This window comes from Malania oleifera, chromosome 6 (genome assembly GCF_029873635.1).
Source record: "Malania oleifera isolate guangnan ecotype guangnan chromosome 6, ASM2987363v1, whole genome shotgun sequence".
Lineage (NCBI taxonomy): Eukaryota > Viridiplantae > Streptophyta > Magnoliopsida > Santalales > Ximeniaceae > Malania > Malania oleifera.
In genome coordinates this window covers 100,330,313-100,402,401 of record NC_080422.1, presented here as the reverse complement: position 1 = coordinate 100,402,401, position 72,089 = coordinate 100,330,313, and the positions used below count along the sequence as shown (strand labels likewise).

At 36.6% G+C, this 72,089-nt stretch overlaps 2 protein-coding genes across 5 annotated transcripts; one reads left to right on the top strand and one right to left on the bottom strand.

Moving 5' to 3' along the window:
* The first annotated feature begins 13,256 nt into the window (after window positions 1-13,256).
* On the top strand, window positions 13,257-14,999 carry LOC131158156 (GDP-fucose transporter 1). The gene is made up of 2 exons (XM_058112809.1): window positions 13,257-13,410; window positions 13,631-14,999. Exon 2 carries the CDS (start codon window positions 13,822-13,824, stop codon window positions 14,875-14,877), a length of 1,056 nt encoding a protein of 351 aa, XP_057968792.1. The 5' UTR covers window positions 13,257-13,410; window positions 13,631-13,821; the 3' UTR covers window positions 14,878-14,999.
* An 11,644-nt stretch (window positions 15,000-26,643) lies between these two features.
* On the bottom strand, window positions 26,644-47,549 carry LOC131158154 (nucleolar complex-associated protein 2). 4 transcript variants are annotated; one of them, XR_009137414.1, is made up of 13 exons: window positions 46,812-47,549; window positions 46,566-46,690; window positions 39,891-39,962; window positions 39,248-39,802; window positions 38,313-38,615; window positions 37,632-37,961; window positions 37,340-37,546; window positions 37,042-37,128; window positions 36,138-36,232; window positions 35,928-36,056; window positions 35,443-35,752; window positions 34,231-34,358; window positions 26,644-26,834 (listed from the first exon to the last, which is right to left on the bottom strand). XR_009137414.1 is itself a non-coding variant. In XM_058112807.1 (12 exons), exons 1-11 carry the CDS (start codon window positions 46,828-46,830, stop codon window positions 35,458-35,460), a joined length of 2,217 nt encoding a protein of 738 aa, XP_057968790.1. In that variant the 5' UTR covers window positions 46,831-47,537; the 3' UTR covers window positions 26,704-26,834; window positions 35,443-35,457. The 4 variants fall into 4 exon arrangements, 3 of the variants coding, with proteins under 3 accessions (XP_057968790.1, XP_057968791.1, XP_057968789.1); XM_058112807.1 differs by lacking the exon at window positions 34,231-34,358 and having other exon boundaries at window positions 26,704-26,834; window positions 46,812-47,537; XM_058112808.1 differs by lacking the exon at window positions 26,644-26,834 and having other exon boundaries at window positions 34,044-34,358.
* Window positions 47,550-72,089: the final 24,540 nt, after the last annotated feature.

Genomic DNA, 72,089 nt, shown 5'->3' with positions numbered 1-72,089 from the left:
CGAATCTGACCCTATAAATAGTAGAAATTCGGAATTAAACATGAAAATTAAGAAAAAAATCTCACACTCTCTCTCTCTCTCTCTCCCTACGGTTTCTCTCTATTCTCTCTTCGATTTCGGGCTGGATTTTCGCCGGTTCGATGATCTAAAGCCACCACGACGCTCCTGAGAAAGTTCTCTCCAAATCTGCCGGAGTGGATCGTTGGTGAAAGCAAGTTGAAAATCATCCCTGAGTTGAGGTAAGACTTTTTATACCGAATTTAGTCCTATTGTAGTTATAAGAAATGATATACACGTGAAAATACTGAAGTTTAGTACTGGGAGTTTTCATTTTCAGGGTATTGATTAGGAAATCCTACGGGTGTGAGACCAGAGTTTATAGGGGCTTTTCTCAGTAGTCAGGTAAGGGAATAAACTAAAGCAGTTATTTTCCATGCAAATTATTATTATGTATGAGTAAATTTACTTTCAGAAAGGCATGTATTATATCTGTATATTACAAAGGAAATTGTACATTTGGGAAAATACTGTTAATATGTTGAAATGAATATGTATGTATGAGATGTCAAAAACTATAATTTTAGAATACAATGTATGGTTTTATACAGCAAATGAGTGGCATGAATATTATTTTACGTGGAAAAATATCGTGTTATGACAATGATATGAATGAAATATGTTTTGAGAAATTATGAAAGAATATAGTACATTATGATGTTGAAAATACATGATAAATTGATTATTTTCATAATGATATACATATATGAAATGATTTCGGCGCGAGGCCGTATTTATGTATGATTTTGGCGCGAGGCCGTATTTATGAAATTATGAAAGATGCTATATTATCATGTATTATACGTTATTAGAACTCGGATGTTAGTTTAGTTCAGTTCAGGAGCACGGTACGATAGCTTATAGATCATATATCAATTATCAGATTGGTGCTAACCACCCCACGAGGGGGTGGGAGATGGATAGTCGATGTGGCTTTTAGTAGAGTGTGGACATCCACCTAACAGTCCGGACCAAGGTGTGACGGGGCCATCGTACTTACAAACATTTTTGACTCGGCAGTGGTCGGCCAGCCATTGTCGGTGTGATACCCCATGGATGAAAGCCATATCAACAAGGTACACTTTTATTTTCGGAAGCCTTCCCATAAGAACTTCATAGTTAAGCATGCTTGGCTTGGAGCAATCTTGGGATAGGTGACCACCTAGGAAGTTCTCTTAGGAAGTGTGTGAGTGAGGACAAAACACACTGAAAAAACACGTGTTGGTTTGTGGGGCCAGTCATTAGTCCAATAAGGCCAGCCCCCCTGTTGTCTGGTCCAGGTGGAGGAGGAGAAACGCAGTGCTCCTTGGAAGACCCAGGTTGGGGCGTTACAAATGGTATCAGAACCAACACCCAGCCGGAAGTGTGATGAGATTCACATCGCCTAGGTTTGGAAATGTCAGTTCGCAACGAGGACATTGCGTTCTATAAGTGGGAGAGAATGTGATACCCCGTGGATGAAAGACTTAAAAGATTAGATGTTACTACGCATATCAACAAGGTGCACCTTTCTTTTCGGGAGCCTTCCTATAAGAACTTCATAGTTAAGCGTGCTTGGCTTTGAGCAATCTTGGGATGGGTAACCACCTAGGAAATTTTCTCAGGAAGTGAGTGAGTGAGGACAAAACACACTGAAAAGAACACGTGTTGGTTTATGGGGCCAGTCATTAGTCCGATAAGACCCACCCCCCTATTATCTAGTCCAAGTGGAAGAGGAGAGACGCAATGCTCCCTGGCAGACCCAGGTTGGGGCGTTACAGTTGGGTCCCGCCTTCGGGCTGCACAACCTGTCATAGGAGGTAATACATGACATCAGCTAGCTATTCACCCTGGGTATGTTTTCAGTATATCAGTTATAATAGATGTTTTATGTACGATATGATTTATTAGCAAATATGAAAGTATGTGATTATTTAATATGATATGATGAATGTGTACAGAAATATGAAATGTGTTGTATATGTATAATTGCCTTAAATGTTCATGTTATCACACAGTTGTATTTAGTTTATTTTCCCTTACTGAGAAGTGTCTCACCCCCGAACATTAATTAATTTTTCAAGAGACCCTGAGAGACCGGCGAGTTGTGGCCGATGTTGAGCTTATTGAGTTATCCCACTAGGAGGGTAAGATTTTGATCTAGGATCAGGAGATTTTTGTTGTATGATCCTAGGTTTATTTTGATGTTTTGGAGGTTGTATATAAATACAGTATTTTAATGATGTAATAAACTCTGGTATTGTGTTTTATGGTGGGATGATTGAGATTTTATACTTGCTGCTGCTTAGGTTTCCGCTGTGATTGACAGGTGTCCCGTTGCCCACGAGTTCGGATTGACTTTTCTATTTATTATATTACATTTTATACTAAGAAACTTGAGGTCGTTACACTAGGAATGTTAGAGTATTTATCAATAAATTATATGTTTTCTAGATTAGTATTCTGTTCAGAAATTATTTGTATATCAAAAAATACAATAGCAGTATATGAGATATTTATTTATGTAGTTGTGTGGCATGAGTCACTATTAGATCAGTATATGAAATATAAAGTTTCCAAATTATTATGTTTTATAGTATCTAAACAAAAATATGTCTACGAGACCTTATCAGAACAGTACAGAAACAATCCAGTTTTCAGATTGATATGATTTACATTATTATGTAGAGATGTGTATTATCAGATTTTATAAGAGTATGAATTACAGTGTTTATACAGATAGATATTTTACAACATATGTTGATTACCATGATTTTCCAAAATACTGAAACCACAACACTATATTATTACAGTTTATACAACTCAAATAATACAGTATTTTCATATCAGTTTCTGGTGTTATGGTTATTTTCCATAATACTATGGTATTATAGTTCACATAGTACAGATATTACAGTATATTCAGGATTAACTTTCAATGTTATGGTTATTTTGGAATCATGATGAAACAGCAAGATAATTATGTATATTAGTATTATATAGTATCAGACCCTAATGAATCAGTTTAGTAAATATTCAGTTATTAGAGTACGGTACCGTTGCTATTACCAGATCAGAGTGCAACCACACATCTTAGATAGTGTGTGGGAGGTTTCTGTCAACTATGCCTGGAGGGATTGCAAACTCCCCAGAGAACTAGGTTGAGGTGGTTGATTTGACGAGGTAGTTACCAGTTCTGTGCCTAAGAGAGCTTGCAATTTGGACGGGCTGAGGGTTGGTATAGTTACAGTTGACTTACCTGGTAGGCCAATAAGGATTAAGTCCCGCCTATGGGCCGCACAACTCTGTCATGAGGGTTTAAATTATGATGTACAATTTTTCAAGGTAAACATCTCAATTATGTATATGTATACAAATTTACAGAATATCAGAAGATATTGTATGATACTAGAAGTATGAAAAAAGTAGAAAACTTAGATAATATAGTTATACCTTAAACTATGATAGATGCAAGTTATATTGTATATTGTTTTACCAGTTTATACAGTTTCAGATATTGTCAATATAGTATTTATGAAACTCGGTTGTCACACACTAGCAATAGCATATTTTCTCTTATTGAGCGTTATCTCATCCCAGTGATTTAATATTTTTCAAGTAATTCAGTTAGGTGAGCAGATCAAGCTCGAAGATAAAGTGGGCGAGTACACTACCCTATCTGTTGGGTAAGTGTATACAAGAGTTAGTATTTTTGAGTAGATGATACTAGGGTGATGTGTATATATGTGTGTATGGTTGGGATGAGTTACTAAAATTCTGGTATTGTTTATATGGATGAATAGTTTTATGTTTTTTCGCTACATAGGTGTGTAATATAATCAGATTTCCTCAGTGCTCACTTAGGGCCTGAGATGTTATAGCAGATATTATCAGGAGTATTAGAGTATATTATTTTGTAGTATATTTAAAAAAAAAATGGCATAAAATTTCAGGTCGTTATAGTTTGGTATCAGAGCCTAGGTTATCAGGTTCTGTAGACTTTAGAATATAACAGAAAACAATACCAGAATATAGGAATGAAATTTTAAGGAGAGTGGAATAGGATATCAGTTAGTTGATGTTGGGCAATTAGGATGAGAATTTAGGGTTCTGTTCTGCGATCTAGAGGTAGATTTTCGGGGTGATTTCTATGATTTTCCTAGGGTGACGATTTCAGGAAAATCATAGTAAACTATTCCCCCCTCACTTCTAGGTCTTCTACAGTTAAGGTCTCTCGTGCTTCCATCTTCCCTTTTAGGGCCATTACATAGCAATTCTGAGCCTTTACTTGATCTCCCTTGACCACCCCTGTCCCGTGCGGAGTAGGGAATTTCATTTTGAGGTGGTATGTTGATGTTACGGCCTGAACCGCATTAAGCAATGGGTGGCCTAGTATGATGTTGTATACTTGTGATGCCCCCAATTTTCATACCAAATTTTTTTTTTTATAAAAAATAATAAATATTCACACATCATCAACAATATTCACAAATCGTCCATGTCAATAACCCAGTTACCACCCATATGACCCGATCCACATTAGGTACCGGGTAAATAGTTATTTCATTTATACAACCTAACAGCGGAAGACAGTATATACATAACAATCAGAATACAATACCTAGAGTATTAACATATATATATATATATATATATATATATACATTGCCATCACATATTCAAAAAAAAACACAACCCTAAGGGAATTACACCTCCCTAGTCCAAGAACTCACCCTGTGTATTAGGGTCTCAGTTCCCTTTGGTCTCAGAACTCTATCACCTGGCCTATCTCTATTCCCTGAAAATTTTCGATAATTTGGGTGAGACACATCTCAGTAAGAAATAAATTATTTACAGTGTGTGGTCATATGAGTTCAATTATATCACACTTTACTTTTCAAATCATCATTTCATCTAAGAAAAATACATTGATATACATATTCTCATAATCATATAGATATACAACACAAGCTTTCATAAGCTTTAAACCATTTCTCAAGTTTATTCATTTCCAACACATATTTACCCGCCAAGTTCCTGAGAATAGGGAAGATTACCCGTCCATACAGGTAGCTTCCCTTTACCCTAACACGTTATGCAGTTAGGTATGGCCACATTTGATACCTATTAGGACACTCACCTTACTTAGTAAGCCCTCAGGCGGAGAGTTTCACTTCGCTTCAATTATTTACATTATTAACTCACACAGATCCATTTCTCAATTTTATCATTCTCTATTTCTCATCTTCCGTTATTTCTTTCATTTCTCATTTTAGTCCATTTTTATCATTCTTTTACTTTCCATTTCCATTTCACTATCCAGCTCTTGAGTATCCTTTGTATCTAGTATCAACATCACATCTGTAACTCATGGCTACCCTGTGGATCTTTCTTTCCACGTCATGCTTCCTCCCATGGTCAAGGTTGCGCAGCCCGAAGGCTGGATCTAACCGCGGTTGGCCAACCCGGTTAGATCAAAATATCATATCACATATCTTGCCTCTGTAGTACGACTGGTCGGCCTATAGCCCTGATTCGGACTCAAGGGGCACAACAAGTTTACTAAACAACTCAGTCGACTATCACGCCACACGCTCCAAGAGTCCGTGTGGTTGCACTACACCACTAGTAACGGTATCGTACTCAATATCAGAACCCATCATTAGGGTTCTCCATAATCATCCATTAGGGTTATCATTACCACATACCTGTAATCATTATGCGGTATTGGCATTTCATCAATCATATTTCAATGATCCTATTTCAATCATCACATTCAACTTCCATATTGCATTTCACATTTCCCATATTCACATTCTAGTATATATGTTTCAAAATTCACTTTCATTTTCACATTTCAATATTTTCATATCAATATACACCATTAATTTCATATCAGTATATCTCAATTCATCTTAATAAAAATATTTTCATCATTTTCTATGCACATTTCATCACTTCATAATAGTATATATCGTGTTTTATGTATTTCAACATTTCTCAAAATACCCATATCAGTAATTTACGCAATCTCATTTTCATAGAAATCATTTCTATTCACATATAAATACCAAATTTCTTTATTTTTCACTAACATATCAATAATTCTCATTTCATTATTTTCTCAAAAATTACTAATCATTATATTTTACAATTTTCAATATGCGTCATATGCCATACAACTTTCATCTAATATTCATAATATATTAATTTCACAAGGAAAAATACCATAACTTTATTTTCCACATATCTATTTAATCAATAATATCAAAATACTGCTATAATTTAGTCCCTTTACGTGGCTTACTGAGAGTCTCATTAAAACCCAAATCCTACGCCCTTGGTGCTCGAAACTCAAATCCTGCAATTCGTGTTTTTCCCAAATTAATTAACTCATTTCCCAAATAATACCTATATAACCTTCCCTAGGCTCCATATACTCCAAATTAACATTTAAACAAATATTTAACACTCTTACCTAGTTTCCTAAATTATGTCTGCAGGGTCCCAAAATTACACCCACAGCGCTTACCTAAGTCATGAATTCAAAAACCCAAATTCAATCTTAGAATGCCCAATATTCTAGAATTTCTAAATCTACATTAATTAAATAATAATTAGCCCCTTAATAACCCCCTTATCCTAATTTTGGGGTTATGCCTATGACGACCCCCCAAGAAATCCGCTTCGCTAGACTTGTAGAGAATTATCTCTAGATTCTCGTGGTGGCGTCTGATCGTTAACTACGTTTAAGATTTACAAGAAGTTGAGGTAATAGTGAGAATTTAACTTATCTCAGGAGATATGCCTACGCGCCGCTCCTATGACCAATCCGCTCCAGTAGAAATGACGGTGGCGGAAAATGGATCCCAACAGTATTTTTTGATTTTCGATCGATCGAAAATCAGTTAAGAAATAGAAAAGAGTGGGAGAGAGAGAATGGAGAGAGAGAGAGAGAGAGAGAGAGAGAGAGAGAGAGAGAGAGAGGCCTCCTGTGCACAGAAAGAAAATGGAAAAGAAAGGGGGGGGGACTTAGTTACTTCAAGATCCTTTAGGAGGTTTTAACATATATATATATATTATATTATATTATAATATTATATTATTTAATTAATAATTATTATTTGAATTACTTATTTAATTAAATTTATGTATTTATTTTTATTATTTTAATTTTTATTTTTTAGGATCCACTATATCCTCCCGTAATAATTATTTTTGGGGCATTACAATACTGATGGCTGATCGACCACCAGGAATTCCATCAATGAAGTAACTTATTGTGGGGTCGTCCCTATTGTTACTGGTAGTATGATTGTTCCCATGGGATGAACTATGTCTCCACCGAACCCAACTAGGGGGTTTGAGATTGGTTTGAGTCGTTCCCTGCCGATCTTCATTCCTTCGAGCACCGACCAGAACATAACGTTGGCCGAGCTCCCGTTATCTATCAATACACGTTTTACTTTGTAATTTGCCACCAGTAGGGAGACTACTAGTGCGTTTTCGTGTGATTGTTGCACTCCTTCTTCGTCTCCGCTGTCAAAGATGATAACATCATCTTGTTTGCTCCTTTCCCCACTTGGTTCCCCTCTCTTCGTTGAGAGTACATGCTTAGCATTTCTTTTATGAGCACCTCCACTATCTCCGCCACTAGCAGACCCTCCAAAGATCACTACGATTTCCCCTATGATCTGTTCTTCCTTCTCGTCCTCGTTGGGTCTCTTCTGCTCACGAATTTCCCCTTGCCGATCTCCCTTCTTTATGAATCTCGACAAGTATCCCCTTTTAATCAAGGCTTCAATCTTATTCTTTAGCTGAATACACTCTGTATTATACCCATGATCCCTATGGAATTGACAGAACTTGGATATGTTGCATTTATATGAAGGGGTTCGCATAGGTTTGGGCCACGAGACATAGTTTTTCTTCCTTATGTGTATCAACACATCAGACTGCGGTGTGTTTAGAGATGTATAGGTGGAGAACTTACTGGACTACCCTCTCATCTTAGAGTTGGCGTGCAGTGTACTGGTCTTCTGTCTCTTCGTGGGTCTAGAGGGTTCTTCTGTATCCCTACTATTACCTTTCCTTTTAAGCTCGATGCGATTTTCCCTGGTGTCCATTATTTCTTCCAAGTTGATGTACTTCTTCGCTCAGGCCATCAATTCTCCCATTTCAGCCGGCGACTTCTTCCTCTGAGAGTACAGGAAGTTTCCGAGTTGAAGGGTCATGGTTAAAGCTACCAAAGCCACCCCCATGTCTAGGTTGCGGATCTCTAGGGTCGCAGTGTTGAAGCGGTGCATGAACTTCTTTAGTGTCTCCCTTTCTCCCTAGACCATGCTCATTAGATGGGCTGATATTTTAACGATTCTCCGACTACTAAGGAAGTGGCTGGTGAATATCTGTTCCATCTCTGAGAAGGAACCAATCGATCCAGGTCGCATGGTCTGGTACCAATCCCTTGCACTGCCTTTAAGGGTTGCTGCAAAAGCTCGGTACATAATGGCATTTGGAGAGCCTTGCAACTACATCAACACCTTGAAGGTGTCCAAATGGTTGATCGGATCGGATAGACCCTCGTACCTTTCAAAAGTCGGCATCTTGAATTTGCTCGGCAGTGGAACCTCCATCACTTCTTTGGTGAATGGTGACTCCAAGGATCTTAGAGATGCTTCCCCGTAGAAGGGGTTGGTCTTGTCTTCTTTCATCATTTTCTATATTTGGTCTATTTTCTTAATCCTTTCTCCAGCTCCGTGGATCCTTATTGGTTGACACCTACGCTATTCGCGTCTTCTACCTTCTTGGTGAGGTAGGTTTTATCCTCACTCTCCTTTGGCTTATCTACTTTCTTGGTTGTGTCGAGACTTGCCTGTTGTTGATGGGAGACATTGTAACACCCCGAACCCTTAAACCCGAGTTCGGTGTGTTATACCTGATAAAATCCTGATAATCCATAATTCAATACATACGCAGCGGAAAACATACACATAATCTACATAATCCATAATATAGTAACACCACAAAACCGTAGTACCAGAGTTTACTATCTCTATCTAGATTCCATATCATTCATCCAACACCTGCATTTCCACAAATACATATATCTCCAAAATCATTTCAATATTTTCACAACCATTCATCCCTCAACATCCTTAAAAATCATAACGACATAAAACATAAAACATAAATATTTACATCCAAAATGTCAACAACATATACTCTATTTCTTTATATTCCTCAAAAAGACTAAATACCCTCGACCTCCCTAAGCTCGACCTCGAGGATGTCCTGAAAAAGAAATAATCATATTCGGGTGAGACACATCTCAATAAGGGAAGAAAATATACATATTAAAACAGTGTGTGGACAACATGAGGTATATAAATATCATTTTAATACATTTGCAAATCATTAACATTACTCTTAAATCATTTTCTGAACCTAAACAATCACATGCAAATATTTACCCCACGAGATTACCCAAGGATAGGGGTGATTACCCGCCCATACAAGTAGCACTCCTATGCTCTGATACTTACGCAACCCTGAGGTCACAACTAAAACATATCAGGGCACTCACTTTATTCAGTAAGCCCTCAAGTGTTAACTTGACCTCGTACTCACGCATTCAACAATAGTTTACCAGAAAAGGCCCTAAGGATAGGGAAATCTACACACCTATACAAATAGGTTCCCTCTGCCTCAGTACATTATGCAGCTACTGCCACATCCGAAGCTACTAGTGCACTCACCTTTCTCAGCAAGTCCTCAGGCGAAGAGTAAGCCTCACCCAATCGAAACATGTTCTACATACATAGATACTTCTAATATCATAATACGTTATTCATTTCTGTCATTATTCATTCATACATATCTGTCCATGTTCATAGCTTAAACATTACAGTTCATTTCACTTTAAGTGACTCTTTCCCATTTACATCGTTCACATTTGTCATTTCATTCCATAGTCATTTCATAGTCATTCCATTGTCATTTCATTGCATAACATTTTCATTTCATTCATTCATACCACAACCGCTCTTTAACCATCATTTGTTAGTCCACATAGAAATGCGCTAGAATCTGCTAACATGACTTTCAGCTGTCATACATTTACACGGTTGCATTTAACATACACACGCAACATAGTCCATTTCATATTTTATTTTTTAATACTTTACTTGCTTAACTTGCATCTCATACATTTAACACATATTCGTAGAGAATCTCATGCCACACAATTTAATAGTAATTTCATACATATTCCTGTAAAATAGGTCAACCTATATTTAACATTTATATGCTGAAAATAAATTTCATTTCTCACATAAATTCCTCAGAAAATTCATTTTCACTTTCATCCATTTACTTTCACATATACATAACTATATAAACAACCTTAGGTTCAGAAATCATAATTTTTACATGGTTGGCATTTAATACCCATTTAAAATATATATATATAACATATAATCCATTTTAATTCATGAAAACCTGATTTAATACATAAATTTCCCCCTTACCTGACTTTCGAGTTACGTTGATAGGATCCCCGAACTAATACCCACAACGTTCACTTGGATCCTAAATCTAAAAATATTAATTTAATTAAAATAAATTCCAACTAACTCAAATCTTAAGAAACACCCATTTACTACTTCCTAGGCTCCAATAACATTATTCCTTAAGAAAATCCCAAAATAACTCACTTACCCTGATTTTGAGATGTTTTTCAAATCTCTCAAACCAATGATCAGCTCCCACAGCCTTGCAGAGAACGACCCTACGAACCTCGTGGTGGTTCCGGATCGTCAAATCAGATCAAATCCGACCCAAAATCGAAGAAAGAAGGTTGGAGGTTCGTGTTTTAGAGAGAGAAAGTGAAGAAGGTTCGTGAATTACGCTGAAAAATGAAGAACAACCTATTTAAAAATAGGGCTTCGTCGACGAGACATGTGGATTCGTCGACGAGACACTGTAGAGACTTCATTGACGAGAAGATAACTTCGTCAACAAAATCTAGAATTCCAAAATATACTCTCTCGGGATTCCTTCGTCAACGAGAAACTGGAGTTCGTCGACGAGCTTTAGAAAGACACTCGTTGACGAGGACAGGACATTAATCGACAAGGCCTGCTGTTCCTTCTAAAAATCCTTCCTTTTTTCCCCTTATTATCCTTTAATCTATTTTATTCATTATATTTTCTAATTATTTTAAATTCCGAGTCATTACAGACATGCCTTTCCTAGCTCTTTTGCTGTAAGAGCAGGTTGAACATATCCTCCATTTTCTTTTGAAAAGCAAGGAATTCTTCTCTGGTGACCCCCGATGGTTGTGCGGGTGTGGAGTGAATGGATTGGGGCGACTCTTTTTTGGTGGTAGGACTAGAGCTAGAATTGCGTGTGGTTGGCATTGTTTGAATGTCGGAGGTCGAGAGTAAAATGATCACCTCTCAGAAGCAAGTTCCTAATGACGGCGCCAATTGTTGCGGGATAATATCAGCGGAACTGCTCTTTCGACTTCCGTTGACCTGAAAAAGAGAAAAGAAAGGCTTGGAGGACTCGGGGTGTACTTCGGGGGATTGCTCTGATGCCTAAGTAAGGGAATACTTTAGAGAGGCTAAAGGCAACAGTAAGAATGGGTGTCCAATGACTTACATTGGCCTCTTCCCCGCGTCCCTTCTTATAGTGGTTAAAGTTAACTCTTGGGTTGAATTGTCTTTATGGCGTGGGGGCGTGAATCGCTCCCGGGTCATAAAGTGCCTGCGTGTATCACTCTGATCGTTTAAGGCGCCGGTGTGGATCTCTCCCCCTCTTTATTGGGTTGGAGTTGAATGCTCTCGTTAGAAGGTCTGACTTGGGGAGCGATGACTAGACATTGACTTCCTCATATTAGTTGATATATTTTAGGCACATCAGAAGCTATAAGATCAAATTCATAAGAGGTGTGAATGAGTTGGCAAAGGGCAGTAGGATATTGTGTAGCATAGCGAATATATATTATATTTAAGATACTAGTTAATGTATTTCATATTGTCAAAAATTTAAGAAAGAGGGCTACATGCATTTTCTTGCAAAAAGAAAAAGCAAGCACATGTTTTGAATCTCACATGCTTGATATTTTCTTTAAAAAAATAATAAAAAATAAAGGCATGCACTGTTATAAAATTTTTTTATTTTTTAAGGTTTTTTTTCTAAAATTAAAAAAAAATATCATATTGTTTTATTTTTCCAACATTTAAAATAAGATGGCATTTTTATACATTTAAAAAAAAAAAGTTAAAACTATTTTCTAGAAATGAATAGACCTTTTTTAATTTGTATATTACAAGCTTTAGATTGGGTAAAATTTTCAATTACTAGTTTATATTTTTTTCTTTCTAGATTGGGCAATATTTTCAAATAATAGTTTACATGTTTTTCTTCTTAAAATTAATTTTAAACTTATATTCTAATTAGCGATATTATGCCACCATAAATGAGCTTTTCTAGTTTGACATTTCAATAAGATTAATTTTGAGAAGGAAAGTGAAGGAGTTTCAAAAAGAAAATGAGTTTAGCCCCTATTACATGGCTCGATCTCAACAAAAAAATTTATAAATAAAAAATACATATGGTAATAATAAAAAAGGAATACGAATTATGTCTCAATATATCATATGATTTGCTTATAAAACCTACCTCATGTCATATAATGTTTCCAAAAATTTGCAACAAAAATTTCTTTTTAAATGAAATATTTTACGGCTGTAGATCAAAGATTTTGTTTGAATAAAGGGTAGAAAATCTATTTTACATTATATTTTATTTTTATTTAAATATTATTAAAAAAAATTTATTCTCATATAATTACTGAGTTAAAGAAATAAAATGTTGATAATATTTTAAATTAATATTTATGATTATTTTTTCATTTCTTTTATAGCTGAACATGAATTCTTTTATTTTTTTTTATTTTTCAAACTTTTAAGTTTTAAAAGGGACATAATAATTGTGAGTATTGTTTAATTTGAAGAGGATGGAATATCTTTTCTTTTAAAAGTTTTTTAATGAAGAAAAATCTATTAATGAATGGTCATATTAAAATAAAAAGGGAAAAAGAAAAGAAAAATGTGAAAAACGCAAAGACTAAATTACGAATTCCCTTGAAACGAAGTCGTTTGAATGAGGCAAGACAACCTTAAAGTTAAAAGTTCAAAATTAAAAAATTAAAAAAATACAAAGTTGAGACAACGACCTTTCGAGTTTCGATGGTACAGCTTCGCCCTCGCGATTCATAGACTCCTGATTTGGTCATTGCAGTCTCAAACCATCTGTTCGATCCCTCACAACGCGGAGTCTCAGAAGCCCAATCCAATTCGTGTGAAAAAGGTTCCTTCAATCTGCCACTATACAAAGCTTTCCTTGATCTTCAATCTCTGATCTTCTTTCGATTCTTCGCACCATTTGTGTTCGTCTACGTGCTAATGCGATTTTTGTCTTCGTTTCTCATTTGGGTTTTGATTTGGGTATTTTATATCCTGTTTTCCTGACAATTCAGTGATTTTGGAGCGAAATTCTGCTGCGTTAACTCATTTTTTCTTTGTTATAGTGCTAATTTTAGCAGATCAAGATCGATTGTTGATTAGTTTGACTTTGGGTATGGAATTCTTTGATTGTTCACTTGTTTGTGGTCTGGACCTATTTCTCTATTTCAATGTTGAATCTTCCCATGGTGTTCTTTAATTTGGTGAGGATTTACGAAGTACAGTGGTGAGGTGGTTGAAAAATTGAAAGAGCACAATGTCTTCGATCCGATTGGATAATAAGCAGTACTATGCTACAAGCAGTCTCGTTGTTGGGTATGCTTTGTGTTCGAGCTTGCTTGCAGTGATAAACAAGTATGCCATTACCAAATTCAACTTTCCTGGTCTTTTAACTGCTTTACAGTACCTAACTTCAGCTGTAGGAGTTTGGGTTTTGGGCAAATTAGGGTTTTTGCAGCACGATCCCTTTGTATGGGAAACTGCAAAGAAGTTTATGCCTGCTGCAACTGTCTTCTATCTTGCAATATTTACTAACACAAATCTCCTCCGCCACGCCAATGTCGATACATTTATAGTCTTTCGATCCTTGACGCCTCTTTTGGTTGCTATAGCGGATACCGCATTTAGGAAGCAACCATGGCCATCGAAGCTCACTTTTGTATCCCTCTTGATCATTTTGAGTGGTGCTGTTGGGTATGTTGCTACAGATTCGGCTTTCACTTTAACTGCGTACTCGTGGGCAGTTGCTTATCTTGTGACAATTACTACTGAGATGGTTTATATCAAACATATGGTGACAAATCTAGGATTGAACACTTGGGGTTTCGTGTTGTATAACAATTTGTTATCCCTGATGATGGCCCCAATATTTTGGGTTCTCACGGGAGAGTACGATGATGTGTTCGCAGCCATTGGATCAAATTCTGGGCGGTGGGTGGAGTCTGAAGCTTTTCTTGCAGTATCATTGTCATGTGTGTTTGGCCTGCTTATCAGTTTCTTCGGGTTTGCAGCCAGGAGGGCAATCTCTGCCACAGCATTTACGGTGACTGGAGTGGTTAATAAGTTTCTTACAGTAATGATCAATGTGACAATTTGGGATAAGCATGCTAGTCCATTTGGGTTGGTCTGTCTTCTGTTTACAATTGCAGGAGGTGTTCTTTACCAACAGTCAGTTACTGGATCTGGTGGGGCTACATTGCAGCGCGAGTCTGCTGTGTCTAAGCAGATGGAAAGAGAGAATGAGGGTGATGATTCTGGAGATGAGAATCAAGTAAAGGGCTTGTCTGGTTCCGGTAAAATTTCTGCTGTATGAGTATTTTCATCTGTTTTTGCCCTTAATCACTACTTACGTTATTTTAGCCTTCTGATGCTAAGTATTACTGACTTGAGTATATTTTCTGCGTGAGATATTCACAAATATTGCCCTATTGAGAATTTTGATTGCATGCCCTCTTTGATTGTCCTGTTTAAGCTTTAATGCCTTTTTATCTTAGTTATTTTTTTTTTTTTAATTTTTTTTGATTCATTGTGTTGGTACATTGCATTCATGAAGTAGTGGTGGCATTTTTAATTCTGTTGAGTACGGGATTGCCTTACTAATGGCTTAGTTTTGGTAACATATAACATGTGTGCATGTATAAAAAGCACATGTTTAAGTCTCTAAGCCTTACTTTTTTCTCTAAATATACATTTAAAAATATTTTCGATTATTATACTTAATTGATTTGGTAGCCCTTTGGGTTAAAATCTTTCATGTAGTGTTCAATTCGTGGATCCAACCAACGATATCTGGCTATTTCCACGTTTGTTTCATGTTTATATAATTGGGAACCCCCGGAAGCATATGCCTAGAAAGCTCTTCAACAAACACCCCCTCCCTCCATGGCCCCTTTAAAGCATACTTTAACAACATTTTCAATAATTGGTTCAGTAGCCTTCATGTCAATGCCAAATTAAGGATTTCTATCATATGTTGCTAGTGTTGGTCACTTGCAATATAACATACATTTTAATAGGATATGCGCACTATTGTTGATATTGTAATGAATGCAATATAATCATCTTAATATATATGGGGTTGTTGGCCCTAGCCTGTGTTAGGAATTTAGAATGGGGTATACTTTGCTTCTCCAATCTTTTGGCACTAGTTCCTCTGCTAGGGGCTTTTCTTTTCATAGCCCAAAAAAAAAAAAAAAAAATCTACAGGCATACTCATTTATGTTGGTAGGGGAGTATGGACGCATAAGCATTGAGTTTAGCTACTACATTTGCATTGAAATTGTTAAATACTCAAATAATTCCTGATCTGGAGGACACATCAGGAGGGCAGGTGAACATAGTTCTAGTTAATGGGTCTTTCGGATTGAGAGGAAATATTTTCTTCGCCTTTGGTTGACTGAGACATGGTTTTATCAGCTCGAAAGCCTGGTATAAGTCTTATTCATATGGAAAATGTGAATTTCCCATATCAAAATAAATTTTGAATCTATGACATGTTTGAATTTCGGTCCACATGGCGGATGATCTCTAAGCTTATATAGACAGTTCAAAAATTCAATTAGAACACTGTACTGTTTGGTCAGGTGGCATGAAGCTGACTTACTCTTTCTCTAGTCTTAATGGTTTCTTTGAATGCTTGCATGGTTTAATGTTTTATAATAGGTCATTTCAGTAAAAAATATCTTATCATATAATGTGCTTCATAAATCAGAGAGTAGTATCCACTCATATGCTTTGTAAACAAGGGACCAGCATCAGTTCATGTCATGTTCCTGCGTCTCTGTACAAGTGCATTGGCCATTTTTTCTTGTCCGAGAAAGATGCTCAGGCCCTTGTATCCTTGTTGCAAAAGCAATTTCCTTCTTGGTCTGTGATAAAATACTATTAGACAGTGTAATTGATTTTTATGCTCGACCAGTGCTTCTTGGATGAGTTAGGATTGTTCAAAACCAAGTTCACAGCTAGAAAAATAATATCCAATTTTGAAAATTTTATAATTGGAGAGTATGCGTTTGTGTTGAATTGATCTTATTTATGACGAAAGAACTGATGAAACATCAGAAAACAAAAACAGAAACAAAATGAAATGAAGAAAAATATTATTCAATTTCTTTGCACAGTGCAAATACAACAACCAACAATATATAATGGAGAAACAGAATATTTGTTGCAACAGATTTCAGCCATAGCAAATGAAAGCTTTCCATGTGTATAACTAAAATTATTCTTTGTCATTCTAACTTGGCACATGGCCAAGTGAGGTGTCCACTGAGAGCTGTTCCGGTGTAGTAGAGGCAGTGCTAATATGCCCTTGCAAGCCAAACATGTCTGGAAGAACAGTGAGGCTCGAACGAAGAGTGGAAAATTTGGATATAGACAAGGGCTTGGTAAAAATATCAGTCAGCTGATCCTTGCTTGAGAGAAAAGAAACTTGCAGAGCTTTGGCCTGAATCCAGTCTCGTACAAAATGATAGTCAATATCCACATGTTTGGTACGAGAATGTAGCACAGGATTCATGGATAGGTAAGTTGTCCCTAGATTATCACAGTAAAGAGTAGGAGGTTTTGATAAGAAGATTCCCAACTCAGAAAGGAGAGATTGAAGCCACAATAGTTCACACGTGGCATGAGCAAGGGCTTTATATTCCGCCTCCGTGCTCGATTTGGCTATAGTGGATTGTTTCTTGGAGCTTCATGAGACCAAATTTTTGCCAAAAAATATACAAAAGCCACCAGTTGATTTTCTGTCATCAAGACACCCTACCCTGTCGGCATCGGAGTAAGTTGCCAGGGAAGAAGTAGAAGATTATTGCAAAAATAAACCATAATGAAGTGTATGTTTTAAGTAGCTTAAAATACGCTTAACACTCTGCCAATGAGATAAACACGGAGCATGCATGAACTGACAAACACGATTGACAAAGAATGCAAGGTCTGGCCTGATGAAGAGCAGGTACTGCAAACTGCCCACTACACTTCGATATAAGGTAGGATCTTCCACAGAGGTGGAGTCAAAATGAGACAACTTAGTGGAAGGGGACATAAGGCTGCCAATGAGTTTGCAGTTTAACGTGTTTGTCTTCTTGAGCAAATCCAAAATGTATTTCCTCTGAGAAATCATTAGTCCAATAGAATCCCGTCGACATTCAAGACCCAAGAAATAGTGTAAATCACCCAAATCTTTAAGAGGAAAATCAGCACGTAAAACAGAAATAAGATGAGCTATAAGACTCGGACTGGAACCAGTAAGCAATATATCATCCACATAGACCAGAAAATAGACCACCTCAGATTGATGTCGATAAATGAATAAGGAGGTGTTTGATTTTGAAATAGTAAAATCCAACTCTAGTAATTAAGTGCTGAGACGAGCATACCAGGCTCGTGGAGCTTGTTTAAGGCCATATAAAGCTCTATTGAGTTTGCAGACATAGTTAGGGAATTGGGGGTGGACAAACCTAGGTGGTTGAGTCATAAAGACATCTTCATCAAGAGTCCCATGCAAAAAGGCATTTTGAACATCCAATTGATGAATCGGCCAACTAGAAGATATGACAATGGAGAGAACTAACCTGATGGAAGTTGGTTTGATCACAGGACTAAATGTTTCATTGTAATCGAAACCTTCAAGTTGACTGTAGCCCTTAGCAATCAATCTCGCCTTTTGCCGATCGATGGAACCATTGGACAGGTGTTTTTTTTTTTAAAATCCAACGACAACCAACAATGTTTTGATTAGGATTGGGAGGGACCAACGACCAAGTGTTGGTGGACATTAGTGCATCAAATTCCAGCTGCATCGTATGCCTCCATTCTGGAAATTTGGAGGCCTGAGTAACAGAGGAGGGTTCGTCGGGAGTAGCGGTGGAAGTGGCATGAGCGCGAGGCCGAGGCTAAAAAACGGTGCCATCAGTCCGTATTTTAGGGCAAGATATGTTTCCTTTGGCTCTAGTTTGCATGGGATGGATAGAGGTAGAAGGGATTGTTGAGGGAGAAGGGGATGTGTGAGAAGATGAAGAGAAGGGTGCCCTAGTAGAATGGGGAGATGAGCTGGAAGAAGGAGGGGAGGTGGATAAGACGATGGGAGGATGAGGTGGTGAGCCGTAAGGGGAAGCGTGAGACGGAGACAAGTATTGGGGCGGGAAGATGGGTTGGGTCGAGGAGAGAGTTGATTAAAAGAAGGAAAAGGCCCATGAGATGGAGAAGGATAAAAAGCGGGTAATTGAACTTGGGATGGGCTGGGCCGAGAGGGAGAGGCGGAAGGTGAACTGGACAGGGAAGTAGAGAACGGGAATTTGGTTTCATCAAAGAGAACATCCCTAGAAGTATACATTATGGCAATAGAGACATGGAAACACATATAGCCATGGTGAGAAGAACTATAGCCAAGAAAAACACACGAGAGAGACCAAAAATTCAATTTATGATTATTAAATGGCCTAAGATTAGGCCAGCATAAGCATCCAAAAGTTTTAAGAAAAAAATAATTTGGTTTTTGATTGAAAAGAACCTCAAAAGATGATTTGTGGTGTAAGGTGGGAGTGGGAAGGCGGTTAATTAATAAAACCACAGTGACAAAGGCATCAGACCAGTAAGAATGAGTTAATGAAGAATGAGCAAGGAGAGCAAGACCTATTTCTACAATGTGTCTTTGTTTCCTTTCGAACGAACCATTTTGTGAGTGAGCGTGCGGGCAGGAAATGCGATGACAAATACCAAAAGACTGCAACACTCTATTAAGAGATCGAAATTCACCACCCCAGTATGATTGTAAGGAATGAATTTTTGCAATAAAAAGTGTTTCTACATGACGCTTGAACAAAAGAAAAATCGAAACTACATCAGATTTACATTGTAATGGAAAAATCCAGGTAAACCTACTAAAGTCATCAACAAAAGAAAGATAATATTTAAAACCACCACAAGAGAGCACGGGAGCAGGACCCTAGACATCAGAAAACAAAAGATGTAGAGGCGCAGGAGAGCGATAGGAGGACCGGCCATATGGGAGTTGATGGAGTTTGGCCTGGCAACACGAGAAGCATAGACCCGAGGAGATGGAAGACCTGACAAGCAGAGAAACTTGAGAGATTATTTTGTGAACAAGTTGCATGGAAGGATGACCAAGTCGAAGATGCCACTGAGCTGAAGAGACACGTTCACCAACAGAAGCTTGTGGAGAAGGAGAGGATTGTGGGAGATCATATATGCCATCTTTATGAGGGCCACGGAGAAGAACTTGCTGAGTTCGGGAATCCTTTACACAGAAAAAAGAGGAGTGAAATTCAAAATAAACAGAATTATCTTCACACTTTGAGATTAAAGGAACAGGATAGAGTTTAGAGAGAAGAAGATTGCCATGAGTGGAGGAGATGAGTGAGCTGCGAATATGTTGTATAGGTAGAGGAGTACCATTGCCTACACGCACTTGTTCATCACCCTTGTACTCAGAAGAAGTAAGGGAGAGATTAGAAACATCATGGGTGAAATGATGAGTTGCAGCTGAATTTGGGTACCAGGTGGTGTCTACAAGGGTGGGAGAAGGTGGGTGAGAATGGCGAACTGAAGTGTAGTGAGCCGTGAGAGAAAGTGGAGGGGGAGATTGAAAGCTGAAATTAAATGGTGATAGCAAGTGGAGACAGTATGACTGTGCTTATAACAAACTTGACAAGTAGGTTGATTGGATGAAAAGAAGGATGGGGAGGGGGGAAAACCACGACCACCATTTTTGCCACGACCACCACGCCCTCTGAACCGACCTCTGCCATGAGAAAAATCATGTCCTCGAGGAGCTGCGTCACCAGATTGTTTTAGAGTGGCATTAGCTGAGAATTCAGGAGCTACGGTAAGACTAGTGAGTTGATGAGTTAATCTGGACTCGTGAGTGAGAAGACGACTATAGACTTGAGTTGGAGTAAGAGGATCCACACGTGTAGTAATGGACATGACCACTGAATCATAGTCTGAGCCCAAGCTAGTCAAGAGAAAGGTGATAAACTCAGCGGATGATAATGTTTTACTAGTCAAAGCAAGGGTATCTTGGAGAAGTTTGGCACGTCAGTAGTAATCAGCAATGGAGTCCGAACCCTTTTTGAGTGTGGTGAGTTGTAACATAACTTGCATAACACAGGCTTGAGATGTTGCAGCAAATAAATCTTCAAGAATAGTCCATACTTCTCGAGAAAAGGAGGCCTCCAGAACATGAGCAATCAGGGGTTCAGAAAGAGAAGCAATGAGTACACTCATGATGACTTGGTCCTGTTGTTGCCAGGCCAAGAAGGCGGAAGATGGTTCAGAACTTTTGTCGAATAGTCAGGGAGCAAGAATAGTGCCATCAACATAGTCAAATAGATTTTGGCCTCGGAGATGAGGAACGATTTGCGCCTTCCACAACAGATAATTGTCATTGGTTAATTTGATAAAAATCAAATTAGTAGGGAAGGGAAGAGAGATATTTTGGGTGGAAGATTTTGCTACGGCAGGAGATTCAGCCATGGAAGCATATGCTAGTAGATTTAGACCAACAAGAGGAGCCGATAGACGTGAGTTTGGAGAGGCTTTGATACCATGATGAAACAGCAGAAAACGAAAACAGAAACAAAATGAAATGAAGAAAAATATTATTCAATTTCTCTGCACAGTGCAAATACAGCAACCAACAATACATAATGGAGAAATAGAATATTTGTTGCAACAGATTTCAGCCACAGCAAATGAAAGTTTTCCACGTGTATAACTAAAATTATTCTCTATCATTCTAACTTGACACATGGCCAGGTGAGGTGTCCACTAAGAGCTGTTTCGATGTAGTAGAGGCAGTGCTAATAAGAATCATGATGACTTGTTCAGTTAAGCATTTCTGGAAAATAGTTTTTTTTTTTTCTTTTAAATTTTCTATAGAATTATAAAAATGTCATTTTGTTTTTTAGTTTTCCAAGATTCGAATAGAGAACCTTTTCTTATTTTTTTCTAACTTTCCTCTACAAAATTTGGAAAACTATAATAATAATAATAATAATAATAATAATAATAATAAGGTGTCATTTTTTAATAATTTTTTAAAAAACTCAAAACAAATATATATATATATATATATATATATATATATATATGTTTTATTTTCTATAACTGAACCAATAATATTTGAGCAAGTGAGAGAAGCAACAAAACAGTTGCAATAAAAGTCCATAAAAGCTGCTGCACATAGACATATGAATCCAATCCAAGCCTCATCAATTTGTTTATGCACCCTTTAGTCACGTTGAAATCTCTCTAAACCAATATAATCTCACTCTCCTGCTCTTTAACAGGTTAAATTCTGACTGTAAGAATTTGACTAGAAGAGTCCAACTTCAAGTAAAGTTGTAATAGACCATGAAAAACAAATGCATCTACTTTATTTTTATTTTTATTTTTTATTTGTAATTCTATCCTTATGCTTGGGAGTATGAATTTCAAGATCGGAATTTAAAATTATGTAGGTTTGGAAACAATGCAGTATAAAATTGTATTAAATTTCTTTTAAAATTCACACAAATTTAAGTCTAACTCTTGAAATTTATGCTCCTAAACACTACCGTATGGTTATTTTATCTGCAAGAATTTTTACTGAGTTGTTTGTCCATGGAGTAATAGACTACTCGAAATTTTGTCACTAGTGGAGTATAGGAATAACAAATCACAAACACAAAATAGTGAAAACTACATGTCAATATTTTTTACATATCCATCAAATAATATTTTCAATTGTCATTCCATTTCATTCCTAATTCTTACTTTTCTAAAGTGCCCAATCTAAGTCTTGCGTTGGTTTTGCTCAAAAACTAGTTTTTTATTACCTAAAATTTTAACCTAAACGAGCTCTTCCATCTCCTTTCAATGGCATCCATCAAATGAGGGAAGGATGTGACCAACCTCACAATTCGCTCATGATAAATCAAGAATTGGCTTTCATGTAAAATCGAATCCAAAACCTCCTATTACCAAAAAAATCTTGCAGTCTGTCAGAATTCACTTGAACCAACCCTTAGTATAAGAATTTACTTTAATTTATAATACAAGAATTTTATTGAAACAAAATATCTACTCATACTCTTATTTTTATAAATTCAATAATATATTGTAAATAGTTTTCGTCTGTATTTTTATAGGTTTTGTTTGATGAGTCAAAATTTTTATGATATTATATAAAATAATATTTTAGTACAAGAATATTTTATATAATTCATTTAATTTTAAAAACATTATAATATGCTTAATTTTATTGATGAGTTTGATAATAAATATTTACAATATTTATCTAATTATATCTTGAGTAATTACTATTAAATTAAGTAAGAATATTTTCTAATTATGTAATCATTGAAATGTAGATAAAATTTTTAACTATGTGAATTATAATTTATTGAATGCTGTATAAATTTAAATTATAAGAATTCATCCAAGAGATATCTACTAGTATATCCACAAAAAAAAACCCCAAACAACACACATTGTTAAAATCAAAATAGTCTTTTGGAAATATTAATTCCAATGCTTAGAGATAAAAGCTTCTAAATTAGGTTATGTTTGGATTAAGATTTTTTAAGAAAAAAAATAAAATAAAAATAAGAAGAAAATATTTTCCCCAATTAATGAAGGTTCAAGTGTTTTTCGATAGTCTTTTTAAAAATTTCTTAATTTAAAATTTACATTATATAATTATAGTACTTACAAATTATGGGTATATAAGTATTGAATAAATATTTTTATTTTAAATTTTAAACAATTTATTATAAAAGGGCATTATCTCTTAAAGCCCCAATCATCTCCTTAAAAATAGTAATATATATATATATATATATATATATATATATATATATTTTAAAAAGGTGCATTACACATGTAGTGTGTGCATACACAATTTTCTATTGTATTTTCTAATTATTCTATTAAAATGAAAATTTTACATTAAATTTAATATGAATATCAATTATAATGATGCGTCGTAAAATTATTTTTTTATTCATTTATTTATCATATACATATACATTACATTTTGATACCCAAACATAAAAAAATAAAAATAAAAATAAAAATAAAAAATAAATTCATTTGTATTTTTATTTTCATTTCTTAATATATTTTGAGTTTCAAATGGATCTCAAAGTCTCAAGTTTTAACCTTGAGAAGAGGTAAAAAGGAATATGACATGAGAGATGAATCTTCTTTATAATGAAACAGTGTACTCCACAGTCAACCGAAGCCACCACCAAACCCCACATTTCCTCTCCTAAAAAAATAATAGTGCTATGCAACGCAAGTCTATAATGACACGAGTCCACGTGATAGGCGTTCAAAAGGTACAGCAGTGTGAGCTCGGGCTCGTGTCCTTCAACATTTTCCTTTTAAAAAATAGTACAAACAAAACATAATACATATAATATAAAGCCAACCTCCATTTTGATTCCCTTAAATTATACACCTACAAATCCTCGGGTGCTTTGCTTTGGTATCTTGATATTACTTGTTCCAAATCAACTAAAACAAACATTACCACATAATAATAATAATAATAATAATAATAATAATAATAATAATAATAATAAAAAATAGAAATTCAAAAATTCAAAACTTGTGATTAAAATAAGTGGTCTTTGTATGCTTACTTTTATTATAGGGTACTAAAATATTATTTTTAAAAACATTTTAAATTATAAACATTAATATTTTTAATTGACAATTTTATTAATAATTATTTGAATTATTTATAATAAAAATTAAAATATTTTATATTGAAAATAATGTAACATTATTATTTTTAATTAATTTATTAATGTATATTTATAACATATTACTATCATATTAAATTATGATAAAAATAATATTATTAATTAAATTTAAAATTTTACTTTATTTAATATTTATTTAAATTAAAAATATAATTCTTTTTCAATCCAGAATTGAATTATAGTAACTAATATGTCTTTTTAAATATATTTGAAATAAAAATATTAATATTCTTATAATTAAAAATTTAAGTGATAATTATATTATTTTTTTAATTAAAATTTAAATATTCTCTATTAAATAAATTCATATATTATTATTTATAAATTAACAATAATCTTGTTATTAATCCATATAACATATGATTATCACATTAATTCATGCTAAAAATATTAATAACTAAATTAAAAATTTTAATTTTTTAATATTAATTTAAATTTATGGATAGTTTTTTATTTCTTCCATAATTTAATTACAATTTATTAATAATTAATAGGTTATAATGCATAATAAAATAATATATAATTAATTTTAAATTAATAATTATTTTAACTGTTATATTTAATTATTATTTAAATATTTTTATTAAGTAAAAAAATAAAATATTATTTTTTGATTAATAATAATCTTGTTTTAATATATATATTTATAACAATGATTATCATATTAATTATGTTAAAATAATATTATTAATTAAAATAATATTTTAAATTTTTAATATTAATTTTAATTAATAGATGATTTTTCTCATTTATTCCAAAATTTAATTATGTTTCATTAATAATAAATATATTACAATGCATAGTAAAATAATGTGTGACTATCTTCTATTGTATTTTTTAAATTACAAAATACTCACTAATTTTTTTAATATTTTTTTATATTTACAAAATTGACCCTACCTATGAATAGTATCACTTATAAGTGGCCAAAAGTTATCCTGAATTGCTTCTCAAATTTTATTTGAATAGTTTTCCAAAAAGTGGTTTTGGAAAATAAGTGTTTGTCGTGGTACAAGTCAAACGTCACCTTTTTTTTTTTTTGAAAAAGTACTTATTTTAAGTGATAAGTGATATAAGTAATTTTTTAAAATGCTCCCAAAAGGGGGCTTATACTTATTTTAATATATTCTTTGAAAAAAAAGGAAATAAAGAAATAAAGAAATGAAATAAAATAATTCATCAAATTTATTTTAAATAAATTGGAGATAAAATATGTAAATGAAAGAAATAAAATTAAAAGCTTTTTTTCTAGTAAACATTAAACTTTAAGACAACTAACTTCTCCCTAGAATGTCATTTTATTTCAAATTGTTAAAAAAATAGCAAAAGAAATTTTAATTTTACAAGTAAGAATTACCTTACACGGGGAGTCAAATGCAATTTGCACATCTAATACAAAATATAAAAAAAATCTCTTTGTTATAGCAAGGTCTCGGTTAATTGAACATATGATGTCGAGTTAAGAACATTTCTATTAATAGAAAATGGCGATTAGAAGAATTCATAACCAATCATGTCTTTCAAGTCGCACATTGATTTCTATCACATCGTTTCAAGCAAAGGTTTATCATTGAAACCTATATGAAATTTTTTCAATTATGTAATCAAAAATAGTGATTGGTTTATTAAGTATCCCATATAGTAATTTACACTTTTTTATTCTATATGGATAGGTGGATATTTTTTTTCTCCAAAGAATTTTCAATTTACAAATAAAAATTACCTTGCATGGAAAGTCAAGAGCAATTTGCACATCTAATGCAAAATTAAGAAAACTTTTCCTTTCATGTAGAGGGTATTGTAAGCAAAAGCAAATTGAACCTTGTTTTGGTCTCAAAACACTTGGTGCTCATTTGGTTGCACAGTGAAAATAAAATAACTATTTAATTTTTGGATATTGAGGAATCCAAACAAAATGCCTTACAAATGAATGTTATTATAGGTGAAAAAAAAAATGAATGTTATTATAGCTAATATGCATAGTGTCACGGTTCCACATCCGATGTGTACTTGAGAGATCTTGGGCTTATAAGGAGGGTTTGGACTCCAACTAAGTAAGACACCTTTTATAGGACAAACTCGTAAGGCCAGTGGGCCAAAACAGACAATATCTCACCGTAGTTAGGCCATGAATCATTACATTTGGTATTAGAACCTCCCTAGGGGTATTGTTGTAACAACCTGCTATTTAACCTGGGTTTTTTTTTTTTTTTTTCTATATACTATGAGATTTATAATGCTCTGATACCAAACTGAATTAAACTCAACCATCAACTTAAGTAGCGAGAAGCGGAAATCAGATGAACACAACCATATATAATTATATACAATACTAGAGTGCTAAAATATTTATCAAAATATACATATATAACTGTTTTCCAAAAATACCCTCAAATGGCTAAGGCTATACAAAAATACTCCCAAAATACTCACTCTATTGTCAGGGCAATACTAAGGCCCCTCTATCTGCGAGTCTGGTCTACTCGCCTACCTGGATCACCTGAAAATGTTAAAGTAATAGGATGAGCCAACGCTCAATAAGACGAAATATGTTATTACTAGTGTATGGCAATTGAATTACAATACTGTGAAAATCTATTACTATATAATCATGTATCACATAATCTATAAATACAATATTAGTAATATAAACCATCACCTTTTCCCAGTTATTTATCATATCTGTACTTTAGGTTTCTACTCAAAATACTTTTGAAATATGTATATATTTTTAGTCTCTGTAAATCTGTATAAACATAGTAATAACTGAAAATTTTCCTGTGGATAACTGTATGTCATGATTTAACCCCTCATGACAGGATTGTGCGGCTCGTAGGCGGGATCTACTATAACTGGCCAACCAGGAATAAATCACTATACTCTATCAGTCTGATCAGCCCTCCTCAACCCATATCTGATGGGGAGTCTATCCACTTGTGGGCTCTATATGATCAACCTTTATACCACGTATTATCTAAATAGGTGGTTACACTCTATATATTGTATGTAGCAGTGGTACCGTACTCTATAAACTGTAACGGTCCAATAGGATCTGATACTATATAATACATTTCTATATACAACTATCTGTTTTACAATGATTCTGTAATAACTGTATAAACCATGACGTTGTGATAAATTGTATATGTATCAACTGTATTTTCTGAAATAAACTGTAAAACTGTATGTCATGGTACTGTAAATTGTATCTATATCAACTGTATTTCTGTAATAAACTGTAAATCTGTATAATCATAGTATTCTGAAAAATGCTATGAAACATATTCACTATCTGTATATTCTGTAAAAACATATCTCTGAAAAATACTGTAAAGCATGGTTCCATACTATATTCATATTATCAAGTCACACGATAATTTTAAAACACACTAATCATACTTGATAAATTGTATAAATCTTTGCTGTGAATAATACTTTAGTGATATATATATATATAATTTTATACTGAAATCATACTTAAATAACCTAGCATAGCATATTTCTCTTACCTGATTTTTACTAAAATCTCCTTACTGTAAGGGGTCTTACACTCGTAGGGTTCTTCACTCAACACCCTAAAAACAACATTCGACAAAACATAATATCAATATTTCTTTGTCTACATCATTTCCTACAACTGCCAAAAGACCAAAATTTGACTAAAAGGTCTTACCCTGATTCTGAGAAGAAATTCAATTCGATCCCACCAACGATCCGCCCCAGCAGACTTGAAGAGAATTCCATTAGGAGTGTCATGGTGGCCTCAAATTGTCAATCCGGAGATTAACGGGTCTGAAATAGAAAAGAGAAGGAGGTAGAGCCGTAGGAAAGAGAGAGAGAGAGAGAGAGAGAGAGAGAGAGAGAGAGAGAGAGAGAGAGAGAGAGAGAATTCGGTGGATTTTTCTGTAAGAAAATCGAGTTAAACACTATTTATACTGCGGGATTCGTCGACGAACATGCACCTTCGTTGACGAATTTTAGACTTCCAAAAATCCTCTTTCGGTATCTTCTCATAGACGAAACTTGCCCTCGTCGACGAGACCCTCTTGTACCCTCGTCGACGAATCCCCTATGTTCATCGACGAGGCCATGAGAAAATCCCCTGGGTTATTATATTCAAAATGCAATGTCGTCGATGAAGTCGACTGCCTCCTTCTGTTACTGTTTCCATATCTCTCTCTCTCTTTATTATTTAAATATCATTATTTTTTGGGTCGTTACAATTGTCATGTGAGTGGATCCATCCTAAAGGTACTATCATGTGAGTGGATCTACCGTGAATGGATCATACGCAGATTTGTAAACCACTTTGATAAGGACGTCAAAGATCGGACGAGAGGGTCTGTCGCAATCTCACATTAGATGTGTACTAAGGAGATCATGCTGACAAGGATGTCAGAAATCGGATAGGAGAGCCCATCACAAACTCATATTGAATATGTACTAGGGAAAATCATGCAGACGTCAAGGTTTCAAAAATTTTATTGATTTCCCATAAAGTTTCAAAAAAAGGCACAAATCTCGTATAAAAAATTTGTCTTACAAAGGAAAGTTTGTATCTTTTTGACAAATTTTAGAAGAAATTTTTGAAATTCTTAAAATTGAAGTTTTTGAAAATTTTTAAATCTAAAAAAAATTGGTTCCTTTTTACCAAACATTAGGAAGTGGTTCGCATCCCAAATTTTTAATAATACTTGATATAAAGAGAAAATATAACTAAAATAAATTTATATTTATATTTTTAACTTGAACTTTTTAGTTATTATATTCTAAAAAAGTCTTTTAACATTTACGAATAAGCACTTAAAATTAAATATTCACAAAAAAGTGCATAAATAATTTAAAGATAAATATATATTTAAAAAACACACACACACACACACACACACACACACACATTTAACGGTTAAAAGTCATTACTAAAATTCATAACAACTTAAATTTTTCATAATTATAAAAAATTTAAAATTACATAATAGTAAAATTGAACATATATATAGCATATGCTCAACCATTACTACAATTTTTACAATCTGTAGTTGCAGAAAAAAAATTTCATTTCTTCAAATTAAAAGTTTCCTATCGTTCAAGCACAAGTAAATTCACAATTAAAATATCTTGCAGAACAAGAAATCATTCAAACAAACTTTATGAAAAATAAACATTTTTAATCAAAATATATCCATGGATATCCCAACCTCAAACTTGTATTCTTAAACTAGTAAAATGCGAATTAGGGCGCGTAATCTTCCACCGGCACTGTATTAAGGCAACTCGAAGGAAAGACTAGACATTTAACCAGGTTAGGCGATCATCCTGATGGGAGCTCACTCTTCGTCAATGGCCAATCACCAGAATTTCACATCAGGCGTCGTCGCTTTTGCATTCTCCCGTCGGAACTCATCCACATCACACTTCTCCGGCTGGCTTTGCCGGAGATTATTAGCCTAAAATCCCTAAATAAGTACATCTCCTCCATTTTTTTCCGACTGAGATTTTGTTCGCGAATGCAATTTCCGGTCCAGAAAAACTCCCTAGCTGTTTCTTTACACGAAACGGTGGCATTTCCACAGCTTACTTCATGGGTTCACCGACCGGTCCAGCTTCCAGTTCACGATTCTGGTGTCGGATTACTTAAACCGGGCGGTTCATTCGAGTGAGGGTCTCTATTTTCCGACAGCCGCCAGGAATATTTTCCTCGTATTAAGAAGTTATTAAGCAAGTTCTCAAATGAACGAGAACTCATGGTGTTTAAATTAACTTTACTTTTTGTTCGTAAAACTTTGAGGGAAGAATACAGAAAATCTTAGAGTTTAAAGACTCATCAACAACTGGATAGATTAGTCAACGAGTGGTCTTCTCTGTCTCGTCAACAAGTGCTCTTGGGTTGTGAGAAAATATTGAATTTTGAATGTAAACGGTGTGACGGTTGGGGATTCGTGGGAAACCTCTGAGAGCTTGTTATATATGTTCTTCTAGGCATATTTTGACGTGTAAGAGAGTAAGAGAGGGGTGAGAGAAGGAGAGAAGATCATCAAGTGTGTATCTTTGATTTTCATAGTGAAATCTCTTACCGATTGCTCATGTAGATATAGGTTTTGCCGAACCACGTAATTCTTGGTATCATTATCTTATCTTTACTTTCTTTATATTGTTATGGTTGTGGAATAATTATGTATTTCATCATTTTAGATTGTTACATATTACAATGTTTATTCCGCTGTGCATTATTTGAAGAGGCGTTATTTCCACAACAATTGGTATCAAAACGTGTTGTATGGCCTCTGAATTGAAGGATCTATGAGTGCAGCAAGGTTTGGTGAAAAGTTTATACAGAATTTCAACTGGATAGCATGGATGCAACGACTTGGAATGGATTGGGAGCAATCATTCTAATTTTGTTTGCCTATGGACTGTTGTATCACCTCATGAATGAAAATTTTTCGATATTTAGGTGAAAACGGGAATGTCAATATATGTCTAAGGGTTCATCGAAATCTGCAAGTGTAGTGAAGGAAGACTGAGAATGTAGTGATAGAGATATGCTACGTGTTTCATCGAGTTCAAAGTGCCTCACGGGTGATTCTTGGATCTTAGATATTGAATGATTTTATCCTAAAAAATGGTTTAATATCTACAAGTTAGTTTATACTGGTTGTATTTTGATTAAAAATGATATTTCAGGCAAAACGTTTGTTATTGGAAATGTCAAAATCAGAATGTATGGTGATATTGTAAAAGCCATATGTGGTATAAAGCATGAATCGAGTCTAAGGAAGAATGGTATTTCATTAGGTATTTTAAACTGTAATGGTCATTGTTACAAGTCTGAATGTGGAGAAATGAAAGTGCGTGAAAGTGACTCGATAGTGATGAAAGGAGAAAAGTAGCGGGAAACATCAATGCACTACAAGGTGTTACGGTTGTAGGTGGAGTTGCAACTGTTGAATTTGAGTCAAGTATCCTGTGGCATATGTGGTTAAAGCATATGGATGACTACATGTATTCAGATATTTGGGAACCAATGATGATAGCATTAAAGGATAGACATATATATTTCATGGGTTTATCACGAAGGGTCTTGGTGTACTTCATGTAGTGGCTGAGGTGAAGAACCAAACCGGGAGAGAGATTCTCAAGTCAAACATTGCGGCTGAGTACACTAGTTTCGTTCAAGAAGTTTTGTGAGCAGAGTAGGTTATATGCAGGGTTTGCAGGGTACTTCTTGGTGAAGTTAGTGAGTATGACTCGTTTCTTATGTGACTGATCATCAAAGGTATCGCTAGATGGGAAAGTTGCAGGTAAATTATGGGCAGGTTTTGCGGTAGACTGCTCGGTTGTGAGTGGATGTCCACTGGTGCACTATTCTAGTGATGGAAGATCTAGGGTTGGTTTCATGTTCGGATAATACAATTTTCTGGGGTATAAGAAAGGTGAGTGCAAGCTGGGTGATACTATGGCAAATAAAGGGGTGATCAAGGACAGGACTTTTGGTGATAGAGTCATGGGGCAGCGTACTCAAGTAAAGGAAAAGAAACAAATGCCAGAAAATTGCAGTAGCAACAATCATGTTATTCAGGTGGAATTAGGGACTCAGATCATAAATGTGGGGAGTTTTATCTCGGTCAACAGTATCACAGTATAAATGGGTATGTGATGCAGGTGGAGCAACAGACTCAGGGCAAAGATGACGTGATTCATATTGTAGGGAGTTTCAACTCGGGAGACCAGCAAAATCACGGTGGGACCATGTGTACTATCAGACCACTACTCAGGTGAGTTAGTGAGACTTCTAGTTTGGAAGAGGGTGATAGGATGTCGTGGATTGATGTATCTGTTGTTTGTGAATAACATGTTATTAGCTGGAAAGACTTTGACTAAGATTGATCAGTTGGGAACTCTGTTGAAAGGTTTTGACATGAATGTGTTGGGTATGGCCAAGATGGGTCTTGGTTTGTTGATTCATATGGACAAAACTGTAGGGAGATTGGTATTATCTCAGGGTGATTTTGTGGACAGGGATACAGGGAGATTGGTGTTATCTCAGGGTGGCTTTATGGATGGAACCGTAAAGAGACTTTGTTTGCTGTCTCAAGGGGGTTCTATAGAAAATCAATATGGAATTTCTACCATACGGTACCCAAGGACGGGTCAAGATGTCCAGAATATGTCAAAGGTCCTCCATGATTGTGCAATGGGGTGTTTTAGTGAACCTTCAGTTGTTAGTTTTGTTGAAGACTATACAGGAGGCTTTGGTGATGTAAGGCTTGCAGCAGTTTTTGTGTTTTCTGTTATGGAAAGGTCTTGTTGGAAGTTTAGGGTAAAGTCTTCGAGTATTGCATCTACAACTGTATCAGGGATGTTGGTAGAAGTTGAAGCTGCAATCGATAAGTTCAAGAGGCATTGCTTGGACTTGGTGCATGTCTCCAAGTGCTAGAAGGGACACGGTCCCAATCGAGCGTTTCGAATTTAAGATGGAGCAATTAGATATGTTTTTCGGATTCTCCTAAAGGGCATATAATCGCCAAGGTAGAGATTGTTGTTTATGGTGTGGCTCTTATGTTTCGGGGGTTTATAAACAAATGGAGAAAAACATATGGATATGCTCTTGGTGCAGGTCAACAGCAAAGACTCGTCAATGAGCACAGAGTGCTCATCGACGAGGAGATACTAAGAGTCAAAAAATCTTAGAGTTTAAAGATTTGTTGACGAGTGGATAGACTAGTCAACGAGTGGTCTTCTCTGTCTCGTCGACAAGTGCCTTGTTCTTGTCGACAAGTTCTTCTAGGTTGCGAGAAAATATTTGAATTTTAAATGTAAACAGTGTGATGGTTGGGAATTCAGGAGGAAGCCTCTAAGGGCTTGTTATATATGTTCTTCTGGGCATATTTTGACGTGTAAGAGAGTAAGAGGGGTGCGAGAAGGAGATAAGATCATTGTAAAATTTCTTGCCCATTGCTCCAGTGGTTATAGGCTTTGCCAAACCACGTAATTCCTGGTGTCATTGTCTTATCTTTACTTTCTTTATATTGCCATGGTTGTAGAATAATTCTGTATTTCACCATTTTAGATTGTTGCATGTTACAATGTTTATTTCGATGTGCATTATTTGAAGAGGCGTTATTTCCACAACAAAATCAATTACATTTTATGTTATTCTATTTCAATTTTATGTACCAAGCACGTAATTTATTTATTCAAAAAATTTTAAAGTATAATAACTAGCAAGGATCTCAACTTTGAGGTCAAACCTCTAGTCTTGCAATTAAGGGATGCAAAAATCTAATAACATTCTAGTAGTAAGAGCAATTATGCAAGGTCAAGAAAAATGATTGGCTGCTTATGTAGAAAAATGATACACATCCTACTCAAGTAAGAAAAAGAAAAATTATGCTTTTGGGGCGCCCTGGATCTCACTTTGTTTGCGGCCACTTCACTCTCTCTTTCCTTTCTTGAAGTGCAACCAATTTTTTAATCGAGCTTGTTTTTTCCATTTCACGTTTCATTTAATGCAATCAAATTTTAGGCTACTCCTATGTTACTCAAATGGATTTCTTATAAGATTCTTAGAGAGCAAACTAACCGAGTTTTGAAATGTTTTTTTGCGCCTCGAAATTTTAAGGGTCATTCGATATCACTAAACAATAATTATGAAAACCAAAAACCAAATATGAAAATTGAAAAGCACCTGCAAAAACTAATAACCTATTTAGTTTACCAAAACCTAACATTTGTGACTACCCCCCTTCCTTTTTAGTTCTCAATGAAAAAATCCTCAAACAAGTTTTCTAGGGCGCAAACAAAAGCATTACTTGTCAAAATGGAAAATGTTAGGTTTTCCCCAAGGTCTTTTCTATCATAGGATAGGAGACCTTGTGCAAGTCCCCCTTTCTCACCTCTATGGGCTCTCTTGTCCCTTATCTTGGGATCTCAAATACCTCTTTGGGTAATTCTCATCATCATTATCTCAAGAACAGATTTCCCTCTCCATTTTAGATCCATCTCCTCTTATCCTCCTACTTCACTGTAAAACAAAATAAAAGAGGTTTCTTTTACAATCATTTCACATTATGAAACTTTCTATCACAGATTTTTGCTTCACCTAACCCGAACCTGCTGACTCCAAGCAAGAAAGTAGTTGTAGATAGCATGGGCACCATTTGCAATGAAGCAATTGTGCATTTCAAACTCAAATATTGTAAACCATGCGAGGCCCTCCGACAGAGAGGTGCCTCAAAAACTGCATCATCGTAAAGATAGGACCCAAATTCCTCATTTGTCATGCCATGGCAAATTATTGTGCCATCCATCTATTAACTAACTATTAAGGTCTAAGAAAATCTCATTAGGGCATATATGATAGTTAACCCAGATTATAGGAATCTTAATAATAATCTTAGAAGTAAATGGCAACATATTAGCCATTTTATAGTTGCACATTCAACATGTGACATGGTAAAATGGGCAAGTTCATATTGTAGCCAAGTTTAATAAGCAATGTGAATGATTTTTAGCTCAAAGGGAGCATTTGATATCAGATCGGACGGTTCAAGTAAGGCCTTCATAATAAAACATACTGTTAAATAAGGGATTTTCGTGTTCATGCATTCTTGATGCTAGAAGAAGAGAAATGCCATAGACAGCCAATCTGCTACCCAATTTCCTTCTTCCTCATTTTAATTAAAGCCATGTTCGGTATGCAAAATCAATCCACAAGAATGACGTTGCACTAGGAACGAATAAATTCAACATTTGGGGCATACATGACGGAAATCATTCTTAGTGAACACTACCACTAAAGTTGGGCCACCATTCCTAAAAGATTGAATTAGTAAACACAAGAAGGATGTGAGAGTGCCAACCAAGGTGTGAGGATGGGCTTTTATGCCTCAAATGGCAATATTGTCCGATTCTAATACCTCCTCTATTCACATTGGACACAAATGATGAGGATCTCGTACAAAACAGACTCAGCAGCTTATGAGATCCTCAGAAGGAGACCATTCTCCATGAACTCCCCAACTCAAAAGGGGATTTAACTAGTAGTAAATAATGAAAAATAATGATAAAACGGATAAAACATATTAAGACACCAGAATCTAACGCACCTACTCATGTGTCCATCAATCAGCTCTCTCTCTCGTCCTCTTCCTCTTCGACTTTTTCCCATTAATCTGTACATTCCTTTTGGACAAATCTGAGGAAGATTTACTCTTCTTTCGATGCTGATTTGAAGGCAATGGTTTTGCTTTGGCATCTTTCACCCCAAGTGGAGTCTCACTCATTGGCTCATCTTCATCTGAACTAAGGACCAAGTCCTCCAGAACATCTTCGTATAAAGCTACATCTTGCTGTGGCTCATTCTCCTTACCCTTTCTCTTCTTTTTCTTCTTTTTCTCCTCCTTGGAATGCTTTGTCCTGCAATTCGAAAACACTCAGCCCAAACAAACAAAGGCAAAGGGTGTGGGGGTGTGCAAATGTGTGTGCTGCTTCTTCTTCTTCTTCTTCTTCTTCCTCTTCTTTCGTCTTTTTTTTTTTTTTTTTTTTTTTCAGAGAGTGAAAGATAGAGAGGGAGATAATATGATAGACATACTTTGAATCGCTTCCTGGCATCCAAGGGGAACTAAAGACAGCAGCACCTTCTTCATTCCTGATGTTTTCTTCTTTGTAACTTTCTGATAAGTGCTTTCCCAGGACAGCAGAATGCGCACCCACGACAACACTGAAATTTGCATGCAAGGTATAAACAAAACCATACAAACAAATGAAAAGTACAAACCCAATAAAGAGCATGGTGAGGAACCTGGATTCCACCAATGAGTCATTTCTTTGCTGTGCTCTTTGGCGTAGAGTTGCAACGTATTGCGACAAGGGACTGGAACCTGATTTTTTCTCATCCTGCATAGAAATATAAGGTTCCTCAACTTTCTCAGGATGGCAATCAAGCTGATGGACAATAGTCCAGCAAATTTAGTTATCCAACTGATCCTAAAATGATCGCACTGCATACATCATTGATGTAACTTAGTGTATTCATTTACAAGACCTTTGTCCCCAATCCTGAAACACATCTTTGTCATTGTCAAAAAAAATTTGCTAAATTTAAATATTGACCCACTGAGAATGATTCAAATTTAGTTGAAAGAACTGTGATATTATATATAGGCAACACCTGAAAATATAGAATATGAATTTTCAAAAATCTCTCAATTTTCTTTCGGTAAACTATTAAATCAAGTACTCAACTGCAGCACTTTCCAACTGAGTTCTGCTTTGCCATGTTGACTTGTAGTAGGCCAAATTAATTAAAATTTTAAATTAATTACAGGTTTAACAAATGTATGGCAAAGTCTAGCAAGCAAAGTTTTAATATATCATGGATCAAATTTCAAATTCTGAAACAAAACATATCAAGGATTAGGATAGCAGTGTAACCTTCCAACATTTCATTTTTAAATTTTTAAAAGCAAGATCACCCTCTGGTGCTCAGGGTTGTAAGCACAATGCATGCCTACACTGATGTCATATTTGTTGTACACAATGGAATGGAATGGAGTGAAAATTTAAATGGAGAACACAGAGAAATTAAGCAAAATTTGATTCCTTCCACCCAAATTCATTCCATTCCATTCCTTTGTATCAAATGTAGTAAATGAGAACAAATTTAGCTCAGTAAAAGAATAGGAAGAAACCATGCAATTGCAAACCTCAAGAAAAGATATTGCTGCAGGATCATTTGGTAGAAAAGAAATTGACATGCGCCTTGCATTTGTAAATTTAGAAGTGCCCTCAATCTGTTATATATGGCGCTCAAGCATTAGTAAGGTGCAACTTAAGCTTTACCATGAGTCAAAAACAGATTAACCCAACATGGAATGCACGAATAAAGAGACTAAAATGGACCATTCCATAAAATAGAGAAGTGTGCAATAAAGCCAATCCATTTTTTGACACATCTCAAACTTATGGGCCTCAGCATGTCCCCTTACCACTCCTATGACATACCTGACGAATAAGTTCCCTCATTTCTCGGCGGAACCTCTCAATTTTAGTGGATTTGCAAAAGCTACGTAACCGCACAGCTGGAATGAAAGACAACTCAAAGAATGCAACAGAATAACTCCACTGAGCCAAATGTTCCGCAAGTTCTTCAATCACAGAAAAGACACATGCCTCCTGGAACAATCGCGTCTTCAACATTGGTTTGCTTACCTACAGCAGAAAATTCCTGAGTTGAAATAAATGATATAGTTCTTTCAATTCAATTGACACAGGAAATTCAAATACTAATTATTACCTTCAATATTGTACGTAGATCAACAGCCTTACCAATACCTCCAGTGGGAGGCTTATTCATTTCTTTCATCTCTAGCATGTCCAAAAGGAGCATTGAAACGGGTATAAAAGTACCAGTGGCAGCAGAAATTTGATTAAGCATTCTAACACACCGCAGTCTGAGGGGGAAGTATCGACCTGTTGGTACTAAACGGGCAACCCCAGATATTATTTGAGTTAAAGGGTAGGCAAGAGGCCTTATATCAGCTTCTGAACTATAGGCACAAATAGCACCAGTCCAAAGCTCTAGGCTATTCATGAACTTCCATTCATAAACCTTTCGGAATGCTTCCTACAAAATGCACTCAATTATAAAGAATGCATGTTAAAAAAATTGTATGTAATATATCCCTGGCAAGTCAGGCATTGCACTGAAAATAATCTCAATCAGTGTTATGTGGTAAACTAGCTATTGCAAAATTACAATTACAAATAGAATTTAACTTGAATACTTGCAGCCTCAAATTTAAAAGAGATTACTTTTGTAACTACCTACAGTAAAAAATGGTGTAAGATAAAAATACAATTAAAAATAGCACAAAAAAAGGGCGCAGGATTAGTCACGTGGACCGTAAAACGGACACGTGGATACCCGGTGCGTAATCCAAAAAAAAAAAATAGCACAAAAAAGGGCATATAATACCTTGGTTTTCGTACTAAGTGCCTCACGCAAAATCATTGCCAGCTGCCGGATGAATACAAAGGCATGTTGATAGGCAGCCGGAAGATCCACCCCAATAAGTTCAATAACACAATTACCGAGAAACTGAATATGTTGTAATTTCGTTGCATTTACAAACTGGCAGTTCACAACATAGGTTTTGTATATTCCTTTAAAGCACTCATCTATGCAATTAGAACCAAGCTGAATGCATATATCCCTGAGAAATAGAAAGGAGACTACAGGAAGTGCACCTCCTCCTGTTCCCCAAAAATGCAGAATAACCTGGAAAAAATGTGAAGTTCTGTTTTCATTTAAAATAACAAGAAGTAAATGAATGAACAAATATTGTAACCAAAGCTCAACTCGCATACATACGGTACAAACGCCACTAAATAAGAAAGCACATTGACATTGCCCACCAACCATTTTCTAAACATCATATTGGCCTAATCAAATGATTTTACCAATGAAATCATTTGCATCTAAAAGATAAACAGAGTATATACTTACAGACTTATGTAGAACTCATTAACACAGCCTAAGATTTAGAACCAGAAGCTTTGTGTCACATGAGCCATGTACATTAGAGACCCTTAACAAAGTGTAGAGTAATATGCACAAGAAGTCGAGAACAGTAAAGGCTGAAGCTAAGAACAAAATATACAGTCTTTAAGATGGTTCATATTAAACCCAATATCCAAAAAGACTCCACTTCTATAGTTACCAGCATCCTCCAATTTGATGCGAAGTATTACACCAATTGACTGAGCAAAAGATGCACTTATCACAGCTACCTAACATCCTCTACCTCATGTAAGGAAAACATTGAAGTGAATGCAAATGATGCACAACCAATCTTTGTTTAGTAAGGAAGACAAGAACCAAAAACAAATGGCATGTCACTCAATACGCACCTTAATATACTTCCTCAAAAGGGCAGGGAAAGCAGCTAAAAATATGCATGAATATCTGAGACGCCGTAATGTGAATGATATCATTTCTGAGTCCGTCATTTGGTTCAAAACATGAAGTGCATTTCCAAGATATGACTTCACCAAATGATTGTAAATATTCCATTGTTTTGTACTCATCAAATCTGTTATGATCTCTTTCTTTCCCCCAGAACTAGGAAGTTTTAACAATCCTCGAAGAATCCCATCCATTTCACTAAGAACGAACAGCATTACTTTATTAAAGACACTGCTAGAGATCATACCACTCTTCGTGGAAGACTCATCATCACCACAATGGCATGCAGTCCTAAAAGCTTTCAAAAGGGAACGAACAGCACTTAATTTTCTGCTTTCCCGAATTTTGTTGCACCAGGAATCAACCATGGCAGAAGTTACAACATTATTAGATGGTTTCTTATCCTCCTCAGTAGTATTAGTTAATTCCTCCACAGCACATGCATTGGCTTCATCATCTTCTTGAATTTCTGCATCATCATTGTAAGTTTGATCTTCCTCCTGTGAGAAATTGCAACAACTTGATACAGCTATTCCAATAAACGTAACAATAAAGCATTAAGAAACTGCACAAAGTTCGCACACTTACATCAATGCCCTCGTCATTAAATTCCAGAAGCTCCTTATCATGTTCTTTCAAAAACTGGTAGAATTCAGGATCCTACAGAAAACAATTGTTACTACACCAATAAATTTATAGCAGTTTGGAATATGCAAATAACATTCCTGCCAAAAGCCCAAGGCACCCTTATAACATCAAAGTCCCCCTATCTTGAGGCACTAAGCAAACTTGCTAAGCATTTTCATGAGTAAATTAAGGAGCTGATTAAAAAAACAGTAAATAATTCATACAAAATGCAAATAATGTAGAAAACAATTAAAAAATAAGAGTAAATGCACATGTGTAAAGACAATCATTCAAAATATAAGCCCCAAAAGATCAAATAAACTCAGACAATACCATCATCAATAAGATGTAAGATTCTCCAATGTTCAATGAAGGGGAAAAAAAATCCTAAGATGTTCTAAAATTCAATAGGTTAAAACTCCTAAGCAATTGGCAAAACAATATTTTTTTTTTTTCTTTTAGATAGATTTACAGGAAAAAGATGACAAGCCATCGTCCTTCGCAGCAAGATCAAAAGGAAAAAAGAAACAAAGTATTTACATCAATGCTGCCTTCAATTCCTTTGGATGAAAGACAGCAAGATACCCTTAAAAACTTCAAACTAATAAGCCCAAAATGCAGCTAAAAATGAAGCTTTCTCCCAAATCAAATGCATTGGAGTCTTCAGATCCCTGAAAATCCTAGCATTCCTTTGAAGCCAAAGAGTCCACAATATAACAAAAACAACACAAAAGCAAAATCTTTCCTTTTTTCTCTTCCTTCCAAAGCCTCAGAACTGTACCAATATGAAATTAGCAAAACAATCTTAATAATACAACAACAGTAGTCAAGATTTATGTCCCAATAGGTGGAGCCAATTACGTGAATCTCTTACTACTCTGCACAATCTTGGGCAATATCCACAAAAAGTTGAGAATGTTGTCAAATCTTTAATCACTATCTTAGTCCAAGTTATTATGTCTCAAGACATCTCTGTACATCCACCTCTTACTACTCGAAACAGCAATTAACTTCTATAAGTGCTAAAGCATATAAGGATGTGTTCATTCCTTACTTTATCTCTTAGGGCTATAACACTCATCCATTTAGCATTCTTATTTATGTAACCTTTACCTGTTGGATATGCTATTTTATAGTTGCACAATACAACCATTTGGCATAGTTTCCTGTAAAACTTTTTGATATAGGAGACAAGGAGCCAAACCATGGGTTGACCCTTGGTGGAGATTAAAGGAGAAGAATAGAACAAGAATTATTGTGTTCAATTAATTAGTTTATTATGCATGTTCAATTTATCTAGTATAGGATTATGTGTATTTCGGGGTTTGTTTGTAGTATTTGTGTAATTTAGGGGCGTGTTTGTAATTTCATGTAGTTTCAAGAAAATGTGTGTAATTTCTAAGTTATTGGCTTTCTTATAAATAGTGTGTGAAAAAGCCAAGTAAAGATAGTTGTTGATGAATTTGAATTGAGAAGTTAACATGTGATTCTCCATTGTATCTCTTCTCTCCTTTCTTCCCCCTTCCTCCTCCTCCTTCCTTTTTTTTTTTTTTTTTTTGATAACAAACAAAGATATCATTTATAGAAAGAGAATTTACAAGAGGGTGAATGAGAGATCTCCCTAGACAAACTGAGACATTCCAAGACTAAACAAAATACATAAAAAAAAATGCCGAACAAAAAAATTCTAGTCAACGTGTTCCTCCAATCTCTTTGAAACTCCTAAAAGCTTGCATCTTTAAAAAATTCATACCCAACACACCGCAAAGAGGCAAAATACTTTTTAATTTTTCTCAAACTAGCATCTGGTTTAATTTTTTCCCAAAAAATATCTGGATATTATGTTCCATCTGTAAACCCCATAATACTAAGAAAAAGCCACACTTCCATTAAGTTGTCCTGTCCTTTCTTCTGCCAAAGCCTGCGACAGATATTCCTAAAAAGTCTTCCACCAAGGGAGGACAAACCCACCTTTATCCCATAACAGAAAAAAACATATTCTAAATACTCCAAGAAAATTCACATTGCAAAAGAAGGTGAGAAGATGTCTTAGGGTTCTTGTAATAGAGCACACATATATCGGGAGAGAGAGCCTTCATAGGTCTCCTAATTTGCAACAAGTTATTAGTATTTATCTTATTAAGCACAACCAACCAAGTGAAAGCCTTTATTTTATGGGGAACCTTAATCTTCCAAATTGTAGAGTATAGCGAGAAAGAAAAGTTGAAACAAATCAAAAATTCAAAAAAATTTTAAAAGAACACACGCATGACTAGTCCAAAGACTGAGAATGAATGTCCCTCCCTGAAGTAGGCTGGCAAATCAAATTGGGTCGAATAATTTGTGGTGGATTAAGCGGATTATTGGGTGAGAATATTATAAACTATATCCAACTCATTTCAGTTACGGATTATGACGGTTCGGATCAAATAATCTATGGCGGATGGCGGATAATCCTTCATTCTCATCCCAAATATAATTTTTTTTACCATCTAATAAATACTTTTTTTAACATAATAACTGAAGTTATTTTTAAAATTATAATTTTCTAATTGTTAAACATTCAATAAATCACAAAATTCTTTTTTTTTATTTTTTATTTTTCAGAACATGAATTTAGAGGCTTTTGTTTTGATCATGCGAAAATTGAGTATTTGAGCTTAAGTTTGAATGTGGGCATGGGCCAGATCTAGAGAAACATACAATAGTGCAAGAGTTGAGTGTGCAGGACTAGGTCTTGACCAATAGAGCTTATGCTAATTGAATTGATGACTAATAAGCATGGGCACATGGGATTATTAATGAATTTAAACATTAGTCGAATAGGTGATAGGCGGATATCCATCGGATAAAATCCTAAATCCACCAACCGACCCATTTAGAGGGAGATAAAACAAGTTTAAATCATATAAAGCTCATTTAATGTGCGGAACGGTTATGAGTCGGTTTAAGCGAGTCGAGTTTGATTCGGATTAACGGGTTTTATCCATTTTGCTAGGTCTAACTAGAAGAAAGGTTACTCCTGCTCAATAAAGATAACAAAGATGACAATTCCACCATCTTTCTATCATTTAGAGGTCTCCTAAAATGAAGATTCCAAGAAACCAAAGGACTACTTAATTCACCAACCAAAAAAGAAATGACTTTATTTTTTTAAGAACTTAGATGAAGGAGACAAGGGGAAAAAGTAGAAAATGGTGCATTTCCCAACCAAGGGTCTTTCCAAAAATGAATATGAGAACCCCTCCCCACCTCAAATTTAGTGTGAGGGATGAAAAAAGAATACATCTAAGAAATGGATCTCCACCACTCCCCAAACAACATCTTAAATTATCATTGGTATCCCACCCGTTTTCATCCATCCCAAACTTACTTATTATTACTTTATGCCAGAGGGACCTTTAGAGGAAAGCACTATAGCCATTTAGCTAGAAGAGCGGTGTTTTTAGATATCAACTTTCCAAGACGCAAACCCCCCTCCTTTTTAGATCTACAAACCTCATTCCAACTCACTAAATGGTCCCTATGACGACCCCCCCCCCCCCCAACAAAACCACCAAAACACTCTCATGATCCTCTAAAGATTGCTAGCAAACCGCATCGGAATCTTAAAGACAAACAAGAAATATAATGGGATGCTAGCAAGACAAGCCTGAATCAAAGTAATTCTACCCCCAAGAGAGAAGAGGTCTCCCTTCCACCCATCTAATCTCTTCGCACCCTTTCCACTATTGGATTCCAATAATTTGCTGCCCTAGGGTTACCTCTCAAAGGGACACCTAAGTATGTCAAGGGCCAATCTAAAATACCACATTCCACTTTGTTAGCCCACTCCCTAACACGCTTGACTGGCACATTAATAGCCGCTAAACCACTCTTCCTTATATTGATTTTGAGCCCAGAAACTCTCAAAAATATAAAGAATATCCAAAATACTCTTAAGAAAGACTATGATTGTCTACAAAGAAGATGGTGTCACCAACGAACTAAAGGTGCAAAAACACCACACCCTCTCTCCCCACTTCTAGACCTCTAACCATACCACCAAAACTGAAAACATCTACTACAAGGACAAACAAAAATGGGGATAACCATTTTAGGCTCACCTTAGGCTCACCATTCACAATTATAGAAAACCACACATTAGACAAACAACCCCTAATCCAATGGCACCAACGCACACCAAAACCTTTTCTTGTAAGAACTTTATCCAAGAAACTCCAACTCACTCTATCATAGGCTTTCTCGAAATCTATTTTAAATATGAACCCCCTCTTCTTATTTTACGAATATCCTCTACCACCTCACTGGCAACTAAAACAGCATCCACTATCTGCTTCCCCCCACAAATGCGCTTTGAGAGCTAGAGATGGTACCCTCAAGCACCGCACTCAACCTATTACTTCAGTAATAATCTTATACACACTAGAGCCAAGACTAATAGGTCTAATGTCCTCCACTTTAATAGAAATAGATTTCTTCATAACCAAGGCCATAAAGGAGGAATTAATGCTCTTACTAAGGACCCCATTTTCAAAGAACTCAATAAAAATTTTTAGCAAATCCTCCTTTACAATATCCCAACACTCTTGAAAGAAAGCAATATTAAACCATCCGAACCTAGAGCCATATCCCTTCACATCCCAAAAACCATTCCACTAACTTCCTTCTTATCAAAAGATCTCTCTAACCAACTCATCTAATCAACAGATATAGGGTTCCAATCTAATCCCTCTATCATTGGCCTATAGTGAACCTCCTACGAATATAAGTTCTAGAATAAATTGGTTATAATAGAAGTAATATGACACTGATTATTAGACACTATTCCATCCCCCACATCTAACTCCCTAATCAAATACTTACTTCTCTTCCCATTAGCTAGTCTACGAAAGAAAGAAGAGTTGTCATAACCATCCTTAACCCATTTGAATTTGGTCTTTTGCCTAACTCCTTATTTCTTGAAAAATCGCTTTCTAGCTCGTTTTTTAAGGAAGCTCTCCTAATCTCCTCACTAACTATAAGATTACAATCCTACTCCTTCCTATCTATGAAGTTAACTCGCTCAAGATGTTAGATTTTCTAATTCCGATGTCACCAAAGACCTCCTTATTCCAAACTTTCAACTTCTCCTTCAAGCGTTTCAACTTTCTTATAAATCGAAATCCACCTCAACCCCTTTCCAAATCCTATCCTTAAGAGTCTCTAACTAAAGGCTTGAATTGAGTCCCTTTCCAAATCTCACCCCAACTCTTCCATTGTATGATTCATAAATTTAACCCCATGATAGTTATTACAACTTTGAATATCTCCTTTATTTTAGTATGTATTTAAGTGTTTTTCCTCCATTCATCTAAAATTTTCTTAGTTCTAATAATTTTGTTAAATAAACTAGTTAACCATATTACTCTGTTATGCATGCGCATTTCCAAACTTTAATTGGGATGCAATACAAGCCTATAGCCTTTCCCTTTTTCATCTTCTTCAATGCAAACTTAACTTTATTGACTCTTAATTTTGTGGATATATCTCAAACTATTAACCTTTTCCTCATTTGTCAATTCCAAGTTTAGGCATTTTTATTGGTTCCCAATAAATTGTAATTTTAAAAAGTTTATCATCTTTCTTTTATACACCATAATCCTTTTTTCATTTTATACTACCTAATTCTCCACTCTTTCTTCCTCTAGCCTTAACAAGTTTGAATGTTTTTTCCCATTCCTTTAATGCCTAGTCTCGTATATAAATTATTATATGCTCTAATATTGGCTTCACTAAATTCAACTTTTTTTCCATTTTTTCTTGCATTTTCCATACTTCTCAAAATTTTTCATATTTCTACATTGTTACTATGTCTTAAACCATATTGTTTTTTGTTTCAATTGATTTTTGAACTTCTTGATCCTATCACCAACTATCTTTACTAGTAATGCATCTTCCTCTAGCTGTTAGCATGCCAAGAGAATTAACTTCACACCTCAACTTTATGATGTTGCTCACTCAAAGTTACGAACCATTAGCTCTGATACCACTTGTTAGCACCGGGGGAAGTCCATAGAAGGGCTTGATACGTATATGTGAGCACCAACCTGAAGCAAAATGTTAAGCCTATTGGGTCTTAAGCTCACCCATGTGTATAAGCACTCATACTTCACACTATTTTTTCTAATGTGTGACAAACTCGCGAGTGAAATTCTTAACAGTTATCACTCAGACATCTATAATGTAAAATGGTATGATCTTCCAGCATAAATATAGGTTTGTCAGAAATAAACATCATAAGTAACGTAATTATGGGTCATTTTTCTAGGATAATTCAACTCAACAAAAATTATTCCAACTACTATAACCTGTTTCTCCATCAACAATGGGAGTAACATATTTTTCTACATGAAATATTTTCAAAAAACCTTTCAGCTATTCACTAGTTTTGAAAAGCTATGGTGATGATCATGCAAAATCAAATTCAGGCAGTCATAATTACTGATAAAACTACTGCCCAAAACTGAACGTTACAATTAACACGCAAAATCAAACACGAACTTCAGACATCTGATGACAAGCCAGTAGCAAAAAATAAGGATAAAAAGTACATTGCAAACATTAAATAAACGAAAAACCAAAAAAAGCTCTAACCTTTTCCTGAAGCCTTTGCAGTTGCTTTATATGCTCTATTGCTTTTCTCCTAGAAGCCGAGACTGCACTGCTCCTTCTGTCTTCTTCATCCCCTTCGTCGCTGATTCCGCAATTTGGACTCTTGACTGAAACCATTGATATATTAATAGCAGAGAGGAAAACCAGTTCAGATTATATCAGACCATCAACACACGCTCAACTAGAAAAAGATTCGGAAAAAGGGAACGAGTAGTTAAAGAAGAAAACCTGTGTCTTCTGCATCCATTGAGTTTAGGGTTTAAAGAATGTGATGGAGGCCGCAGCTCGGGGAGGAAGAAGAAGAAGTAGAACAGCAATAGTGCTTTGGGAACGAAAGGGAAGAAACTTGGCCAGTAGGGTGAAAAACGGGTTAACGGGTCGGATCGATACGGGTCATAAAATAGGTAGGGATTAAAAGGATTCGGATTCAAATTGACCCGTTTATTATCGGTGACCGTCCGTTTAATAAATGGGTCTAGATCGTTTAAAAAAATAATTTATTTATTTTTAATGATTCAGAGGAAGGCACTGAGGCCGTGAGGTTTGAATCTGAAATTGAAATTGAATAATAGCCAAAATAATGGAGTCAGCGCCGACTGAGCTGAGGCCATGACTGAGCGAGTGGCGAGTGGCGAGTGTTGCGAGCGGCGAGCCTGCGAGTCAAGCGCCGACTGACGTGAGGCCGTGAGGGAGAGGGAGAGGGTAGGGGGTAGCTGCTGCTGCTGCTGCTGCCGCTGCTGGCGCTGGGTAGCGCTGACTGAGGTGAGCGGTGAGGCCGTGAAGGAGAGGGAGAGGGTAACTGCTGCTGGCGCTGGGTAGTGCCGTCTGCGGTGAGCGGTGAGGCCGTGAGGGAGAGGGAGAGGCCGAGAGGGTAGCTGCTGCTGCAGGGTGTCGTGCCGACTGAGGTGAGCCGTGAGCGGCGAGGCCGCGAGGGAGAGGGAGTAAGGTTAATGAGTCTATACAGCAGGCAAATAGCAATTAGGCTTTTATGTGCAAGGCAGCAAGGGCAAATAAACGGGTCACCCGGCGGGTTACCCGACCCGAATAAGATTGCCCCGTTTATAAATGAATGGGTGACGGATCACACGTTTTTACCACCCGTCAGTCTTTTCCGAGCTGTGGGCCGAACAAAACGTTTCTGGGCCTCTGCACTTTTGGGATTCCGCGGCCTGTGTATCCCAGCAGCGCACCCCGTGAGGGCCGCATTCCTTTTTTATATTAACCTATTTTTTATTTACTTGTCCATTTTGAACTCAAAACATATTATTATGAAAAAATTTAATTTTTCATGTAGAATTATCATGAAATATGAAAACAAAAAATATAATAAATTAGTGAACAAAAAATTGTTGATTTTATACATAATTAATATTTAATTTTTTTATTTTAATCATGTTTAAATCAAACTTTTATTTTTAATATTTAATATAAAGATAAAATACATTGAAAATTCATATTTTCATTTCCTTTCATTTTGTTTCCTCAAATAAAATAATGGAGCAAAATGGACCATTAAAGCACGACTTGATTAGACATGACTTATAAATCACGTAAGTTATAATTTCTATTAAATTTTAATTTGGTGTGTAAAAAAAAAAATGAACTAATCACAATTTGTAGGAAAAGACATATTTTCTAAAATCTAATGCAAAATGGTTGAATTGTGTGAGAATTATAAATGAAATACAATTTGTAGATCCTGATTTAAATGCTCTACTATAAAATATGAAAAGAAAAAAAAAAGTAAATATATTATTTGCAATGCTAAGTAAGTAGAAAACTCATTTCAAACTCTATTTATTCTGTGTGGTGTTATTGGATTTCTATCTATATCAATTGTTATGTCTGGAGTATGAAATATTGCAAGTCTTGGATTTGAATACAATTTTGTACTTTATTTAATCCAAATCTAAACATGAGGTGAATTGAATTGAATTCCTTCATTATCATAGGCTTAATAGTATGACCAAAGTTATACTTTCAATGCAGCATTCTCTATTTACCTAAAATTTCATTCTATTTTCAAAATGTTAGTAGAGTCATAGAGGTAAGTAAATAAAATCTATGTTATTTTTAAAATGTTAATAGGAACACTAACTTGTCCCACTCATATGTAAACAATGTGTTAATTGTCGCGACGTCCCGGGGGCGCGTGTGCCCCGGGCGGCAAAATTAAAAATCATTTTAATATTTTCATGGAAAAAACATGGAACGTCTGAGTCGCCACTAACCTTTAGTGTGGTTAGAACACGTGATGACTACCCCGTTAGGGGTAAAATAGGTTTACATTACCAGAGTTAGGCTCGGGAGTTCGGTTATTCGAGGGAAAGGTACGAGCACCCCCTACGCGCCCGTTCTTACGAACGGTACCTAATTAATTTGAAATTATCCCTAAGTTAATCTAATAAGTCTTTAAATTAATCCTTTTTGTGAATTTATAAATACCTATGAAAAAAATAAATAAATAAATAAATAAATATATACATATATTCCCTCAAAGCTTAGGATACGTGAGGCCCAAAGGCTCATACCCCTCGCAATAAAATCATAGGGATTAAAATCAAAAAAATATTTTATGAAAATAAATACCATAGTACATATAAGGCCAAATAACGAAAATACTAAAAATAGTGATAACAATATTAATAATGATAAGAATGATAATATTAATAAATAATAATAATAGTAATAATAATACTAATATTAACAATAATAATAAGAAATACCATAATGATAACAATAATAATAATAAATAACGATAATAGTAATAATAATAATATTAACAGTAATAATAATAAATATCGTTAACTAATAATATACATATTTTGATAATATGATTTTTAGCTTAATATTAACACGCTATTAAAGATGTACACAAGACACCTATGCCAACAATTAATTAAAGAAACAAATCAAACTTAAGATTAATGTATGGAAACCAATGAAAAGGGTAAGAAAATAATTGAACTTATGGAAACAAATTATTTCTAAAATTAATGTGTAATTCAATATGGCAACCAAAATCAATACACAACCCTGAATTTATAATTATTAAACATAAAATGAATACAATAACAACTAGATACCCTAAATACACACAACAATGTATATGACCTAAAACCCTAACTACCAATACGGAAATAATATGGACTTCCTAAAATTAGAAAGAATAAGAATCTTGCAATAAAAACAAATTAATGTCAAATATATATATTTAAAAGAACAAGAACGGTTAAATATACAACAATCTACAATTACTATAATAATAATAATAATAATAATAATAATACTATACCCACCATATAATATTAATACTAATATAATTAATATAACAATACTAATAATAATGAGCCAACAGTATAACAATAGTGGACCCACTATGTAATAATAATATTAATTATACTATACAAACAATATAATAACATCATCAATAATGATAACACTATTACTAATAACAATATATAAACAATAATAATATTACTAGAAAAAAATATACAAATACTAATACTAATATGGTCAATATATATATACTTAAATATAACAACTGCAAGCAAGAACTGAAATTTAATAATAGTAAAGCATGAATAGTTGGTGTGTGTATGTGTGTGTGGCTGGTTATGGGCTCGGGTGTGTGTGTTTAACTTGCATGAAAGAAACTTACCACCGGGGATGAGTTACTGCCAAAATGATGGTCGAAACTGGGAGGGGTAGACCGCCGGGTGTTTTGGATGGTTTCTGCAGTTGAAGCAGGTAACTATCGGAGCTGGTGCAAGGGACCTTGTCGGGGCAAGAGCTTGTGGTTGAGAAGCAGGGGAACTCCGGTGGTGCAGTGCCGCGGAGTTGTTGGCGCTGCATTCAGAAGGAGGTTGTTGGGGCTGTACCACCGGGAGGCCAGAAGAGATGGGCGGGAGCTCTGCGGGATCTCGCCTGGAGCAAGGTGGAGAGGCCTCAGGTTGGCCTGCTGGAGGCTTTGCGGGCAGCCATTGTGTGGCCGGAGTTGCAGCAGAAATAGGAGGCAGGGGGGGCTCACAGAGGGACTCGCCGGGGAGGTTTGCAGAGGCTGCGCGTGGCCGGAGGTCTTGGGGAGATATTTGTGATGGCCGAAGATGATGAAGGTCTCGGCTGGTGCTCCTGGCGGTGGCTGGCTGTTGGCGGTCGGAGCTGGAAAAGATGAAGCTGCTGCGGGAGGCGTAGCGCCTGTGGGGAAACGCGGCGGTGCGTGCAAACAGTAATGATGATCGTGGGATGCTCAGCTGCTTGCAGGGATTTTGGAGGGAGTGAGAGTCGTGAGGAAGGATGGGGAGAGTGGAGAATGGAGAAGATGAAGGTGACGGTGGAGAGTGGTGGTCGCGATGGTGGCCGTGCTGCGCTGCCCCCCTTTCCCTGTGCGTGTTCAAGCCTTTATAAAGGCATCCCCCAAAAACCCTAGACCCATGTAAATAAAATAATAAAAATAATAATAAAAGTAATAATAATAATATATGAAAATAAAAATAATAATAACAATAATAACAAAGTAATATAAGAAAATAATTTGTAATAATAGAAAATTAATAAAAATAGTAATAAAGTAATAATAATGAAAATAATAATAATAATAATAATAATAATAATAATACTAAAACAAAATAATAATAATAATAATAACAGAAATAAATAATAATAATAATAATAATAATAGTAATAAAAAATACTAATAATAATAAAAGTTAAAAGTAATATTAATAATAATGAAAATAATAAATAATAATAATAATATTATAAATAGAAGTAAAAATAAAAATAAAAGTAATAATAATAATAATGAAAAATAATAATAATAATAAGAATAAATAAAATAATAATAATAATAATAATAATAAATATATTGGGTCTGGGTAAAAATGAGGTGTCTACATTAATGATTGCAATGAATTAATTTTAGTTCTTTAATCAATTAGAATCTCACACTAAGCTTGACAACAAATTAGTTCTAATGCATACAAGACATACTAAGGTGCAAAGAACATTAACTATTTTTTTTTCTAAAAAAAATAAACATATAGAATGGCAAATAATGGAAAACTTCATGTCGTGGAGCTGTCACAACATATAGATATATATATATATATATATATATATATATATATATATATATAATATTAAAAGATATTAGTATTCCTTGAGAGGCTTCCAAATACTCAACCTAATTTTCTCTATATATAACTATTTTTTGATTGGTTGGTTGCTGAAAAGATAAATCATTATACCCCCCCCCCCCCCCCACTCTCCCTCTCCCACCTCCCCTCCTCCCCTCCTCTTCTTATGCGGTCAAATTAAGACAAAGAAAAATTGCATGATTTATGTTTACTACAATTGTGCTCCTTCTCATAATCCCCCCATTCATCAATTCATTTTCCCTAACACATCATCTTACTTGCCGCTTTCCTATTTCTCCCATCTCATATCACCCTTAAAATCTTCCTTCCTCTCTTAATTTCCATGTATCTTAGTAGACATATTCCCTCAACTCGTGCCTCTTTCTCGGTTTGTAATTTTGTCAAACTTTCCCTTAATAACAAATCTATCAATCTTTCTTTTAATAACAAAAAATGATAGCCTTTAAAATCTACTCCTACCATATCAGCATACTAATTCATTTCATTATAAATCATCCTTCCAACTTTCACAATCTTTATCTTTTGGAACTTCTATAAACACCCCAATTTTAATCAGACCTTTCTAAGAAAATCTGGTGTACTTAGAAATCAACTTTTTATCCTGGGAATGGGAGGACCCAATCTGTCACGCCTCGAACCCGGAAATGGGACCCAGGGGTGAAAATGTAAACCAACCAGTCCCTGTATCATATAAAACATCCAAAGATACAGGACAATGAACAAGGGTCTGACCACGTGGGGTTCCTAGGCACCCTATACACATTAAAACATAACAGAACATATGCAGCGGAATAAGATCTTATTATATACATACAATACCATACCAGAGTCTATACAAGGACAGAATCAAGGTTCCTTTAAACAACATACAACTGGGTGCCCAATACATCTCAAAACAGGCAACACACAAAATATAAGTCCTAGCACTTACCCAAGTGCTACCCGCAGTACACCGGCCATTACGCTCCCGAAACAAGGACGCTAGTTCCGATGACTCAAAGGACCTGTAAAAATGTACGTACAGTAGGGGTGAGAGACCTCTCAGTAAGGAAGAACACAGGTTATATCGGTGTGTGACATTTGAGTGTTATCATGATGCAACATACACGCAGTTAAATGCAGTTTCAGTACTAATTCACAACAGTGCATACATGCACGCACACACATGATCAGAAATCCCGGTGTCATCACACCTATCGGCCCAAAGCCGGCCCGCAAACGCGGCACCACCGGCACGTGGCTAGTCCCCGACTCCCATGGCATCATACCGGCGCTAAACTGGTGGATCCACACCCTTCGGCCTGATCTACCAAAATAGGCTCACGCCCTCGGATATAGAGTCGGACACTCTGTCAATCTATGGCTAGCGATTTCATATGCCCTCGGATATAGAGTCGAACACTCTCAGTACCTGGAACAATTCGGAACCGTGTTCCTACTAGCATTTCAACCAATCACACACACATACATGCTCATATAACCAAACAAACCACACCCATTTGGTAATCTAAAATCATGGTTTTCCAAACAAATACAGTTTAAACAACTCAAGGCACGACCATCCCTATAATACAGTATAAATCAACATATATGTTACGTTTTCAACAAAACCAGGGATGCAGCCAATCGTCTCCCTTTTTCCCAAAACTGTAATCATGAAAAACTCATAGTTTTCCCCATTAAATCCCCCCAAATGAGTAGCCAAAACACACACAAGACTGTGAACCACAATTCTACAGAGTCCAATTTCAAAAATAACCGATATAAACACAATTTCCCTTACCTTTTCCCCAATTAGCAAATCCGGAACTCTAAGGCCCCTAAACAGTGAACCGAGTTTCAAAACCTACAATCAATAGTACAAAAGATACTCACAAGACTGTTTCCTATAAAACTACTAGATCAGAATTGAAAACCGAGTCTTACCTCGATTTTATGCCAAAACCCAAAAATCTTCGAAACGGGATTCTGATCCGTAGAACTTGTAGAGAATCCTTCCACGATCCTCCTAGTAACTTCAAATTTATGATTCTCGCGACGAACAGCGAAGAAATCTAGAGAGATGAAGAGTAGGGAGAGTTCTAGCGAGAGAGAGAAAAGATATTTGAGTTTTCTTAGCTTGGAAGTAATGAAACTTCTATTTATAGCCCTTTGACTCGGGCGTCCTCATCGACGAGGTCGTATAGACAACTCGTCGACGAGATGGTGGATTCGTCGATGAATCCTGATATCACCAGTTTCCCGAAATCTCTTAACTTATCCTCGTCGAAGAGCCTCTGAACTTTTTCGACAAATCCTAGCTTCGTCGACAAAATCTGCTAAATTCCCAATTTGTCCCTCTCTTATTCATTTAAACCCATATATCACAGTTCGAGTTCTTACAGTCTCCCCTCCTTACAAAAATTTCATCCTCAAAATTTGCAATCTCTCATTCATGAACTCATCCATACAACTAAATACAAACACGCAACTCTAAAAAGAAATTGGCGACTACTACAATGCAGCCCCATCATACACATACACATACACATACATACCCTCACTTATGGCGGAGGAATACCGTGGTTACATATACACCCATTTCAAGAGTTCACAATATACACACTCCCGACGACAACCACCTATCCCAACCCTAGGATAACGTACAAGTACTCAAAACAATTGTGGATACTTCCGGCGTATATCCGTTTCCAGTTCCCAAGAAGCTTCCTCGATCTGTGGTTCTGCCACAATACCTTCACTAATGGTATCTCTTTAGTACGAAGCTTCTGAACTTTATGGTCCAGAACCTGAACAGGTATTTCCTCATACGCTAAAGTATCCTCCATTTCCAACTCATCATAACTAATAACATGTGATAGATCCAACACGTACCTTCTCAACATGGATACGTGAAACACATCGTGGACCCTCTAGAGTGCTGGGGGTAGTGCAATTCTATAGGCTACCAAACCCACTCACTCAAGAATCTCGAATGGTCTGATATACCTTGGGCTCAGCTTGCCCTTCCTTCCAAATCTCATCACCCCTTTCATCGGAGTGATATACAGAAATACCTTAGCCCCCACCTCGAACTCTTAATCTTGGCGGTGAACATCTGCGTAACTCTTCTCCCGACTCTGAGCCGATCTAATCCTCTCTCGGATCAAACCCATCTTCTCAGACGCCTGTTGCACAAGTTTAGGTCCTAACACCTGACATTCACCAACCTCATCCCAACATAAAGGAGATCGACACGTTCGACCATACAAAGCCTCGAACGATGTCATCCCGATACTAGCCTGGAAGCTATTATTACAAGCAAACTTTACCAGTGGCATAAATTGTATCTAGCTACCACCAAAGTCTAACACATTGGCTCGCAACATATCTTCCAAGATCTGTATCATCCTCTTCGACTGTCCATCAGTCTAGGGGTGGAACGCTGTACTGAAAGTAAGCTTTGTCCCCAATGCCTCCTACAAGCTCATCCAGAATCGAGAAGTAAACCTCGAATCTAGATCTGACACAATGGACACTGGTACTCCGTGCATTCTCACAATCTCATGCACATACAACTCCGCTAGCCTACTTAAAGGATAGCCAATCTCCATCGATATGAAATGAGCAGATTTCATCAATCTATCCACGACCACCCAGATAACATTCTATTCGTGAAGCGTTGGTGGCAATCCGGTCACAAAATCCATGGTAATATGCTCTCATTTCTACACCGAAATAGGCAAAGGCTACAACGGCCCTGCCGGCCTCTGATGTTCAGTTTTCACCTGCGGACACGTCAAACACTGCTTCAAGAACTGAGCAATCTGCCTCTTCATACCAGACCACCAGAAGGTCTCGCGTAAGTCCCGATGCATCTTCATACTACCAGGATGTACCGTATACAAAGAACGATGTGCCTCCTCTAAAATTGTCCTTTCAATCTCATCATCGTTCGGAACACACAACCTAGTCCCAAACCTCTGCACACCTCCCTCAGAGATGTTAAACTTTGTAGCTAGTCCCTGTTGTACCTTCTCCACAACCTCTACCAACTCTGCATCACTAGCCTGCGCGGCCTTTATACACTCAAACAAAGTCGGCTGAACCACCAAACTAGTAAGGAAAACCTAATGATTCCCAAACACCAACTCAATACCCAAGCTCTCCAGATCCCATCTGATGTGATACTGAGTTACAACCGCAGATACAGCCGCAGGTCCTGACTTCTGACTCAACGCATTGGCTACCACATTAGCCTTCCCCGGGTGGTAATTGATCGTGCAATCGTAGTCCTTAATTAATTCCAGCCACCGTCTCGGCCTCATATTCAACTCCTTCAACGTGAAGAAATACTTGAGGCTCTTATGATCAGTGAAGATCTCACACTGCACACCATACAAATAGTGTCGCCAGATCTTCAGTGCATATACAACAGCAGCCAACTCTAGATCAAGCGTAGGGTAATTCTTCTCATACTCCTTAAGTTGCCAAGAAGCATACGCTACTACCTTTGTAACGACCCGAAAAATAATGGTATTTAAATAATAGAGAGAGAGAGAGAGAGAGAGAGGGAAATGGAAGCAGAAACAGAAGGAGGTAGTAGGCTTTATTGACGAACGTGAAGCGTTCGTTGACAACATTGCATTTTGGATGGAATAACCCGAAAGGTTTTCCACAGGGCCTTATTGACGAACACAGGGAGTTCGTCGATGAGTGCATAAGGGGACCTCATCAACGAAGCTACGACTCATCGACGAGAAGATACCGAGAGAAGAATTTGGGCTACTTTGAATTTTGTCAACGAAGGGTAAGGTTCGTCAACAAAATTACTTAAAGACTCGTCGACGAGATGACGTGGCTCGTCAATGAATCCAACAGTATAAATAGCCCTAAACTGATTTTAATCGCAGAAAATTGGCCGCAAACCCTCTCCTCTCTCTCTCCTATGGCCCTTCCCCCTTCTTTCTTCCATTCTGGCCCCGTCAGTCGCCGGATCGACGATCTGAGGCCACCACGACGCTCCTGGCGAAGTTTTTTGTAAGTCTGCTAGAGCAGATCGTCGGTGGGGCAAAGTTGGAATTCATCCCAAATCCAGGGTAAGGCATTTTATTTGGAATTTGACTTTCGAGCAGTTGTAGGAAATGCTATAGACGTAGAAATAATGATGTTTTGTTATGGGATATATGATTTTCAGGGTGTTGAGTGGAGAATCCTGCGGGTGTAGGACTCGTCTCAGTAGGGAGATTTTAGCAGAAATCGGGTAAGGGAAATATGCTATGCTAGGCAATTTTACTATGTTTCAGTATAAGCTATACATTTTTATCAGATGATTATTTACGATAGAAATTTATACAAGTTATCATTTATGTATTATATGTTTAAAATTTATGTGTGGCTTGAGAATATGGGTATAGTAAAGAAACATGTTTTACAGTATTTTCAGGATATGATTTACAGAATATACAGCCAGTGGTTATGTTTTATAGTAATTACAGTACCATGATTATACAGTTTTCAGTACCATGACTTACAGATTACAGTTCAGTTTAGAAATACAAATGATACAGTTACAGTTTATTACAGTGTTATGGTTAATACAGTTATTACAGAATCATGGTAAAACAGTTAGTTGTATATAGTAATATATTATATAGTATCAGACCCTATTGGACCATACAGTTACAGAGCACAGTACTGTAGCTACATACAATTTACAGAGTGCAACCACCTATTCAGATAATACGTGGTAGTAGGTCAATCATATAGTACCTTAACGTGGATAGGCTCCCCATCAGATATGGGTTGAGGAGGGCAGATCTAACCAACGGAGTATAATGGTTTACCCTGGTCGGCCAGCCAGGGTAGATCCTGCCTACGGGCCACACAACCCTGTCATGAGGGGTTAAATCATGACATACAGTTATCCACAAGGAAATTTTCAGTTATTATTATGTATATACAGATTTGCAGAGACAGAGAATATACTTATGTACATTAGAAGTATTTTGACTAGTAACATAAAATTACTGATATGTTAAGCAATATGGAATTGGTGGTGGTTTCTGCTATTTGTATATTATTCATAGATCTAGTTATACATGATTATATAGAAATAGATTTTCAAGGTTTTATAACTCAGTTGCCACACACTAGTAATAGCATATTTCGTCTTACTAAGCATTGGCTCATCCCAATTAATTTAACATTTTTCAGGTGATCGAGATAGGTGAGTAGATCAGGCTCGCGGGTAGAGGGGCTTCAGTGCTGCCCTATCAATAGAGAGTGAGTATTTGTTTTAGAGTATTTCTGTATAGTCCTAGCCAGTCGTGGGTATTTTGGGGAACAGTCATATATGTATATATTGGGAAATATTTTAGCACTCTGGTATTGTATATAACTACGTATGGTTATGTTTATTTGATTTCTACTTCTTGCTACTTAGGTTGATGATTGGGTTTAATCTAGTATTGTATCAGAGCATTTTAAATGTCATAGTATAAAATATAAAAAAAAAACCCCATTAAAATAGCATGTCGTTACAACCTTACCCTACTGTATAAGCACACATCCCAGACCCTTCAGAGACACGTCGCTATAAATCACAAACCCACCATCCCCCGAAGGAATGGTCAAAACCGGAGCAGTAACCAGCCGGTGCTTCAACTCCTGAAAACACTGCTCGCAATCACTGGTCCACTCAAACTGTACTCCTTTCCTGGTTAATCGAGTTAGAGGCCCAGACAGTTTAGAAAACCCCTCCATGAACCGACGATAGTAACCCTCCAGTCCTAGAAAACTCCGAACCTCCTGCACATTCTTCGGCCTCACCCAGTCGACCACGGCTTCAATCTTGCTAGGATCAACTGAGATACCATCACCGGTCATGTGACAACCTGAATAAAAATGAAATTTGAATAATAAAGAGAGAGGCAAATAGAAACAAAAACAGAAGGAGGTCGTAGACTTCATCGATGACATTGCATTTCGAAAGGAAAAACAAAAATGAGAGTTTCAGGGCTTCGTCGACGAATCCCTTGTATTCGTCGACGAAGGCTTCAAAAAATTCGTCGATGAAGACTGAATTTCGTCGACGAAGAAATACTGAGAGGGGTTCTAGAGCCGACCGAATTTCGTCGACGAAGACTGAATTTCGTCGACGAAATTAGTGAGAATTCGTCGACAAAGGTCGGACGAGTTGGGCTCGTCGACGAATTCCGCCGTCTATAAATATGAAAAATCCAATTTTTACTTCACTTTTAAGCTTCCTCTCCACTCTCTCTCTCTCTCCTCTTCGGCTCTCTCACTCTCTCTCTCTCTCTCTCTTTGATTTTGGGCTAGTTTTATGCCAGATCGAAGATTTGAGGCTACCACGACGCTCCTGGCGGAGTTCTCTACGAGTTTGCCGGAGCGGATCGTTGGGAAAATGAAGTTGGAAATCATCCCTGAGTTTAGGTAAGACTTTTTAAGCCAAATTAGACTTTGTGATAGTTATAAGAATTGATGTACGCATGAAAATACTGATGTTTAATAGTGGGAGTTTTGAGTTTCAGGATATTGAGTAGGAAATCCTACAGGGGTCAGGTTAGGAAATTTTAAGGGCTTTCTTAGTAGCCAGGTAAGGGAATAAACTAAAGCAGTTATTTTCCATGCAAGTTAAGATTAATTATGGGCACATTTATTTTCAGAAAAATCTATGCTATATTTGTTTATAACTAAAGCAGTTATGCTATACTGAGTTTGACGAATAATATGATAAATGAGTTATTTTCAGAATGTAAATACCTAAAACGTATGTGGCACGAGGCCATGTATTATATTATCGGCAAAAGGCCATATCTACGATTTTGGTGCGAGGCCATGTATTTATGATTTCAGCACGAGGTCGTATCTATGTTTTCGGCACGAGGCTGTGATGATGTTATGTATGTTCATATATTATATGTTATATGTTATTACAACCAGAATGTTAGTTTAGTTCAGTTCAGGGGCTCGGTACCGTAGCTATATGTGTAGATCATATATCTACTTCAGATTAGTGCTAACCATCCCACGAGGGAATGGGAGATGGATAGTAGATGTGGCTTTCAGTAAAGTGTGGGCGTCCACCTGGCAGTCCAGATCAGGGTGTGGCGGGCCCATCGTACTTACAGACATATTTGACTCGGCAGTGGTCGGCCAGCCATTGTCGAGTCCCGCCTTTGGGCTACACAACCCATCATGGGGGTAATACATGACATTAGCTAGCTATCCATCCTGGGTATATTTTCAGTATTACAATTATAACAGATGCTTATGTATGTTTTGATTTATTAACAAATATGAAAGTATATGATTATCCAGTATGATATTATGATTATTTCCAGAACTATGAAATGTACTGTATATGTATAAGCACTTTAAATGTTCATGTTGCCAAAAAACTGTATTTAGTTTATTTACCCTTACTGAGAAGTGTCTCACCCCCAACATTAAATGATTTTTTAGGAAACCTAGAGAAACCGGTGGGTCAAGGCCGCCGTTGAGTGAGTGGAGCTTCCTTACTAGAAGGGTAAGCGTTGAACTAAGACTAGGAGATTTTTTTTTTTTTTTTTGTATGGTCCTAGTGTTGTTTTTAACTTTTTGGAGATTGTACATATAAACAGTATATTGATGATGTAGTAAACTCTGGTATTATGTTTTATGATTGGATGTTGAGATTTTATGTTTACTGCTGCTAGGTTTTCCGCTGTGTTTGACAGATATCCCCATTACCCTCGGGTTCGAGTTGACCATTTTTATTTATTATGTTGTATTTTATTGAGGGTCGCTACAAGTCACCACATGGCATAAGAATGCAATCTGACTCAACTAGAATTCACACTTCTTTAGTTTAGCATATAGCTTCTTCTCCCGCAGAATTTGTAATACTAATCTAAGATGTTCCACGTGCTCTTCCGTACTCCTCGAGTATACTAGAATGTCGTCAATGAATACCACCACAAGCTGATCCAGGTACTCATGGAAAACCTTGTTCATAAGATCCATAAATACTGTCGGAGCATTCGTCAACCCAAAAGGCATAACTAAGAACTCATAGTGGCCATATCTGGTTCGGAAAGCAATCATTGTTACATCCTTAGATTTGACCCTCACCTGATGATATCCTGACCGCAAGTCGATCTTTGAAAAAACCCACGTCCCCTGCAACTGGTCAAAGAGATCATCCATATGAGGTAAAGGATAGCGATTCTTCACAGATATAAAAGAATGGATTGCACTTGAATCAAACAAAATAGAAGCCTTATTTGAAAACAATAATAAGATAACTGTCACTACGTTCCCTGCATGCTCAGTATCTGCTGGAGTAAAAGAGTATACTCTGGCTGGAGCTGTATTCATCTAAACGGTTCCCAGAGGTATCTGGTTGCTCCCTTGGTTCACACTGGATGCAGGCACGTCTCGCTTCGGTGCACGACAATCACGAAGCATGTGACCTAGCTGGCCACAGTTGTAACAGTTACCCCCAAATGATTGGCACTCACCCCTGTGCTATCAGTGGCATCTGGTACAACGACCACTAGTCTGGCTCATCTGAGAATCCTGGCGCTAGGTATTCTGGCGGTAACCCGAGCCCTTGTTCTTTTTCTTCCATGATCCCTGACGAGATCCTGTCTGAGAACCAGAAGGTACCGTCCTCTTTCTCAATTCCTGATCCACCTCATCCTCTCGGATACCGATCTCAATCACCGTGGCTTTATCCACCAACACCGAGAACTCGCGGATCTAAAGCATACCCACTAGTCTGCGGATATCCTTCCTCAGGCCTTTCTCGAACCTCCGAGTCTTCTCGTACTCGCTCGAGATCAAACACGGTGCAAACCGAGAAAACTCTATATACCGAGTCGCATACCCCTGCACCGTCATACTCCCTGAGTCAGAGCAGAAAACTCATTTGCCTTCACATCACATACAGAAGCCGAGAAGTATCTGTCGAAGAACACCTCCTTGAAACGGCTCCATGACATCTCCTCAGGACCGCCCCTCTGCTTCTCCAGCAGAATCACTGCAGTCCAACATCGACCCGCCTCTCCAGATAGTTGGAAAGTAGCGTAAAAGAATTGCTGCCTATCCGTGCAGTGCAAGACCTCCAAGATCCTCTCAATTTTCTCCACCTAGTCCTCTGCTATTTTTGGGTCAGGTCCTCCAGAGAATGTCGGAGGATGTATGCGTGCGAACCTCTTAATGGTGCACCCCGCAGTAGTAGAAGAGCGCTCGCATCTCCTCACACTCCGCCCAATCTCTCGTAACACCTACTTTATCAAACCTCGAGGCACAGAAGGGGACTCATCACTCGCAGTCTCCTCGGAGCCACTTCCCAGGTCATTATCCTTGGGCTCCATCAGTATCCCTACAACACATACAATTAACGCAATGATCCACAACTAATTGTGTTAACTACTCCCTGCCACGTCCAAGTCTGTCCTATTACACCAACACGAAAGTCATCAATGATCTGCCCTACTTTTACTGGAATTGTCATCCCAGGAAAAACACGGAATACCGTCGACAAATCCCGGTCTAGCCACCAAACAACCCTCAACCAACTCTACCCATATCCAACTTCCTATTCTCTGGTATATACTCACAACTAAGCCTTATCAAGTCTACAAAACCTAACAAGCTGGTTAGCTTTGATACCAAGTTATCACGCCTTGAACCCGAAAATGGGACCTAGGGGTGAAAATGTAAACCAACCAATCCCTGTACCATATAAAACATCCAAAGATAAAGGACAATGAACAAGGGTCCGACCCCGTGGGGTTCCTAGGCACCCTATACACATCAAAACATAACAGAACATACGCAGCGGAATAAGGTCTTATTATATACATATAGTACCATACCAGAGTCTATACAAGGACAGAATCAAGGTTCCGTCAAATAACGTACAACTAGGTGCCCAATACATCTCAAAACGACAACCCACAAAATACAAGTCCTAGCACTTACCCAAGCGCTACCTGCAATACACCGGCCACTACGCTCCCGACACAAGGATGTTAGTTCTGGTTACTCGAAAGACCTATAAAAATGAACGTACAATAGGGGTGAGACACCTCTCAGTAAGGAAGAACACAAGTTATATCGGTGTGTGGCATTTGAGTGTTATCATGATGCAACATATACGCAGTTAACTGCAGTTCCAGTACTAATTCACAACAGTGCATACACGCACGCACGCACACACATGATCAGAAATCCTAGGGTCGTCACACCCATCGGCCCAAAGTTGGCCCGCAACATACGGCGTTGGCCCGCAGCTAACCCGCGAACACGGCACCACCGACACATGGCTAGTCCCCGACTCCTATGGCATCGTATCGGCGCTAAACTGGTGGATCCACACCCTTCGGCCTAATCTGACGGAATAGGCTCACACCCTCGAATATAAAGCCAGACACTCTGCCAATCTATGGCGAGCGATTTCATACGCCCTCGGATATAGAGCCGAACACTCTCAGTACCTGGAACAATTCAAAACCGCCTTCCTACTAGCATTTCAACCAATCACACACAAGTGCATGCTCATATAACCAAACAAACCATACCCATTTGGTAATCTAAAATCATGGTTTTCCAAAAAAATACAGTTTAAACAAGTTAAGGCACGGTCATCCCCATAACACAGTATAAATTAACATATACATTAGGTTTTCAACAAAACTAAGGATGCAGCCCGTCGCCGCCCTTTTTCCCAAAACTGTAATCATGAAAAACCCATTATTTTTCCCGTTAGATCCCCCCAAACGAGTAGCCAAAACACACATAGGACCGTGAACCACAGTTCTATCGAGTCCGATTTAAAAAATAACCGATATAAACATAATTCCCCTTACCTTTTCCCCAATTAGCAAATCTCGAACTTTAAGGCCCATAAACAGCGAATCAATTTCCAAAACCTACAATCAACAGTACAGAAGATACTCACAAGACTGTTTCCTACAAAACTACTAGATTAGAACTAAAAACCAAGCCTTACCTCAATTTTACACCAAAACCTGAAAATCTTTGAAACGGGATTCTGATCCGTAGAACTTGTAGAGAATCCTTCCACGATCCTCGTGGTAAATTTAGATTTACGATTCTCACAACGAACGGCGAAGAAATCTAAAGAGATGAATAGTAGGGAGAGTTCTAGAGAGAGAGAGAGAGAGAGAGAGAGAAGATATTTGAGTTTTTTTAGCTTGGAAGTAATGAAACTTCTATTTATAGCCCTTTGACTCGGGCGTCCTTATCGACGAAATGGTGCCCTTGTCGATGAGGTCGTATAGACAGCTCATTGATGAGATGGTGGATTCGTCCACGAATCCTGATATTACCGGTTTCCCGAAATCTGTTAGCTTCTCCTTGTCGACGAGCCTCTGAACTTCGTCGAGGAGCCTTGCATGGACTTCGTCGACGAATCCTGGCTTCGTCAATGAAATCTGCTAAATTCCCAATTTGTCCCTCTTTTGTTTATTTAAACCCATATATCACGGTTCGGGTTCTTACACGATCGAATCCCAATCGTTTTAAATTGAATCCCAGTTTGTAAACCGAGCACCAATTATTTTAAATTGAGTTCCAATTCTCAAACCAAGCCCCAGTTATTTAAATTGAGTCCCAGTTAGTAAACCAAGTCTCGGTCTATTACGCCCCGAACCCGCAAATGGGTCCCAGGTGTGAATATAGTAACCTAACCTGTCTCTGACTCTCTGTATGAATTAAACATAAATGGTACAATACTGAATAAGGGTCTGACCCCATGGGGTACACGTGAACTATAGTGATCCAAAAAATAAAAATAAATAAATAAATAAAATAAAATAAAAAAAATAAAAAAAATTAAAATTAAAATTAATAAAATAAAAAATAAAATAAAATAAAATTAAAAATTAAATTAAATTAAATAATTAACTAAATTGAATACTTAATTAAATACTAATAATCATTAATTAAAATATACAATATAATATATATGTTAATATAATATATGTATATATATATATATATATATATATTATATGAATCTGGATGCTTTAGCATCCAGATTGAATTATGATTTCAGAAAACAGAGAGGAGGCCACCCTGCAACTCTGTCCGTCTCCGCGTTTCTTTCTCTCAATTTCTCGACGGAGTTGTAGCGGATTGGGAAACGGAAGGTGTCGTTAGATTCCTGATTCCGCTGCCGACATTTCTACTAGAGCAGATTTGTCATGGGAACGGCTTAGGCACTACTCGTGGGGAAAGTAATGTTTCCCTATTTTTCCAATTTCTCTATAAATATGCTGTTAAATCGATGATCAGACACCACCACGTGGTCCTAATCACGATTGTCATCATTTTGACGTAGGTAAACTTTCAATTAGGGTTTTCTAGGCCCACTCCAAAGCAAGAGTGAGATTTGAAAAAATTGGCAAATTGGTTGTATTTGTGAGTATAACTGTTAATTTGAAAATTATGGCCCTAAAGAATATTTAAATAGAATTTTATTTAGAATTAATTTAATGGAACTAGGAATTTAATTTCAGGGTCCGGGTGAGCGCTACAGGCATCTTTTCGGGGTTCCTGTTGGCGTAGTGCAAGAAATCAGGTAAGGGAAAAAATATATATTAAATCAGAATTTTTATGAATTAAATGAAAAATAAATTGTGTTATATGTATGTGTAAATTTTTAGGTATGGGTTTAAAATGCCGACCATTTAAATTATGTTTTTTCCAAATTTATGACTGTTTATTAGATACGTATATGTGGAATTGAACAGATGAAAGTGAAATATTTTTCAGAATAATTATGCAAGAAATTAAAAGTATATTTCTAGTATATGAATGTTAAATGTGGGTTGACTTATTTTCAGGCAATGTATGAATTTTACTATTAAATTGTGTGCATGAGTAAATAGGAATGCTGTGTGGTAATACGTTATATGTATGAGATGCATGATATACAGGGAATGAATTGAGTATGAAAATTTTAAATGAAATATGCTGCTTATGTGTGTTAATGCAACGATATAAACAACTAAAATATGCTGGGTAAATAGCTAAAATATGCTGGGTAAAACAGCTGAAATATGTTGGGTATAACAGCTGAAAGATATTGGGTAAATGTATGACAGCTAAAAAATGTTAGGTAAAATAGCTGAAAGATGCTGGGTACGAAATGAAATGAAATGAAAAAGGAAATGAATGAAATGGAAATGAAATGTGAACATATAAAATGGGAAAGAGTCATATAAAGTCAAATGAAATGAAAAGTAAAAGATGAGAACATGAGCAGTTGAGAGATGTAGAATAATGGTAAACAAAATAATGTATTATGGTATTAGCAGTATTTATGCTAGTAGAACATGTTACATTTGGGCGAGGCCAACTCTTCGCCCGAGGGCTTGCCGAGAAAGGCGAGTGCCCTGGTTGTATTAGGTGTAGCAGTAGGCTGCATAACGTGCTAGGGCAAAGGGAAACTACTTGTATGGGCGAATAAATTTCCCTATTCTTGGGAGCCTTTACCGGTAAACTTTTGTATGAACTGTGTGAGTACGAGATCAATTTATCACTTGAGGGCTTACTGAGTAAGGTGAGTGCCCTGGTATGCTTTAGCTGTGACTTTTGGGTTTCCAAATGTATCAGAGCAGAGAGGTGCTACTTGTATGAGCGGGTAATCACCCCTATCCTTGGGCAATCTCGTGGGTAAAATATCTTGCATGTGTTTGAATAGGATCAGAAAATGGTTTCAGGAAATTAGGTTAATGGTTTGCAAATGATGAATAATATGTTATATATAAACTCATGTTGGTCACACACTGTTTTATATATATTGTTTCTTCCCTTATTGAGATGTGTCTCACCCGAATATGAACTAATTTTTTTTCAGGACCTCCATGAGATCGAGCTTAAAGAGCTCGAGTTGTTATAGCTCCTTTGAGGAAAAGGGTATAATTTTGATGTTTTTGGGAATTTAAATATTTTATGTATTATGTTTAAGTCTTCTGAGTGATGGATGCTTGTGAAACATACTGATATTTGGGGATTATGTTTTGGAGATATGTATTTATATGAATACAGGTGGATGTATGATGTATGTTAGAATGTAGATGGATGTAGAAAACTCTGGTGTTGTATTTGTTGAAAGATTTTAGTTATGTTTTCCGCTGCATAAATGATATTAGAATGTGGATTATTAGGTAAATGAATTGATTAGTAGCACTCCAGGCCCACTTAGGGGGTTGGGGCGTTACATGAACCCTATATACATTCACATACATATCCATACTCATCAAATACGCAACGAAAAATGTTCTTTCTATACATACATCATACCATACCAGAATCTGTACAGAACTAGAATGAACGTTCCCAAATTTACATTACATACCCCGGGTGTCAACAAAATCCAACAATGACAACCCCGTTACAAAACTCGCACCTACACAGGTACTAAATGTAGCTAAACGACACTCCCACTTTCGGATGTTAGGATGCTAGTTTCGGCTACCCGAAAAACCTGAAAAGCATTTGTATATTCAGGGTGAGACACCTCTCACTAAGGAAGAAAGCAGGTTATATCAGTGTGTGGCATACGAGTGTTATTTCAGCATAAAATATAACACAATACAATACGATATGATACAGTTCCATACAGTTCAATACAGCTCCTGTATTTTCCACAAATTTTTGTTCCAATACATATGATACCAAACATACGGTCAGTGTCGTCACACTCAAGCACCCGATACCCTATGATAACCGAAGCCTCACAGCAATACCGTTGCCAGTATAGTGTAGCTCCCACCCATCGATGACAAGCCGAAAAGAACAAGCGATATTTCAGACCCTCAAATATAGAGTCAGACACTTTCGCTCACGGTAATTAGCCAAGACATGGCGTCAGCGTACAATAATTAGCCGCCACTAGCTAATTCAGCGTATGGTAATTAGCCGCCACTAACTGATTTCACAAAACCTAGAACAATTTTGGAACTCATGTCCCTATACTCTTCAGCATACGGTAGGTAGCCGGCACTAGCCGATTTTACAAAACCTAGAACATTTTACATACAACCATTTATTCCACACTTATTTGGTATACAACAACTAATATCATTTTCAGTTCAAGAATACAATTTAATACAAATATGGGTACGGTTATCTCAATACTACAGTTTTAATACAATATACGATTTCCCAAACAAAATAGAGATGATACTCAAAACCCCTAAATTTTTCCAAAAACTATAACCCGAAAATCCCGCATTTTCACCCAATAGATTTTCGCAAATAAGTAACCAAAACATACATACGATCGTAACCTACAAGTTTACCGATCCTGATTTAAAAAATAAACTGATATAAATAGAATCCCCTTACCTTTTCTCGAATACCAAACTACGAACTTTATGACTCCAAAACTATAAACCGAGTCCCCAAAACCTAAACGACCAAGAACAATACTCCCTTACAATTCTTACTACTACACATATTCCAAAATAAAACTGAAATCAGACCCTTACCTCGATTTTTGGGTCAAAACCCGAAAATCCCCAAAACAACTTTCTGATCCGCAAACGTAGAGCTTCTCCTTCTGATCTACATGGTAACGTTGGATCAAAGAATCAGGCGATGAACAGCGAAGAATCGAAGAGAGAGAGAGAGAGAGAGAGAGAGAGAGAGAGAGATCTCGCTGGTTCTAGAGAGAGAAAGAGAGAGTTTTGGCTTACTTAGCCAAAAAGCAAATGAAATAGATATTTATAGCCCCTTTGACCAGGCCAACCTCATTAACAAGATTGTGCCTTCGTTGACAAATCATCCATACATTTTGTCGACGAACCGGCCCCTTCGGCGATGAACCCTATTCCGATATTTTACAACACATTCGGTATCTCTTCGTCGACAAGACTCTGAATTTCGGCGAGGAAGAGTATGAGGGCCTTCGTCAACGAGAACAATGGCTTTGTCGACGAAGCTTGCAAAATTTACCTTCTTTACCGTTTTTCATTTATTCAATCTACATGCCTCAGGTTGGGTTCTTACAATCTCCCTTCCTTACAAAAATTTCGTCCTTGAAATTTGTGATCTCTCTTTTATCAACTCAACTACATACCCAAACATACTCGACTCTAGGAAGAGCCGATGGCCACCCATATAGCAGCCCATCCCAAATACATACATACCCTCACTTATAGCACAGGAATACCATGGTTACATACATACACTGTCTCGAGAGCTCACAATATTACAAAACTCTCCTAGAGACTAACCACACAATACTACTACAATAACAGAGTATTACATATATACATATATACTCATACCGACCTTGCTATTGAAACTACTACTCAAAACAACTGTGGATATTTCTGACGTATTTTCGTATCTAACTCCCAAGAAGCTTCCTTAACCATGTGATTCTGCCACAATACATTCACTAACGGTATCTCCTTGGTATGCAACTTCTGAACTTTATGGTCCAGAATGTGAACGGGTATGTCCTCATACACCAAAGCATCCCTAATCTCTAAGGACTTATAACTAATCATATGCGACGGATCTGACACGTAACTCCTCAACATGGATACGTGAAACACATCATGGATCCTCGAGAGCGCTGGAGGTAGTGCAATCATGTAGGCCAACGGCTTAGCTTGCCTTTCTTCCCGAATCTCATCACCCCTTTCATTGGAGCAATTCTCAGAAATATCTTACCCCATACCTAGAATTCCAACTCATGACAATGAACATCGCATAACTCTTCTGCCGACTCTGAGCTGATTTAATCTTATCCCTGATCAACCTGACCTTCTCAGACGCCTGCTGTACAAGTTCGGGACCTAATATCTGTCGTTCACCAACCTCATCCCAATACAAAGGAGACCAAAACCTCCAACCATACAACGCCTCGAACGATGTCATTCGTATACTAGCCTGGAAGCTGTTGTTATAGGCAAACTCCACTAATGGTAGAAATTGAATCCAACTACCACCGAAGTCTAATACAAAAGCCCGTAACATATCATCCAAGATCTATATCGTACTCTTTGACTGTCCATCAGTCTAGGGGTGGAACGTTGTACTGAAAGTAAGCTTCGTCCCTAGTGCTTCCTGTAAGCTCTTCTGGAATCGAGAAGTAAACCTCAGGTCTCGATCTAAAACAATGGTTATTGGTACACCGTGTATTCTGACTATCTCCTGCACGTACAACCCTGCTAGCATACTAAAAGAGTAACCAACCTTCATCGATATAAAGTGAGAAGATTTAGTCAACCTGTCCACGATTATCCAGATGGCATTCTGCCCGTGAAGTGCTGGTGGTAACCCGGTAACAAAGTCCATGGAGATATGTTCCTATTTCCACTCCGGGATACTCAATGGCTGCAACAGTCCTGTCGGCCTCTGATGTTCAACCTTTACCTGCTAACACGTCACACATTGCTCCACAAATCGAGCAATCTCCCGCTTTATACCACTCCACCAGAAGGATTCGCACAAATCCCAATACATCTTCGTACTACCCGAATGTACAGTATACAAAGAATGATGCGCCTCCTCCAGGATCGTCCTTTTTATCCTTTCGTCATTTGGAACACACAATATGGTCCCAAACCTCAGCACACCTCCCTCTGAGATGTTAAAGTCTACAACCAACCCTTGCTGCACTTTCTCTACAACCTCAACTAACTTCGCATCATTAGCCTGCGCGGCTTTAATCCTCTCAAATAATGTCGGCTGGATCACCAAGCTAGCAATGAAATCCTAATGATTACCATCCACCAACTCCACGCCAAGACTTTCCAGATCTTGTCTAATATGATGCTGGCCTACCACAAAAGATATTGGCGCGTGCTCTAACTTTCAACTCAATGCATCAGTTATCACATTAGCTTTCCCTAGGTGATAGCTAATCGTGCAATCGTAGTCCTTGATCAGTTCCAACCACCTCCTCTGCCTCATGTTCAACTCCTTCCATGTGAAAAAGTATCTGAGGCTCTTGTGGTCCGTGAAGATCTCACACTGTACACCGTACAAGTAGTGTCTCCAGATCTTCAACACATATACTACTGCCGCCAACTCTAGATCGTGCGTGGGATAATTCTTCTCGTACTCCTTGAGTTTCCAAGAAGTATAAGCAATTACTTTCCCCTGTTGCATCAGCACACATCCCAACCCCTTCAGCGATGCGTCACTATAAATCACAAAACCACCATCCCCAGATGGGATGGCTAAAACCAGGTTGGAATTTTTTTACCGAGGTTAAAAGTCTTTAAACAGGGTTAATTTTGCTAAATTGTTTTAAAACAATTCTAATAATTACCTATATGTCCTAAACGGTCATAATTTGGCCTTGGTCTATAAATATGAGTTCATTTATGAGGATTAACAAGAGATTAGCAAAAATCATTAGCAAAAATCCTCTCTATTTTGAAAATCCTATTTTTCCCAAATACTCTCATTTCTTCATTCCTTTGATACATTTTAGCATTGTGAGAGTTCTTTTGATTGTGCTAGTGCTTATTAGAAATTGCTAATACTCCTATTGCTTTGGTTGATTATTAATATTGATTTTAAGGGAGTTTAGTTAAGTTTATCCCACAAATTTGAATATAATAAATCTTGTGTTGGGATAAACTCATAAGCTTAAGGATCTTCTCATTGTCGTTGCAAGATTCCTATAGCTATACTTTGTTGTGCAAACATTTTTATAAGCTATATTATTCTTTCAAACAACTCTTGAGCATATTTCATTAAAGAAAATATTTTTGAGTTGATTTGAAGATTGTAACAGTATCTTTGAAACTCTGATTCATTATTGAGATTTGATATAACTTGTTTCAAAGAAATAGCTTGAATAGAACACTCTTGAGCATTCTTACGATCATATCTTGTTGAGTGTGGCTTGCACAAAAACACATATCATTGAGGTTAGATTTACCTATATAGTTGATGTGCATTTGATTAATTTGTATTAGTACATATTTGCTTGTCAGAGAAGCATTATATTGTACACAATTTGTATTGTAATTCAGTTGTATTCTAAGCGTGGCCTGAGAGGGCGGTAATCTAGCCTGTAAGGATTGTTAGGGCCTTCTCTGCCCCGCAAGGAGAATTTGTAAAGGTTGAGGTCATCCCTATGCTAATTGACCTAGTTGTATTAGGTGACGCTCCACCCATTAAGTGAGCTTATAGTGTAACCCTAGTGCGTGTGTACCAAGGCGGGGAGGTAGGCAAGATTGGCCGAACCCCGATATCATATTCGGTGTCACTTTTACATTACCTACATTATATTTTGTTTTGTGCTTGATTTAATTTTCCTATTGAATATATGCATATCTGATTGACACGACATTATATC

Bases quoted from the DNA above. Each gene is read 5' to 3' on its own strand.
- LOC131158156 (XM_058112809.1), top strand. From the start codon at position 13,822: ATGTCTTCGATCCGATTGGATAATAAGCAGTACTATGCTACAAGCAGT.
- LOC131158154 (XM_058112808.1), bottom strand. The intron at 39,803-39,890 runs GTAAGTGTGCGA...AATTTCTCACAG, and splicing joins TTAATGACGAGGGCATTGAT to GAGGAAGATCAAACTTACAA. The intron at 36,057-36,137 runs GTTCCTCACCAT...TGCAAATTTCAG, and splicing joins GACTCATTGGTGGAATCCAG to TGTTGTCGTGGGTGCGCATT.